Source organism: Canis lupus, chromosome 28 (genome assembly GCF_048164855.1).
Source record: "Canis lupus baileyi chromosome 28, mCanLup2.hap1, whole genome shotgun sequence".
Classification (NCBI taxonomy): Eukaryota; Metazoa; Chordata; class Mammalia; order Carnivora; family Canidae; genus Canis; species Canis lupus.
Window position 1 is genome coordinate 3,442,934 of NC_132865.1, and position 72,089 is coordinate 3,515,022.

A 72,089-nucleotide genomic window follows, 5' to 3' on the forward strand; every position below is an offset into this window, starting at 1 on the left:
ATGCAGCATCGATTAGACAAGGTCTGTCTATGGGGAAACGCTGAATAATATGGTCATTGATGTACAGTGGGTCACTATTTAGGCATTCATTTGCATCTTGACACAGTATATTGCTGGGAGAAAGACCCTAAATGTGATGGAACTAATTTGAAAGCTTACAAAGCCTTATTAGCACAGTGACACAAATCACTATATACTTAAAGTTTAAAAAATAGAGAGAAAACAATACGTGTACAATGCTAGTGAATAAAACAGGGGAGTTAAAAGTTCGTAAGCAATTGTTTTGAAGGGAGGCACCTGGGTGGCTCAGTGGTTGAGCATCTGCCTTCAGCCTGGGGTGTGATCTGGGAGTTCTGGGATCAAGTCCAACATGAGGCTCCCTGCATGGAGCCTGCTTCTCCCTCTGCCTGTGTCTCTGCCTCTCTCTGTGTCTTTCATGAAAAAATAAATAAAATCTTAAAAAAAAAAAAAAAGAAAAGAAGTCACAGTGGAAGAGTTGTAGGACAGCCAGAAAGAAGGCGAAGATCAAGGGATATAGGAGGATGTAGATGCTTCAGAAAGAAGACCTGATACACAACTAGGAGATAAAGAAGTCCCCGAGATCTAATGTGCCCACACAAGGATCATGGACAACAATATTGTATCATAAGCATCTAACTTGCTAAGACACTAGATGTTAATTATTCCCACCACAAAAAAAGAAATGATGCTTATGTGATGATAGGGGTGCTAGCCAACCCTCCAGAGACCATCATATTACCAGATCAAAATATATCAAGGCAACATGTTGAATAACCTCAAACTTTACTCAGTGTTACATGTCCAATATATTTCAGTTAAAAAAAAAAAGAAAGAAAAGGAAGAAGACCTATCTAAAATCCGTAAGTTGTGAGGAGAAAAAGGCAAGACATGGAAGAGCGAGGAGAGCAGGTAGAGCAAATTAGGATGTTTATCTGATGGCCAAGAAGGAGGAAAACCCAGGAAGCTGCAACTGGGCTGGAGAAGCAGTGTGACCAGGGAATGGTTGGTCCTTGGTGCGGGTGACAGACTGCAACCTCCGATTTACACATGGGAATCTGTGGGAACCAGATGTTGGTGTGCTAGGGTGTGCCAAGCTTTTGGACATCTGCCTTGAACCTACCAGCATTTTTAGCTGCATTACATCTTCTTTTAAGAGAAGCTTAAGGCTGTTGTTTTTCGTTTGGCAAATCTACCGTCAGGTGTGGACGGCTCACTGATGTTTTAGGACCAGCAACAATCTGTTTTCCTCACCAAATGCTGAATGAGAGGTTTTATACATATAAGATGGATTTAAGAAATTTCCCTGCAGAGGTTAATGTGCTTAAAGGTCAAGACAGGTGGGGGTGTGTTTTGGAAGAACGTAATATGAAGCCTTTAAAAAATATAAATTTGACAGGTCTTTGCCAGCTTTATTGTCTCAAATGTAATGCTTTACTTTGTGTGAGATTTGTATGCCAGCAAAAGAAATCATTACTGGTACTTTGAAGAGAAGAGTTATTCCTGAAGCTCCTGTAACGCTAAGAGTACGATATGCACGGACAGCAGCGAAGCCATAACTCAGTCTTGTGTGATTATAATGTTTAAGTAGAAAGCAAGATTCGGGGAAAGTGTTTTGCAACAATGTCCTCTCTAAATAACAGAGTATTTACTGGTTCACCAAGAAAACGCCAGTGTTCAAAAGGACTGTGGGTGTCACACGCAATTAGTGTGTCTACGAAGGCTCTTCTGCAATTCCCAGAGAAGACAGGAAAATGTTATATAGAATGTGAAATGTAAGGGTCATTTCAAAAGTAATGGATACTGACACAGAGCTACAAACAATTGTAAGGTTTACACATCACTCAAAGAAATTGGATTAGAGCCAGAGAAAAAGATGTTTTATATTACACTTAAAAAAAAAAATCTCGAGGGCATTTGGTACAAGACAGCGTAATATCTACCGTCTTTTGAAATGTGATGTACATGAAGGCAGAGGGCTCTGTATCATTTTTTGAGGTAAGATGTTACCATTTTGAGCATATTTCTTTCCAAAAGACTTCACACTAACAATACCCCGTATGTATTAAAATGGTTTACAAGTCGAAGTGCCTAAATCCTAGCATTCAAACTGTCTCTGTCTTCTGCTGAGAGCTTGCTCATCGGATGAATCTCAGCCTTTGTCTAAATTCTCAAAGAGGAGCAGGCTGCCATTTGTTTTTCTTGGAAGCGCATTTAACCAGTCTGGTGTTCTGACTCAGTCTTGGGATAATATTTGTGGCATCAGTTGGCTTGGGAGAGTGTTTGACTCTCCCAACAAGGAATTTGCCTCTCTATATGTGGACCTTGTCATGCTTTGAGTGGTGGCTTCCAAAAAGATAGGTTTATGTCCTAAATCATGAGATCTATGGGTATTACCTTATTTGGAAGAAGGGTCATTGTAAAAAAAAAAAAAAAAAAAAAAAAAAAAAAAAAAAAGAAGGGTCATTGCAGATGTAAGTAAATTATGGACCTTGAGATGAAGAGATCATCTTGGATTTACCTGGGTAAGACCTAAGTCTGTTGCCAAATAGCCCTTGTGAGAGAAAGGCAGAGGGAGACTTGAGACAGTAGAAGAAAAGACACCAGAGGCTGGGACAGTGATTAGACATAGAAGAGACTAGAACGATATAGCCACAAGCCCAGGAAATCAAGAAATACCAGCAGCCATCAGACACCAGAATAAGCAAGGAATGATTCTCTCTGAGAGGCTTTCCAGGGAGTGTGGCTTTGGTTTTGAGCTTCTGGCCAGCAGAACTGTGAGAAAATGATTTTTATTTTTTAATCCCCCCAGTTTGTGGCAGTTTATTACAGCCAAGGTGGGGACCTTACATAACCTTGAGCTTCTGTGGTTCCTACACACCAAAGTAAAAAGAGGGTGCTGTGTGGGACTTGGTCCAGCTGTGCTTGTCCTCTATCCTTCTGCACTCGAGATGATGAAAACCCACTGGGAGGAGACAACAAAGGCAGAGAAAGTAGTTCTAAATTCCAAATCTCAGACTGTAAAGGTATCTTTAGGTTTGTGGTGTTTTTTTGTTTTGTTTTTATTTTTAAATTTATTTTATTTATCTATTTTTTAAAGATTTTATTTATTTATTCATGAGAGGCAGAGACATAGGCAGAGAGAGAAGCAGTCTCCATGCAGGGAGCCTGACATGGGACTCGATCCCAGGTCTCCAGGATCACACCCTGGGCTGAAGGCAGGCGCTAAACTGCTGAGCCACCCGGGCTGCCCTTGTTTTGTTTTTAAAGGGTGTGTGGAGCACAATGCAGGGGGCTCGAACTCATAACCCTGAGATCAAGACCTGAGCTGAGTCAGATGTTTAACCCATGGAGCCACCAGGCATCCCGAGGTACCTTGGTTTTGAGGTGAGGAAAGGTAGGAACTATTTCTATCAGCACACTTACCACAGGATCTTTCTGCTTCCTTTGTCCTTCTGTCCACCAGTGTGGCCTTGGGGAACAGGAGAGCAGGGGAGACACAGGAAGAGGAGAGAATTAGAAGGGAGTAAGGAGTAAGCCGAGCATAATAATGACTCTTCTTCAATCAGAATGTATAATGGTTTACAGATGAAGAGATCCTGAAAACACACACACACGCAAACTAGACACACACCCAGGATAGATGTTAATTAACAATGGAAGGGTTCATGTGGCTTTTGCACCTTAACATTTGATGAGGTAGATGGGTTAGACCATCAAATTAAGAGAGAAGATATTTCTTGGTCTTGCCAGGTTGCTTGCATGAAGATTCACAACGATTACTGTGCATTGTATCGTTTAATTGTGGAGGGATGATTTTTTTCTGTCCTGCACAGTTTGGAGTATATTGTTTTGACCCTTATTGAAGTCAGACACTGTTCTTGGTCCCTGGTTCTATGTTCTCTTTCTCTCTCTCTCTCTTTTTCCTCTGCAGCCATACCTTTCAGGTAGGGTTCCTCAGGGTTCCCTTAAAGGGAGTGGGCCTCGGGACGCCTGGGTGGCTCAACGGTTGAGTGTCTGCCTTTGGCTTAGGGCGTGATCCTGGAGACCCGGGATCAAGTCCCACATCGGGCTCCCTGCATGGAGCCTGCTTCTCCCTCTGCCTGTGTCTCTGCCTTTCTCTCTGTGACTCTCATGAATAAATAAATAAAAATATTAAATAAAAAAAGGGAATGGGCCTCTTGAATTTATTTCTGGGTCTTCTCAGTGAACTCAATTTAGAAGGTTCATTTAACCTATTAACATGTCTCTTGACTAGTGCATTTTACTTTTTGGCCCCATGGATTTGAGTCGATCACATCCTAATGTATTATTAGGGAATTTGCCTTCATGCAGGCTCCATAACATAGCAGCTCTGGTCTCTTAAGTCTAAAGTAATGGAGATCCTCTATGTGAACAGAGATACGGGTGTAGACAACCCTGCAGGCTCAGTTGAGTTGCCTTGTATCCATGAGTGGCCATGAGAGGACTGGGAAAATTTGAGTTTGCCCCGAGGGCTTTGCTCTGAAGGTAGCTCCTTATGAGGAAGGGTTGATAATAAGGCTGTGCTGTCAACAAGAAAATGGATTTGATTTGTTTCAGTTCAAACAGTTGTAGAGGTGATTGGCTGAGTCAGTACGTCACGCATGGCCTTGTGGAATGCCCTCACGGAGACACACAGGTGCCCCAGAAGATGTCTACTCAAACAGCTCAACGCCATTGCCTCAACCTCAACCTTAAAGTCTCCCTGAACTGAACACCATTTTTCTTTTTCTACTGTGTTCCTCTATCCACCTGCCACTTTGACCAACCCTAGCCATTCAGCAGTGATGTCAGGCCCTTGGCACTTTGTCAGGGTTATCTGTCCCCTATCTCTGCCTCACTGAGATCCTAGCCATTTCAAGCCTAACTCAAACCTCCTAAACACAGTTACCCTCTCCTTCTTCTGCAGGCACCCATGGCCCACTCCTGGGGCTTCTCTCTCTGTCCTTCTTTCATTTGTCCCATTTCACAGTTGATCCCTTTGCTAACTGTACCTCACTGGGATATCACTTCCTGAGGACTTGTGTCCTCTTTCTACAACTCACAGTAATTGATGGGGACTGTTTTTTTTTTTTTCCTGTAACTGGTCGATATACATTTAAAAAAATGAACAAAAAATGATAGAGGAATAGATGATTTGGGCAGTTACAAAATAGTTTTTATTTCCTGGAGTTGCTGGAGGATGCTGAATGAACAGTTGCCCGGAAGACCCAGAGATCAAGTCAGTGTTTGAAAATCAAGAAAGCCATTTGTTATTCTCTAAGCATATAGACAAAAATGTTGGAACCGGCTCAGGATTTACCCCGCACAGGTTACTTTCAATGGGAAAAACAAAGATCATTACTGCCAGACTCTTAATGGTTTCAAGTGTCTTGCTTGGGTGTGGCCACAACTTCCTGGCCTGTCTCCACCCTTCCCCAGCATGGCCTCCAAACCACAGTCCTCACAAAGGGATATTTATAAAATGGAAAGCTGACCCTGCCTTGATCCTGCTCTTAGGATGTGAAGTCTAGACACCATGGCCTGTTGCGTAAGGCCCTTTGTGACCTTCCTCTGCCTTTCTGGTTGTGTCTCTACAGATTTTTCAGCTTGCTTTTCAGATTCACTGCTTATTCTCTGATCCCATGCTGTCTCAGGCATGTGTTCTGTGAGGTGTTTTTTTTTTTTTTTTTCCTCCTGGAACTTTCTCCCTCTTTTCATCTTTCAGAATAACTCCTTTCTTAGCCTCTCAGAATTGGTTCAGGCTGAGTGTGTTCTTGGTGCCCCTGCCATCATCACACTTTTTAGCATAGCATTTCCTACCCAGGGTCATCGTAACTGAGGTCTTTTGTATTTTTCCCCATAGAGGGCTGGGATCATGCCTCACTCCCAAGTCTGGAGCTGTAGGCACCTCAGCCCAGGGGAGCAGTGTGAGTAGTGATGCAGATGAGGTTCCCCAGGAAGAACACGTGGACGAGAAAGAGCATTGGGCTGAGAAAGGAGACCCAAGGAAGATTAGTTGTTACAGAGTCAGTGGGAAGAAAAGTACTCACCGAAGGAGACCAAAAAGGAAGAGGAGAATCAGAGGGGATCCACATTTGGCATCAGAGGAAGGAAAACGTTTCATATCGAAAAAGAGTTCAGCTGTGTGAAGTATGGCAAAGACTTAACTTGCCGCTAAGTAAAGATTGAAGGGTACCCGTTGGGTCTGGTGCTTCGGGCTCATGGGTGGCCTCGATAGTACACCACAGGGTCTGTCTCTAGGGGCTAGCACGCACCTTAATGTCATTACATCTAGCAGAACAGATCATTTTGACTTGAGATTTTGTAATGCCAAGGTTGACATATCTACTATGCTTTTGTCATGAGGGACCCAGTCCAGGCTCTCCACACGAAGAGGTATTTGGTGGGAGTTTCTGTGCTTTGGACGTGATCGTCATCCTAACTTCTGTTGAATGCTCTAGTCTCAAACCCCTCCTCAGATTCTCAAACCTCATCTGCTGGCTGGCCCTCAGCTGCCACTGAGACAGATTGGTTGGTCCTTCGTGGGTCTGTGCGATTTTTGCCACCTGAGGCTGATGGGCAGAACTCCTGGGGCCTCTGGCTCCTCTGGCCACTTCAGGCTTGGATGCAGCGGGCTGCTGGGGTCCTGGAATGAGTCTCTTGAACAGCTTCTGAGGAAGCTGGGCATCGTGACTCGGGGTTTGGAGGGAAGAGCCCCCAGTATAATGAATCTGGGAGACAAGAGAGGGAAGTAGCTATGCAGTGGAATTTCCCCCTCCTTCCTCCTTGAAGCGACTGCCTTGAGCAGCTTCGACGCACAGCCTGTCTAGAGGCATCCCAGGTGGCTGAAGTCACTGCACCTGCTGAGCGGCCAGCTGTGTGTCTTTGAGGCTTCTGGTAAAGCAGTGGCCAGTGTGGTGGCATGCTGTGGCTCTGTAACCTTCCTTGTCACACTTCTCCTTTCATGAACTCTCCCTGCCTCACGACTCTACCTTTCAAAGTAGGCCTTGTTTTCAATATCCAGGCTCTATTTTCAGTGGAGCCCAGGCTGAGACGTCTCTTTGTCTCCCCTGCCCACTTAGGATGCTGGTGACTGTGACAATACCAACAGCAAAGCCTAGACTTCTCCACCCAGTAGCTGACCTGTCCTGTCCTTCCCATCCTCATGGCAGTTGATAGAGCAAGGATGTCACATGACTTGGAAAACATGAATAATTGGCCAGGACTCATTTTGACTCATCCTGCAAAAGTCAGAAAACTGTCTTGAATAAAATTGCTTACTTGGGGGATGAACCCAGGATCCACATGCCAGCTCATCACCACCAGGGCTGACTGACTTTGCTTGGCTGTAAATGTCAGGAGAAGGGTGTTGTTCAAACGTCAGGAAGAAGAGGGTGATTTTGTCAAGACTCCACCAATGGGTTGAGTCCCCTGTTGGCCGGGTCCCGTCTGCACAGATGTGAAATTGTGTTCTTGTGGAGACAAGGGTCCTTTAGGTGAAAAGTAGTAAATATTATCTTCCTTAAATGAGAGGTTGTTAGGATTGTTACTTAGGCTTTTGGCAACCCCATCCCTCTACCCAAAAGTGAATCTGTATATTCTAGAGGAGGGGGAATCATTTAAATTTTGGAATCTGGAGCAAATCTCTCAGCAGCTGGACAAGAGCAGTAGAGGAGGGGAAGCTTCTAGCTCTCTTTGTATGGGGCCATAGATTGAGGGGAAAAAATAAAATCAATAAGTGCCAAAGTCTACTGCTAGGAGTTTGGTTATGGAAGTTAGGATACATAGGGTGACCACTAGTGGAGGAAACTAGGTCAAGGTTCCTACCTTTCTGAACCCTTTCAATATTGGGGGGACTACTGTCTGTCTACAGGCTGAGGGGAAGGGCCTATCTCTTGAGTTAGGGGATAACCACAAAGAGAAAATGTCTCCCTTGTCAGCCAGGTGACTCTCAGGCTGTCCTGTGAGTTCTGCAATGTATGGTCACCTTGCACCAACACCCCACCACCACAACTTCCTTTATAAAGTGAGGACGCTGTCCCCCCAGGTGGTCTCCAAGGTGGTTTTTTAAAAATTTATTTTTATTTATTTATGATAGACATAGAGAGAGAGAGAGAGAGAGAAAAGCAGAGACACAGGCAGAGGGAGAAACAGGCTCCATGCCGGGAGCCAGACAAGGGACTCGATCCCAGGTCTCCAGGATCGTGCCCTGGGCCAAAGGCAGGCACGAAACCGCTGCACCACCCAGGGATCCCCCTACGAGGTGGTTTTGACGAATGAAGGTTTCCTGGCCATTCATATGACTGTGTAAGTCCTGTGTTGACGTGGTCTCAGGTCCTCCACTGGATTCCAGAGCAAGGGTAGGCATATTGCTGATGACTTGTGTTCTGACGTCGAGGTTACCGCTCTGAAAACTCCATGTGAGGGAAACATCAGGGTGGAATGGTAACAAAACATTTTTCTTTTTTTCTTTCTTTTTTTTTTTTTTTAACAAAACATTTTTCAAAAGGACTACGTGGATCGGTTGGCCGCACAGATTCAGAAGTCCTGACGTGCCCCAGAAAGAGCACCCGAGTGTCGATGCATAGAGATAAGGTCAACCTGAGACAGAGACAGAGACAGGGAAGAGGGGAGGAAGAGGGAGAGGGCAAGAGGAGAGAGGGAGGAGGACGGGACGGAGGGAAAGAAGGGAGGGAGGAAAGAGAGACAGACAGACAGACAGATAGGATCTAATGCCTTTACCACAGAAACAAGCATGAGCAACACCAGGTGTTGTTTGTTCCCCAAGGGGCAAAGCTACACTAACTCTCTGCCTAACTCTCTGCCTCTTTACAATTCTGTCACAGTTCCCCGTTGCCTCTCTGCACCCTGGTAGGAAAACTACGCAGCTAGAGCCGTGCAACTTTTTCTTGCTTATTCTCATCCACTGTTCCAGTTTCTGTGACTATGTGAGCGACCATGTGAGCTGAGATAACCTCTCAAGTGGGGGGAAAAGCACCTATGATGTGGGCGAGGGGAGGTGCTGGGGCCCCTGGCTTGATCACACTTGCTGCACTTGGACAATCCACCAGGCACTGCACCCTCTGTGTGCACAGCAGTGGATAAGACTAGCGGGGGGCCCTGAGCTCATAAAGCTTCCATCCCCCCATCAGGCTTTCTCCTGAGGACACGATTACATATCCTGTGTCAGTGTTGAATGGATCTTTCTCATTTTTCATAGATAATTTGGAGGAAAAATGTAGATTCCATCCACTCAATAAACGAACATTTGTTGGCTGCATACTATGTACCAGTGAACCTTCCAGGTGTTGGGGATGAAAGGTCAAATAAGACAGACTCTGTTCCGCCTCCTTGGAGCTCATGGGCTATAGGGTGGAAAACAGAGATGGAACACATAATTGCAACTGGCATGGTAGGTGGTGTGAAGGACTATGGGATATCGAGGGGCGCCCACAGGGGTATTTAACTGGAGGTCGGGGAGCAATTTCTGAAAGACTCATGTTGAAGGGGGTTAGAGCTCATTCTCAGTTATTTGAGTTTGGGAGATTTAATGTAGAGTAAAAATTTTAATCTCTCCTTTGACTTCACAGCTCCCACCTTGTCTGGATGCAGGTTGTCTCTTCAGGTGCAACCAGTTGCTGCTTTCCAGGGAGCTGGTCATCATTTAAATGTTAATATAAGCAAAACATTATTAGGAAGGTAACTTTGATGCAAATAAATATATGGAGAGTTCTAAAGCCAAATACTAATTATTTAAAAATCACCTGCCGGGTTCCATGACCCCTGCCCCTTTTTTATGAATATGGATGGTTGAGAACTGACTGCAAGATACAATTTCTAGCAGCTAATTGATCTCTCCCATGGGCCAATTTAAGTTTTATTATTCGTGCTTGATTCTTAAGAGAGAATTAACGTTTTCCCAATTACTTTGCTGTGCATCAAATGAACGATATTCTATGACGTTCCGTGAAAGCATTTCTTCAACTCCAGCTTGAGATGCTAATGACTCGCTTCCTGGGACTGCTGGCTGGCTGATGCTGTGATGACTAGGGACCCAATTGGGATAGTTTGTCAAATGGGGGAAAGGTAGCTAGAATTTGGGTGAGTGGGGATGGCAGGGCTATGAGCTCAATTAAAACCTGATACTTTGGACTAGCTTTACTTTCCAAGAAGCAGCTAGAACAAGGAGTGCAGGCATCACCTTATCCAGTTGTGGATACTACGGAGAAGCTAAGTCCTTGGAAGGTTAGTAGCCAGGAGTTGAGCATCAGGAAATCCACAATCAATTGAGTTATTTGCATTTTATGCCAAAGCATGCATAAAGGTTCGGAAAACATGCACACCACAATTCACTGGAAAGAGTCCAAATAAAGTCAGGATAGAGGTGACCTCAATGAGCCATCAAGTTCTTAAGGTGTTTCTATAACCTAGAAAACCATATCCTGAATTTGAAAGCTAATTTTTATCTTCTCCCCATCTAAACCGTAGATGTTTCTGGAATCACATCCAAAGGACTTTCTGGAGCACAGATCAGGCCGCATCCCACCACTTGGGTCCACTTCAGGCAGGATTGGCTGGGCCCTGACCAACACTGTGTCGGAAGGGGATATAAACCAGATCTGAAGCTAAAGTCCCAGGCTGTCCTGGGCTTCCAGAAGTTCTTGGTTTGGAAATAATTTTAATCTTTTTGTGACTCTGATAAAAGCTGTGGATTCTTTCTCCAGTAAAAGGCAAATGGACATATATACATAAAATATTGCTTGGTCTCTTTAGGACAATATGGGCCTTGGATCGAAAGCCTTTGGCAATGAGATAAAATAGAGCCCAAATCGCTTTTATTCGGACTGGAATATTTTCATGTTGAATCTTGTTTGCTGTTGACCACAGGGGTCTCAAATCTTTTGTGGAGAGTTCTTGATCCATTCTATTCACTTTGATATTTGTGATTTCTAGTCACTCTTAGGTAGGTAATAAAGGCTCCTGTGGTCCCATTCAGTCCCAAACACAGTATCAAATAAATTCATAATATATTAACTCTGCTGTCGTAACAATGAAAAAATCCCCACCTCTGACCTCGATTTATTGTTAACCTCTTTCCCCCTCAAAACATGGAACGGGAGCCTGGGTCTCTTTGAGACTAGAGACCCAGAGTTCATTACCAGGCAAGGGTTTTGACTTGGCTTCTTTTTTCCCCCCTGTGCATCCTGGTTTACTCTCCGTCATCTTGGCAGCTATGATTTCTGAGCCCTGGGGGTTGGAGCAAAGTGAAAAAGAGGAAGAGGAAGGGAGGCAGGAACGATTCCATTGGAAGGTGCTGCCGGGAGCTGGCTTCAAGCTGGTGGTGAAACCACTGCTTCTCTAGTTACAGGATTTAGCGGACTCCGTAAGAGTAAATGGAAGTAAATTTTGGGTGGGTTTGGGGAATTACCACTTACTGTGGTTGAGGATCAGTGAGCTCCATGATGAAAAGGACGCGGCCTATTTAATGGAGCTGAGCGACCGGGGAACTGACACTAGTCACTTTAAGCATTTCTAGATGGAATGGGTGGGTGGGAGGAAGCATAATGAGGAGGACTGTAGGCTTTGGCAAAATAAACTATGTCCAGACCTGCCTTTGCCCTCTGCCAGTTGTGGAACCATGGTGAGTCCTTTATTATTTCAGCAGTTGGTTTCCTAACTAGGAAAATGAGCATAATAACAACCTCTTGTGGCCGGGTTGGATCATCAGAGATGATGTTGATACGGTGTTGGACACTTAGTAGGCACTCAATGAATGGTAACTATTCAGATTATTTTGAAGACATACCTCAAGTCCCTTTGGCATGGAAGTCTCTGAGCATGGACATCCACACCTTCCTCGGTCTGTAGCAAACATCCGACGTGGCCTTCAACGCGTTGACCGCTTTGAGGAGAAACGTGGTACTCAAGCTGAGGTTGGTTCCCCCTGACACATGTGGTTTCTCAGAGTTCTAGTGTGTGGCTCGGGTCCTGGACCCCGCCCAGGCAGTATGCAACACACTGATGTCCCACGGGTGCTGCGTGGAGACAGAGGCGCCCTGCACACAGACTGAGGATCATGGAGTCAGACCTGCTGGGGCGGCGGGAGAAGATTGGGCCTGATGGGCTCCAACCCCACAGGCCGGGGACTCACAGGTGGCCCCGGGGACGTGCACAGCAGCTCAGGGCCCAACCTGCTCCCCCAGCTGAGCTCTCCATCAGAGTGAGGTCAGAGCCCAGGTGTATGAGCCCCTGGCCCCACATGCCGCACGTGGAGAAAACTGCACCCTTAGCTTTGCGGGGGAACCAGGCAGGACCTTCAGGAACCGTCACTGCCATGACTTATTAGAGACATTTGCTCTGAACCCTTTGTCCTGCGTGGCTCCCCTCTGCCCTGCTGACTTCCTCCCCTCCTGTCACCCCACAGTCTCTCACGACACCTGTGGCCCCAAAACCTTATTTTTGGACATTGTTTGCTCTTTGGTATTTCTTGGAAACTTCTTTCGTCTCCCCTTCAGGATGGATCTGAAATTCCGCGCACCCCTATTGTCAGAATTCAGAACATTGGATCTCATGAGTCAGAGGAGCTTGCAGAGGGAAGCGGTTTTAGCTTTTTCCTCCCTCTGTGGTCTCCACTGTGGTCTTGTACCAGGTGAATTGCCCTTCCTGGGCGTGCTTCTCCTGTAGCACAAGTGCTCTGGTAGTGAGCAAGGTGTCTTGCTATGCATTTCTTTATCTTTGATCTAGAAAAGAAAGAAAAAAAGAAGAAGAAAGAAGAAAGAAAGAAAGAAAAAGAAAAAAGAAAAAGAAAGAAAGAAAGAAAGAAGAAGAAGAAGAAAGAAAGAAAGAAAGAAAGAAAGAAAGAAAGAAAGAAAGAAAGAAAGAAAGAAAGAAAGAAAAGAGAGAGAAACAAAAAGAGAGAAGGAAAATGAGAAAGCAAACAAGTAAGCAGGGAAAGGAAAATGTTTAGGGTTTGTTCTTGACCTGTTTGTTCCTCGATGGAAAATACATTAGACATTCTAAATAGACCATGGAGTGAGAAAAAAGGCCCAGATTGAGAGGTAGAACTCACTTTCCACAGAATTCAGACACACATCCTCTAGAAATGGTCCTGATCCGCTGCGAGCCGTTTTGTCTATGACTCCCCAGCCTCTGTTCCAGCCAACAGCTGCTGGCAATTTTGCAATGAATTTCTCCTTTAATTAATCAATTGGGGTCCACATGGAGGAGGCCCGTATTTACTGTGTCAAAATTTTGACAAAGGCGTGCATGCAAGGGAATCAGGCGTGCACACAAAAAAAATCCAATTTCTTTTTGACCGTATTCAAACAGTAATCAGAAAGCTGCGTACAAGCAACAAACAACTGCCTTTGCATAGGCAATTAGTGTGGCATTCCTTTAAAGGGGGGGCATGCTCTGGTTACCCGAGTAAACATAACAGTACCGTAGGATCAAGAGCAGGACGATGTGTTTAGGGAAGAGAAACCAAGTTCCCAAATCCAAGAAGCAGAGTAAGCGAGGGTCCGTCTGTCAAAGAATGAGGACCTTGGAGGGAAGGAGGTCTGCCCGGATGTAAGCAGGAGCCTAAGCAGAAAATGTGCCCTTGTTCCAGAAGCCCAGTTGACATGGGACGCTTATGCTGATTGGGAGTGGAAGACAGTGGGGACCAGGGGGGACACGAAGCCCACATCCTGACATGCTCCAAGGCACGTGGGTTGCAGGACAGGCGGCAGGGGATTTGGTAGCCTCCTGGAAAAGCCAGATTTCATTGAAGATGGGGGTGTTCAATGAGAGGGGTGGTCCGTGAGGACTCCAGGACGCGTAAGTGTTGGTTAACAGGGGAAGGGCTTCCAGACGGAGCACCTGCACCTTGGGATGGGCTGTGCTCCTCATTAGTTGCCACATGCCACTATCTGTGGCAATACATGTGTGTCAACCTGTAGGTCGCCGGTACGCGTGTGTCTAAGGTCTTCTCATGACTTTGTCGATCTTATTTACGAAAACAAAGTTTCTGCAACCTCAACGCATTCGCTCAGGCTAGAAATTTTCTCTAACCAAGATAACCGTTTTTTTTTCTTTTAATCATAAGCTGAATTAAAACCAACAATGTGAAAAGGAAGAAAAAAATCACTGGAGAGGCCACAAGACACTCTCCAGACAAATATTATCTGTATATAGATGAGAATTCTGAGCAAAATTCAAGAAGGCGCTCAGCGGCCAGATGGACTTGTGTAGCGGCTACCTGGATTTCCAGGGCTTGGTGATTTCATGGTTTCTACTTTTTCTAAGCCCTAGTCTCCAGTGTCAGGCAGTGATTGTGGCAGGGGCACCTTCCGGCCACAGGGCGACAGGGGGAGGAGAGGCGCAGACTCCTGCCGGGGTATTTAGGGGACACGGCCCGCTGGGTGGGGTTTTATCTTTTTTTTTTTTTTTTCCTGCTTCATGTATTGTTTCTCCCTCGTTAGAAATGACACTGCTGACAGTGTTCTTTCTCGGCAGTTTACATGCCACAGAATATGCTGAAGTCGTCTGGCAGCTTCCATGATGAGGGTAATCATCCTCGCAGACGCCAGCCCTCGCGCACCTGCACCCGGCTCCTGCCCCCTCGCTTTGCTCCAGCTCCGCAGGCCGGACTGCTTGCTTGCACGCGAGTGTGCAGCCAGGGCCTTGGGAAGAAGGGTGGAGACTGAGGCTTTGCTCGCCCACGGGCTGCCGGGGGTGCACGGAGGCTCCCATATGAAGAGTGATGGTGCAACGTCCGGGGGCACAATGAGAAGACACGGACCCTTCGCCAGCTGGTGGCGCACACCTGAATCAGGGTCAGACCTGCAGGGTAGGAAGCACCTGCCCTGTGCCGGACCACCTTCTGCTTCTTGTGCAATGTTTTCCGGAATGGCACCCTAACATCTATAGAGAGAGAGAGACAAGGTGCTGCTTGCACAGGGTCCACTGCACGTAAGCAGGAGCGACTGAGCATGTGGCGAGCCCCTCATCCAGGCACTGCCCCTCCGGCCAACCAGCCACGGAAAATGTCTGAGATGAGCACGTATTTTCTATTGTTACAGAAAATACGTGCTCTAAGAATTAAGGGGGGGAGGGGATTGTTAGCCGAGTGACAGGTCGGAGGCCAGATCTGGGCTTTACAGAGGGATGGAGAAAGGGGGGTCATGGGACAGCCGTAGCTTTTAAATTCTTCCAGCTAATATGGGATGTGGTTGCGGTTAGGAACCCGGGTTAAGTCACAGGGGTCTCACTGAGATAGGATGGGGGGGGCCGGGGTCTGGGTAGGTGTCGCTATGGAGTACATTTCCGTCCGAGCAGAGACAACTCGGATGGCAGGAGCAGACCTGAAATGAGAGAGAGAGAGAGAGAGACAGAGAGAGAGAGAAAGAGAGAGAGATGAGAGTGGGGCAGGGACCCATCACCCCAGAAAGGAGAAATCAGTTCCTGAAATATTAAGGGTTGAGATGTTTGTAGAAGGCTCGGAACGTGACAGCGCGTTGGCAGGTGTAATTTCACCTGCTTAACAGCTGCGCAGGAGCTTAAACGAGAAGCACCTGTACGGGACCCCGCAGCTGGAAGGCCACTGCGCAAAGACGTGAGAGGACCAGTTCTGTTGTGAGGGCACCATGCGTCCCCCTCTTGGGTTCTGTGACTTTATCTTTAATCTACATATATATATGTATATATATGATGCTATTTATTTATTCATGAGAGACCCAGAGAGAGGCAGAGAGACAAGCAGGGGGAGAAGCAGGCTCCACGCAGGGAGCCCAATGCGGGACTCGATCCTGGGACCCTGGGGTCACGCCCTGAGCCGAGTGCTGATGCTCAACCTTGAGCCCCACCAGGGCCCCCAAACTCCCCATATATTCCTCTGTGCTACTTGGAACTGCTAAAAGTTGACTTGGCTACGTTGTTGTCTTATTCCAGTAAAGAATACTCTTCTCTGTTAGAAACACTAGAGAATAGGCTAATGGTAGAGGCCTACTGGTGTTCTCTTTGGAAATGAAGTTCCTAGGCCTCTGCTCAAGCACCTGAAATCTCCCCGGCAGCTGTGTTTTACTTTCCCCTCCCACCACCCTGCATCTAATGAGCTGTCCCACCTGCAAAATTCTTCCTGTCGTCTTTCACACCTTTCTCCTCCTGTCGGTGCTCATGGCAACTTTCCTGTGTCAGTCATCTCTGCCTCTCACCTGGATACCAGCGCATCCTCACTCATTCCCAGCACCACCATTTGAGCATTAAGGTGGGAAGCTGGGATTGTAACGATGCCACGAGACACAGCCCCTGCTTTAATTTATTTTTTTAAAAGCTTTATTTATTTATCTGAGAGAGAGAGAGAGAGAGAGAGAGAGATCATATGTGGGGGGCTGAGGGGCAGACGGAAGAGTGAGTCTCAAGCAGATTCCTTGCTAAGTGTGGAACCCAACTCAACCCTGAGCCTAAACCAAGAGTCACACGCTTAACCGACTGTGCCATGAGGGCCTCCCAAAGCCCTTGCGTTTATTTATTTTTAAACAATTTTTAATAAAGATCTTCTTTATTTCTTCATGACAGACACAGAGCGAGAGGCAGAGGGAGAAGCAGGTGAGACTCGATTCCAAGACCCCAGGACCACGACCTGAGCCAAAGGCAGACACTCAGCCAATGAGCCACCCCGGTGACCTTGTAAGTACTGTGTTTGACCAAAGAAGCTGAGATGTTTCCAGCACTCAGAGGAGGGCCACCCAGGGGCTCAGGAGCAACTTTCTGGGGAAGGAAGGAAAGCCGTGCTAATCAGAGAAAGTAGGGTGGGAATGGATGACCCATGCCAAGGTTTGGGGGCATGAGTGAGCCTGACACGTTTGAGGAACTGGGGAGTTCTGAATACCCTACCCCTAGGAGAGGGGCATGAGGGTAAGACAGTAGCTAGGCAAGTAGGCACGACTGGGCTGTGTTGGGTCTGCATTCCATTCACTTGTCATTCAGTCGTTCATGGTTTTGAGTGTTGACTATGCACAAAGCAAGAGACTAAGCTTCCCTATGTTAAAGGAAGTTGAGAATAATTATAAAAATTTGTTGATGAGAAAGATCACAGGTGAGGTGTAGTTGGCCCTTGATGCAGAGAAGAGACACAGGTTTGTGCTGACTAACGCATCGACCGGTGTCATCCTCATGCCCCTGCCATCCTCAGGCTCCAGCTGTAGAACATGGTGTCACCGACGGTCTGCACCGAAATGTCAGGTTAACTTTCCTTTCCTTGGCTGAAAATATAAATGTAGGAAGGATGATAGGGCATTCAACAGTGAGGAAATGAGTCAGGGACTAAATAGAAGCAAGCAGGATGGTTGAGCAATTTTCTTAAACGATATATGAAAGGAGAATCTTGAAAAGGAATAGGGTTTGACTTGACTTTATATTCAGAACTTATAAAAATGCCGGGCAACGTGCACTCAGCGGAGCATTAGTGCATTAGGAGCCATAATCTAGTTGAGTTTCTAAAGTAACTCCAACCAAGAAATGAAAAATGAGGGTGTTCGATTTCTGCAGAATCAATTTTTGAAAAAAAAAAAAGTAGTGAATAATGGATGCAATAGAATGGAATAACTGAATAATACAATGGGAAGGAATTAGGAACAAAAAACGGGAAAAGAAATTGCTTGGAGATAATCTGATCCATGGCAAAGGGTTATAAACTATCATTTTTAGCAATAAAGGTACTTTGGGGCCAAGGAAAAGAATAAGAGAAATAAAAGGTAATTTAAGATGAAAAAAAGAGAAAGAAAGAGAGGGAGAGAGAGAGAGAGAGAAACATGTGAAATATTAAACACTCGGGCCATGCAATATTGAAAAGACAGAACAAAATTAAAATAATATATAAACTTTGACAGTTTCCACTTAAAAAAAAAAAAGTCCCGTTGTCTCAGCCTGGCTCCCAACTACTGACGCCATCCCGGGGGCCCTGGCTCCAAGCCCTGGGGACAGACACGGGGGACAGGTGGCAGGCTCCCCTTTATCTCCCTCTTCAGGGAAGCTGCAGGTAGCCTTCGCTTCTGCATCCACGGCTCCAGCCGCGCAGTGGGCTGAGATCCAGTGCTCCCAAGGCGGGATGGCCAAGGTTCTGGAGACGAAACAATGAAGTGCATCCATGGAAGAATGACTAGAACAAGAGGTACGATCTGGTTCTTCTGGGACCTGGGTTCCAGTGCCAACGAAGTCTCTTGCCCCTTTGATCTTTCCTCTCCCCGACCTGGGCGTCAGCATCCCCTGGGAACTCGTTAGAACGCGCAGATTTATGAGGTTCCCATCCTGGACCTCTTGATTCTGGATGTGGCCTAGAAATATGAAGTGCGAGAACCTTGGTTCTGCTTCTCGGGCCAGTTTGTGTCCATCGTTCGTCCCTACCCGGGCCCAGGCCAGAGCAGGGCACTTCGCCCATGGGCTCTTAGTGCTTGAAACGACCTCAGGGAGGATGTCCTTGTTGCTTCCCATTCTACAGAAGACGGGACGGAGGCTCCATTGGGGAAGGCACGTGTCCAACATCTCAGTGATCATCAGTGTAAGAGCTGGGGTTTGGATCCAGACCTGGCCAATGCCAAAATCTGTGCTCCTTTCTCTACACATCGTTGTCTTCTCTGAGCACAACCTTTCCTTTTCTGTCTTTAAAAAGATTCTGTTTATGTATTTATTCATTTAGAGGAGCAGAGGGAGAGAGAAAGAGAGAGAGAGAAACTCAAGCTGAGCATGGAGTCCGACATGGGGCTCGATCTCATGGCCCTGAGATCATGACCTAGTCAACACCAAGAGTTGGTCACTCAACCAATTGAGCCACCCAGGCGGCCCCACCACAGCCTTTTGTAATTTAATTTTCCATTGCATGGCCAACAATCTCTCCTGTAAGTCTCCTCTGTCCCACCTCAGAGTATATCTGCACGCATCTGCCCCTCATTGTGCTGCTTGGAGAGAGGGAAGGAGGTTCATTTCCAAGGTTGACTCTTCCACTCTGCTCTTCATCAAGATTCCTCTTCCTTCCTCACTGTCTGCCATTTTCTGCCTTTTCCTATCCTTTCTCTTCATTAGCCCTTCTCATCCCTTGATCTCTCCCAAAAATGACTTGTCTCTTGCCTCTTTTTTCTTTTCTTTTCTTTTTTTGCCCCAAATCAGTATAGTTCTTATTGCATCTTTAAAGTATCACAAATAAGTCTGAAGAATCATCTGGCATCTTGCTGTTTCTGTAGCTCGACAACTCAGATCTTATTCACCACCCTGCTGAACTGTTCCTTTTTCAGAAACATAGATACCATCCAAAAATTTTCTGATATCCTTGTTTTAACAGTTGTCGTTTGCTGAGTCAAAGGAGCTGAGTTTGATACAAGTTCAATGTCATTTTCCTTCAAGAATTAACTCATCTTCTTGGGCTTGAGATACAGAACAAGCAACACCTGGCCTCATCTGAACCCTGCAAATGTATTTTTCACCCAAGAAATTTCGGATTTCAACAAGAGAACCATTCTCCTGGATAACAACATTGACGGGGAAGTGAGCACACACCGACCTCACCTTGTAATGGAAGCCCAGTGTAAAGCCCTTGATCGTGTTCTCTGCGTGACTACAGACGTGCAAATGGTAGCCACTTCTTTTCCATTTCCACATCATTTGTGACTCAGAGCCTCTTTTTCTTTCCAAGAAGACTGAGTTCTACATTGATGTGATTGAAGCCCCTCCACAGCGTTCCTCTGGGGCCCGCCCTTCACGATCACAGTGCGTCCCTTCAGGGGGATGTCGACATTTTCTGGAATGGTGACGGTCTGGTTGCTGAGAATGGTCTTCACTCTCACAGTAGATGCAGCAAAGGGAGAGCATCTCTTGCCCTTTTTTTCTTTAACCATCAGACTCTCCCTTGTCTTCCCTTCTCGTCTCATATTCTCTCACTGGGAATGTCCCCCAGTCTCAGGATTTTTCCTTGGATGAGATCCAAATCGGAGTCTCCAGTCCTGACCTCTTTCTCACACTCCAGACCCATGGGTCAAGCTTCTTGCTGGACATCTTATCAACCTCAGCTCAGTGGGCCTAAAATGGATCTGATGGGTCCCTCCTCAGATCTGCCCTCCGTACTCTCCCCTCTCTTTCACATTCTCTATCCATTCAGTTCCTGCGACCTCATAGTTATTATTTTTTTTTAAATATCCAACAGATTTGGTCCTGTTAGTTATATTCTTCAACTAAATTACAAGCTCTTTGAGGGAGGGACAGAATCTTATTTCCTTATGTCTCTACACCTGGCTCATTGCTTTGATATTATAGGTGCTTCCGGGATGTTAAGTGGGTTTGTAGAGAAATTATGGGGAATAAAAAAGTAGCAATATTTTTATTCTCATAGGAAAAGGAGAGAAATAGCAGGCACTTGTAAAGGTAAGTTAAAATAATTTATTGACAGCCAAGGTGACTGTTAAAATGCTTGCTGAATTATTAGTCCCAGGGGAGCAAAAGGAGGGAGACCTGAAAGACTTAACAAATAATGAATCAAAGGATGGTCCCTGTAGCCTCCTGTTAAGAGGCAGAGATATTTCAACATCTCAAGAATCAAGTACTACAATCTTTTATGAGACTAGAAAATCATTGTAGGTCTCATAAATTTCCCTCTTCTCATTGTTCCAAAGGCTTAATTTAGGATGAGTCACTCCATAAATCTAGACAAAGATGACTAATGATTATAATAACAATATCATAAATTATATAGTGCTTTTCCTCCAAAGCAAAACGGTATCTAATTTATTCTCACAATATTCCTCATTGGTTGCTAGGACCAGGGAAAATTATCTCTATTTTTTGGCAACCAGGGGATGGAGGTGGGCATACCTGTTTATTCTGGTAGCATGACATTTCCTGTGGCTGCATCTTCATGTCTAGCCAAGCTTACTCCAAGGGGATTAGGACTCCCTCCTCACCTTCATCAGGCTCCAGGCCTTTGCTTCATTTTCTTTCCTTCTAATGGTCACACCACATTCCCAATCTTCTGTAATAACATGTTTTAATTTACTCATTATCTAACTCATTGACCGGAAGCTCAGAGAACCTAGCTATAAGGGAACTAAAAAAGGTTAAAAAAATAACTATGCAAAATGAATTTTAGTCAGTGTTTTGATAATAATTATAATACTAGTTAACTCCCTTCTTATAACGGATACTTAAAGTTATGGCAATTGCAAGTTCCCTTTTTGATATATTCATTTCAGATAGCCTGCGAATGCCAATGAGACAGGAAATATGCATGTGTTTACTATATCCTCAGTCACTCTTCAGCAGGTGATACGAGATAGTAAGCACATAGCTATTCTTTTTTGCTAGGTGACTTGGTTAAAGTCACAGATTCAGTAATGCTACGATCAAAGTTTTTGAGTCATTAAAATATCAATCCAAATCTTTTGATACTCTGTTATGTGGTCCATAAGTGTGTTCTTTTGTTAAAATTAAAAAAAAAAAACTTTACAAACCTTTACCTCACAGATGAGTTAATCTATGAACAATGACTTTAAGAATACTGCCCTTTATCAGATATGTCATTTGCAAAATATCTTCTCCCATTCCCTAGGTTGCCTTTTAGTTTTGCTGACTGTTTCCTTTGCTGTGCAGAAGGTTTTCATCTTGATGAAGTCCCAGTGGTTCCTTTGCTTTTGGAGGCATGTCTTGTAAGAAGTTGCTGCAGCCGAGGTCAAAGAGGTTGCTGCCTGTGTTCTCCTCTAGGATTTTGATGGATTCCTGTCTCACAGTTAGATCTTCCATCCATTTTGATTTATCTTTGTGTGTGGTATAAGATTTACCCCTAAGATACAAATGCAATGATCCAAAGGGGCACCTGAACCCAGTGTTCATAGTAGCAATGTCCACAATAGCCAAACTGTGGAAAAAGCTGATGTTCATCGACAGAGGAATGGATAAAGAAGATGTGGTCTATATACATGATGGAATATTACTCAGCCATCAGAAAGGATGAATACCTACTATTTACATCTACATGGATGGAACTGGAGGGTATTATACCGAGCAAAATAAGTCAATCAGAGAAGGACAGTTATATGGTTTTACTCATAGGTGGAATATAAGAAACAGTACAAAGGACCATAAGGGAAGAGAGGGAAGACTGAATGGGAAGTCATCAGAGAGGGAGAGAAACCATGAGAGACTTAAAATTTTTTTTTAAGATTTTATTTATTTATTCATGAGAGACACAGAAAGAGAGGCAGAGACACAGGCAGAGGGAGAAGCAGGCTCCCTGCAGGGAGCCTGATGTGGGACTCGATCCCAGGACCCTGGGGCTACAACTGGAGCCGAAGATGGACACTCAACCACTGAGCCACCAGGTATCCTGAGACATTTTCAACTATAGAAAACAAACTGAGGGTTGCTGGAGGGGAGGTGAGTGGGCAGGTGGGGTAATTGGGTGATGGGCACGAAGGAGGGCACGTGATATGATGAGGCACTGCATGTTGTTATATACAACTGGTGTATTATTGAACACTGCATCTGAAACTAAGTATGTACTACTGTATGTTGGCTCATTGAATTTAAATTAGAAAAAGAATAATGCCTTGGTTTAAAAAATATTTCTTTATGGATTCAAATTGCTTTGCATGTATTATTTTAAATGACTTCATAAGATGGTAACGAAAAGAGCAGTCCTATTTTTGTCTCTCCCTTCATAGATGGACTTGATAATTCATCCATTCATTTATTCTGCAAATATTTATTAATTGCCAAGTATATACCAAGAGCCCCCCTGTGTGCTGAATATATGGACCAACCACATTGTCCTTCTCCTTGAGGAGCTTAGAACTTAAAATGAGACATGGATATGAAGCAAAGAGACACATAGAGGGATGCATAACTGCAGAGTATAAGAAGTGTTATCAAGAAAAAGAATTGAGAGGGATGCAATGTACAACAAAGAGTCCAAGAAGGCATCTTTGAGAAAGACATTTGTTGTGGGATCAGAGGCTAAGAGTTAGGCTGAGCGGCTTGCACAGTAGCAGCTCATGTGAACCACCAGCATGTAGCCAGGAACCTGAGCAGGCCGTGTGGCGCTGGTGGAAATAAGAGGGGAAGGGGTTCTGAAATGAGGCAGGGGAAGGGGACGGGGGTAGGGGTGTTGCCAGATGGTGCATGATCTTGTTGTCCCTCCTAAGGATTTGAGATGGTGTTTTAAGTGCAAAAGGAAACTATTTAAGGGCTTAAGTGGAGGAGTAGAATCAATTTTTTTTTTATTTCAAAAGGACCATGCTGTCCATTCTGTGGGAGCAGAGGTTGGAGAGGTACAAGAGAGAAGGAACAATGAGGAAGCTCTCCAGTGAGTACTGAGGTGCTCACTGTAAGGGTGAGCAGATTTCAAATCTATTTTAGACTCAGACACATAGGACTTAGTGATGAACTGGGTGGAGCCAGGGTGGGGGATAAAGGAGATTGAGATGCTCTAAGTCTCTGAGTCTCTGACTGTGTCTGACTATCTCTGAGCATCTCTGACTGTTGGAGCCAGAAAGAACCTTAGGTGCTACCTGACTCAAATCCCCATTTGAGGGCAAACAGAATTGAGGTTCCAAGACGTGAGGTGATTGACACACACCAATAGTCATTGTACTGCAGGTAGAGAAATGAGTGCTCTTCAAGGTCCGAAGAATGAGCCAATGGAATTAAAACAGTCTACTTATATTTAATTCTTACCTCTAGAAAAATACCTGGAACAACTATTATGAGAAACCCGCCATTTACTCTATAGATATTTACAGTAGGTCTAAGCATGCGGGAAAAAGTTCCTAGCTCCTTTTCCTGTGGGTTTAAGTGACTCGTCAGGTGAGGGAGCCACCTCCTCATCTGGTCGGTTTCACAGGGCCAAGAACACCACAAAATCATTCCTTGAGGTTCAGTCCGAGTTTCTATTGTCCAAAGACAGACATTTGATTTTAGTTGGAAATATAAAAGAAACCACTATTTCCTGATTTGCTCCTAAAAAAGAAAATAGGGAGCTTTTTCATTGGGTGAAGTATGCATGCACATTTTTATTTTATTTTATTTTATTTTATTTTATTTTATTTTATTTTATTTTATTTTATTTTATTTTATTTTTTTGGTTTCTTTTCCCCGATGCAAAAAGAATTGACCCCTGAGAAGTGAATCCTGCTCCTTAGCCTTGTTTGGGCAATGTGGCATATTCTTTGAAAGTTTGGTTATTTGTAAAAATGAGTGATACTTGTGAGTCAGTCTCTTAGGAGAATGGGGTTTATATTTAATGGTAATAATAAGTCTGTTTTAATGATGATAACCAATAGGTACAGATCCAATCTATGTGCCTTGAGTCAGACAGCTCCCCGTGGTAGAGCTGAAGTTCAAGCCCAAGTCTGTCCGATTACAGAGCCCACGGTCAAAGCCATCCTTCTGTGTGTTTGTTCACACCTTCACTACATGGCAAGCAGTCGTGGGCCAGGACTGTTCCAGGAGCTGGGATCCAGCAGTGACTAAAACAGACGAAAATCTCTGCTGATCATAAACTTACATTTTAATTTGGGTCAGAAAGGGATAAAAATAAAGCATAATAAACAAGTAAAGCATAGAGTGTGCTGGAAAGCGATAACTGGCATGGAGAGAAACGTCTCTGGGTGAAAGGAGGTGGCTGCACTTTCAATGAGAAGGGTTGAGGAGGGCAACATGAAGAAGGTAGCACTGGAGCAATGACTAAGCCCTGTGGCTATTGAAGGGAACAGCCTTCTAAGCAGAGGGAATAGCAATGCGAAGGCTCTCCTTCAAGAGGTGCCTGGCATGTCTGAGGACCGGTGTGGGGGGGGGGCACTGTGGCAGCAGTGGAAGGAGGGAGTGGGGAAGGGTCTAGAGGGGCCAATGTGGGGCTGGGGAGGGTAGTAAATGCAGGCCGTGATGGAAGGCCACAGGGTCCTGCAGGGATTTCCAGGCCAAGGTACTTACAAAAAAAAAAAATCTTGTTTTGTCACACTATTGCAAGGTGAGCCTGGCGCACGGTGTGCTGGGCGCCTCCAAGAATTGGTTCACGCCACTGGTTGCTGCTCTCTGGGAGCCACCGAGGAAGGAGCGCTGTCTCAGGAAGTCGGTTGCGTGGCCGACCTTGCAGTAGCCAAGGGTCGGAGGGCTTGTATTCAACCTTGCAACGAATCTGTAAACCCAGTTTTCCGGTGCTTCAGTGTTTCCCCAACTTGGATGTGCATAGAAATCAGCCGTGCACACCTTATTTTTAAATGCAGGTTCTGATTCAGTGGGTCCGAGGCACAGGCCCTGAGGCTGCATTTCTAACAAGCTGCCCGGGAGGAGCGGGTGCTGTGGCCGGGGGTCGGGACCTGGAGAAACAGGGCCTTAGGCTCCGCCGCAGACCTCCTGGGGCCTCCTCGCGTTCTAATTGGGCTCTTGGTCCAAACCCGGAGTCCCCCGGGTCCCAGACTATCGTCCTCATTTACAAATGAAGGACTCGGAGCTCCGGGGGGGGGGTGGGGGGGGCTGCGATGACCTGGGCAGAGGCCGTGTGGCCCCAGGCAGAGGCGTGACTTGCATGTCGTTCCCTGGCTCTTCCCCAACAGCTGCCCTGGTGGCCTTTAAGGTCTAAGGCCTAAAGGCGCGCTAATGAAGGCTTTTGGCTGGTGCATGTGGTGTGCGCTGGTGCACACGCGCTCTCCTCACACACATCCACTCACGCGGTGGGGGCTGAGGGCGTGCGGAAGCTCCTCTGCAGCTGCAGCTCCCAGAGGCCCGCCTTGGCAGTGGGGCATCACAGCAGGCCCTGGAAGTGCTCCCTCCCCGCTGGCCCGCACCCCGGTGGGGGGGACGGCTCCCTCGCACCCACTTTGCTCGCAAGCTAAACTGCGTTTCTCCCACCTCTGAGATGAGATGGAAAGTTCTCCTCTCGGCTCTCAGAAACCGTGCACCGTGGCCCCACACTGGGCCCCAGCTTCCTGCGACCAGCAGAAATCTTGAAGCATTTCCAGCCGGACCCTGGGAGAGGTGGACCTGTTTCGGAGCCGCAGGATTCCAGGTTAGAAGTGTGTCCCCCACATGCTTCCCAAGCGCCGCAGCAGCTGTTCAGAGGCCCCCACCCCCCTGGGTGAGCCCTGGCGGCCTGCTCAGGCCGGCCCTCGGGAGGCCCTCAGCACACACGGCCCCCGTGCTGAGAGCTGGGTGCAGGGACCCGCGGGACTCACGCCTGCCCGGCTGCTCCCACTCAAGCTTTGCTGTGCACTTTTTATTAATGTTTAAAAAATCGTGCTGCCTCTCAGCTTTTCCTGATGGTCAGAGAGGAGCTCCCGCCTCCACCGTCTAGAGCCCCCTGCTCCCCAGTGGGAGACACTGAGGTCCTTGGCGGCCCCGCTGCCCCCTTCCCTCTGCCCGACTGTCCAGGCTGAAGACCTCTGCCCATGTCCCGTGCGTTCCCCGAAACCCTCCCGGGACCCACCGGGGTACGGGGCTGCTGGCCTTCCCCGCTCCTGGAACACTCAGTGTCGTCACTCATCGTGAGCCCTAACCCTGTGCCGTCTGGGAGGTTGTGGTGACAACGGTGCCAGCAGCGTGGACAGTGGGATTACCCTTCACTCACACGGCGCTCAGCACTTTGTGCGAACCCTCCCCTTTACGCTCAAGAAGAACCTCATAAAATTGGTATTATTGTCCCCATTTAAAGATAAGGAAATCAAGGTATGGAGAAATTAGGGTTTGCCCGAGGTCACACAGCTGGCTCATAAGTCAGAGAACCCGGGCTGGCACAGGTGTGCTTGGACACCTGGTACCTGTTAAGTAGGTAAAGGTAGTGCCTCTTCTCCTGTTATGCGGAGACAGTAGTCAATGAGCGGTGATGAACAGCAGCACTTTAATAAATCTCCCTGGATTTCGGCAAAAAAACTACCCTGGACGTACTTCCACCTTAATATCACCACCCGTTGTCACTACCTCTAGTGCCAATACTGCTACTATTTGTCCCCCCGTAGGCATAGGCGGCTGTAGTAGCTACGTTGTGTGTGTGCGTTTCAGACATCGTTGGGGGAACCACCAGTTTCTATTCTTAGTCATGGGATTGGGGTAAATGCAACCTCCTCATTTACCCCCTTCCTCTGAACCTGGCGCCCAATCCTTACCAATAGAATATTCCATACTCCTGTATGGAGGGATGGATCCGAGTCCAGCTGATCAGAGACTGACATAGGAGGACAAATTTGAGATTGTGGGTACCTAGAATGGTAGGACCCTGAGTCCACTGGGGGCCACCTTTGCCCCTAGGTAGTAAAGCCAGCCTACGAAGAAAGGCAGCACAGAAGAGGGTAAAGCATAGAGATAAGAAACATAGTCTTTTTTTTTTTTTAAAGATTTTGTTTATTCATAAGACACACACACAGAGGCAGAGGCACAGGCAGAGGGAGAAGCAGGCTTCCTGCAGGGAGCCTGATGTGGGACTCGATCCCAGGACCCCGGGTCACACCCTGAGCCAAAGGCAGATGCTCAACCCCTGAGCCACCCAGGTGCCCCAAGCGACATAGTTTTAATGAGAGATTTGAACCCCCGGATCCAGCTGGGCTTTATGCCTAGACTTTTCAGATATAAGAACAAATAAATTCTCTAATTTTGTGTAAGCTATTTTTGAGTTGGATTCATCCTCTCATAATTGAATGAGTCCGGACTCACCATTCAAAGAAACCTCCCATTAAAACGAACACTAAAATTGGAGGCCCTGGCCCCTCTGCTTGTAAGTGGCAGTCATTTGAGCAGCAAGGGGCTGCTCTCCTTGTTATCCAGACCCCTGCTATTCATTAGCATCTTCTGTGATGACTGGATTATTTCAGAAACGGTCGAAGACCTGCATCGTCTGAGACAGTAGCTCTTAGCCATGTGTACTCCTGAGTGTTCGGACAGTGGGTAGTGCAACGAAGGAACTGAAATTTTAATTTTGTTTGTTTTAAACTTAAATGAGCACATGTGCTAGTGGCTATTGTATGGGCAGCAAGTTCTAGACCACCTCTGCTCTATATGAATGAGTAGAGAAGCCCTGGATGACTCCGCTGCAGCAGATGGAGTGGCCAAAGAATTATAGCTTCTACCTCTGTTTCGGTGGGTTCCCAGGTGTCCTTCGGTCTATGTGAATCCAAAGCTCATGCTCTTCCCCCTGGAGGAGGCTCAGCGAGGGGGATGACTTGACCAAGTCTTCTAATGGCAAACGCCTCAACGGCTCTGCTTGTGCAATGGTGGATGAAAGAAAACTCTCACTCTTTGACCATGGCTACCCCGCTCTGGTCTGTCTACCCAGACACCTGCTGCGAAACAGGCCCCGGGAGGTCACTGTAGCTGTAACTCCTTATAGTCTAAATTGTGCCAACACTTCGTGGTGAGATTAAAAAAAGAAGAAGAGACATGGCAATATTCAGATTGCTCTTTGTCTTCTATGTCTTTATCTAGGTTTGCAGAAGACGGAGGCCAACCTTAAGATATTACTCAACTAGAAATTCATCTAGTCATCAAGAGCTTTTGGAGGGAGGTGGACCAGCTTTAAATTCTGACTCCATCACTGGACACATGTGAGACCTCCATGGAGCCACTTGTGTTCTTGGAATGATGAGTTTTTGCAACCGAAAATAACTAGGGCCAAAGCATCGAGCTCATGATGTCTCAGTGAGTATTAGGCGAGACAGCTCACGTGAGAGATGTCGCTGAGTGCTCTGCAAATGCCCCCCATCATGCCCGTTTCATATTATTACTGATATCTATGGGGTCGTGTTTTCAGTAACGAAAGGCACAAAACACGTTGGTGATTCTTTACAACTTTCCACACCAGGGCCCCTCACTAGCCTGCGACACGCTTTCCATCTGAAATTTTGCTGAAAGGCTGAACGATGTTCGCCTCCACAAATCACCCAGTCTTAACTGGGGTAAAGTAAATGGAGAGCCCTGGTCAGAAAGAGGAATGTCTGCCCGGCCTAATGACTGCTCTTCACTGCTTGGCAACTTCCTTTTCATCTTTCAAAGACGTCAAGGGTTCGTGCCAGTGGGGTTTAAAAATAAATCCATGCTCTTCGTTTCCCAAAGGCTGAAGCACTGGGCACCTTCACGATGACACGAGGCCGCGGCTCCCCTGAAACCCAGGCGAGGAGGTTGCACTGCCACCAGGGCTGCCTGGCTGGCTGGGCTTCAAACTACTTAAGACTGCAGTTCGGGAAGCATTTATTCCAAAAATATTTATTGCACGCCTCCTACTTTCCAGACGCTGTGCTGGCCACTGAGCATACAGGAAGGAAGAAAAGGGACAGCCTACAGCTGCCCTCCTGGAGCGTGTAGTCCATGGTGTCGCCTGCTGGCTCACGATGGGGGCTGTTTTAGTGCCCTGTTTACAGGACTGGTCATCTGCCCCCGGTTATTTCCTCGTTAGGACCGCACCGTTGGTGGAGCCTCCAGGTAAGTATAGGTGGTTGAGAGGACATTACGTGATTCCATGCTGAGGCATCTCTTCAGTTGGTTTTTTTTTTTTTTAAACTATTGGTCCTCGCTTTGAGTTTCTTTCTTTCTTTTTTTAAGATTTTACTTATTTATTCACGAGGGACACACACACACACACAGAGGCAGAGACCCAGGCCGAGGGAGAAGCAGGCTCCCTGCAGGGAGCCTGGTGTGGGACTCAATCCTAGGACCCCAGGGTCACACCCTGAGCTGAAGGCAGATGCTCCACCACTGAGCCACCCAGGTGTCCCCATTTCTTCAGTTTTTTATTTTCATCTGGCAGAGAGAACATTCCTATGTCCACATAAAATAGTGGAAGGCCCGGAGTCGCACACAGTGGGCACAGTTCTGCGCATTAGGGGAAGGAGCCTTGCGAGGCCATATTATCACATCCTCTGTCCCGTAGGCTTGCGTGGGCTCATTTTCCCCAGACTTGTCGGTCACACTTGCTTCAACGTCGGATGCAAGTGTCCCAACCCCCAAGCTGTGGGAAGCAGGTTCACGGCCGTGGTGGCTTGGGAGCCGGAGCGCCCGGTTGCCACCCGTGTCTTGGGGCCGGAGCACCGAGCCCAGGCGGGGGCAGCCCCGGGCCGAGCTTGGGCAGCAGCGAGCCTCTTCCTGGGGGGCGGCGGCTGCTCCCAGCAGCTTGACGAGGCCACGGTCCTGTGTGCGGGCCCAGGCCCCGAAGCTTCCGTGGGGCGTCCACGGTTCCCGGAGACGGACAGACGCACAGCCTTTCAGTTGGCTTGAGTTCCTCTTACCTGAGTGGCCACTGGCTGAGTCACTGGCCCCGCGAAACCCCAGGGCCGACTGCGCCCACTTACGGGGATGGTGCTGGGTGCTCCTCCACCTGCCGCGCCCAGGTGGGCAGCACGTCACCTGTCACCTGCCAGGTGAGCCTGCCACCTGCCGGGGGAGCCTGCCACCTGCCAGGTGGGCGCCCGGGGGATGTGCAGTGATGACGACAGGCCCAGATCAGGTCGCAAGGCCCTGAGAGAGCCAGACTGCGTGCAGGCCGTGTTGTACTGGACCCCGAAGCCCTAAACCCACACTATCCGAGGGGAGGAGCGACCGTCCACCTCTTTCTTCGTAAATGCCGGTTAGATGCTGGAGGCTCCGGGGCAGGGATGGGGGATGGGGATGGGGGACTGGAGCTTTAGTTAAAATAAAAAAAAAAAAAACTATTGTTTTCAGCCCCTGCTTGATCCTGCAGGGACCTGCCACTCCTCTACAGCTTTCGAAAGCCAGTGCCGTGGGGGTAGGATCACCAGCTCTACGCCCTGGTTAACATCTTCTCTGACCTCACCTTCCTTCCCCGGCCTCCTCCGCACGGGTTCTGCTTCTGAGCTACTTTGATGCAAAATCCATCCCCTGCAAGTTCCTGCAAAACACCCAACCTCACGGCGCCCCGTTTCTCTATCACGTTTCCCGAAGGTTTAAGGTCCTGTTGCGCAGATATGGTTTTGCTAGTATCCTGCCGGTGGCCCTCAAACTCCCGGTCCCCTCCCGTTGCTACGCAGCCCCAGACACCCCAATCACACGTACTTGCTCCCTGAATCTTCCAGAAGTCCACGTGTGAGCCCCCACGGGGAGACCCATCTGGTGGCTTCCCCACGGGGCACAGGCATTCTCTGTCGCTGTTCCCGTCTTCGGAAATCCGATGGCTAGAGTCCTCTCCATTTCTGCACTCATAGAGGTCTAACAGTTTTATGCACATTGTCCTGTAATCCTTACAATCACTCAAGAAGTGGATGTTTTGTCTTCATTTTATGATGGAAACACGGACTCCGAACATGATTTGCCCACATTCTCCCCTGGGCAGCCGTGTTGGGGACCTTTGCTCCTCACCCAGACTCTGATGCGTTGCCTGCTCCCTCCGGCCTCCCCCGTGGACCAAGGCAGGTGGTGCAGAGAAACAAGGGGTTTTTGCTTAGCCAGGTGACTCTATCACCATCGTCGTCACCCCAGGGCAGTGCTGTTGACACTTTGGGTGGGTGATTTGCTGCAGGGAACTGTCTTGGGCATTGCTGGGAGCCCGGCGCTCCCGGCTCCATACCCAAAACGCTGGTGGTGTGCTCCAGGCATGGTGGCAACCAATGAAATGTCCCTGAAATGTGTGCCTGAGGGTTCCTCTTTGGGGAGGGGTGGTTCCTACTCCATGAAGAAGAGCAGATGATCCCTAGCAGTACATACGTCGATAAATCCTCCTTGCATACTAATCAGTTAGTTGGAAGGTGGACAGGAAGAGAGCAGCCCCTGCTAATGGTAAAACAGCATCACGAGGCCAAAGGGTCAAGAAAGAACAGAAGAGAGTAGGAAAAACAGAATATAGCCCTGATTTTGACACACAGAAGACCACACCTATGGAAGACCCAGATTACAAGGCCACTGTCACCCCTGGAATTTGGCTGCAGGTAGAGTCCAAGGTGGCAGGGAAGCAAGGCCAGGAAGTGGTGCTTTGGGAAGCAGTGTGAAGCAGCATATAGAGGTGGACAGACGACTGGAGGAGAGGGAGAAGGGTCCGGATCTGCTTTTGGCTGGGTCGCAGGCCACCATGTAGTCTTGAATACTCCCCTTCTCACCTACAGGATAAGAGGAGAATGAGATCATGGGATGGCTAAGAGTCTTCTTAGCCACGTGTCTCAGTTTGGGGGTATTTAGGGGATCAGAAATGCTGGTCATTTTGTTTACTGAGAGTTCTTAATACTTTGGTCGCTGTGTACAGTTTAGCGGGCTAACGACTTCCATACTTCTCAGTCACTTCAGCCTGAATCATCTGGATCCCTTGGGAGGAAGGAAAGTCCAGGTCCATGATTTGATTCTGTTCAGAAACCATAGCCCTCGGGCCCAGGCTCAGGGCCTGTGCTGTCCTATTTATTCCTGCTGGCAAGTCACAGGCTCCGGGTTAGGGAGATACATGATCTTAAATGTTAGCAGAGTCAGATGTGCTCAATGGAAACAGTCTGGCTAACTCACAACAGATTCTCAGCCCTCTTGGCTGTCCTCCAGAAATCATGTCTGGTCGGATTTCTGCAACAGATCTGATAGTTGCTGACTTAGAGAACGTGGAAGCTGTTTGTGAATTCGTGGTGAATGGTCCTAATTCCAGACACAAATTCCCATTGACAGTGAGAGGCTAGAAATGTACAGAAAATGCATTGAAAGCTTATTTGTGAAGTGTGTGTGCATATGTGTGTGTGTGTGTGTGTGTGTGTGTGTGTAAGAGAGAGAGAGAGAGAGAGAGAGAGAGAAGGAGGGAGGGGACAGAGAGAGAGAGGGAACCAGAGTGTGTGAAATATAGGTTGGTAGAGGCTAGATACCTTCTAAGTGGAATATTTTGTAAAGGGAAGGAATAGACTAGAATGATGAGCTCTAATGATTTTCTCAACACAGAACAGAACCTCACAAGACATCACCAAAACAGCGTGCCCTTCCAGAAGGCCAGCATGTAACCTTTGAAGATTGACGGAAACAGGGTGGGCAGACATAGGACATAAGAGAGGTGGTAAAATTTACCCGAGTTTACAGATTGGTTTCCTTTATTTTGTGTTCTAGAACATCAGGGAACCGTTTTGGTACATGATCAAACCATTTTCTAAGGATTTTTTTCTCTCATTTTGATGCACTGATGATTTTTGTGTTTTTACTTTTCACTACATATTTCATAGAACCTGGCCCTATCTCCGCTACCACACACAGAGCTCTCCTGTACGAACGTGTGCATGGGTGCAAGTGGTGCAAAAGGTAATTTGTGCAGCTAGGAAAGATGGGAAGCGGCTATTTTAATCTCTTTTGCAGATTTGCTACTTGTGTGCCGAGTGACAATTTAAAACAGCAGAGGAAAAATAATATTAATATCTAATAATTGACTGGATTATAGATATAATATAGATAATTGCCTTATCGCCCGTTGGTCAGATTTCTGCTGTTAAGCTTCTCTATGGAAACCACTTTTTAGGGCAGGCAGATGCAGGGATATAGTTGTGTAGACACGTACATTGTTGCTGCTTTGAAGACTAGAGTTTGAAGAAACATCTTAATTCTTAGTATGAGGCCAGGGAAATGAAATTGTGAGAGTCAGCTCTTAGATGGGTGATGTTGAGAAGTTAATTTTGGAAAACTGGGACTTACCTGGCTTCACTGGTAGGACATTTTCCCCCGGTTCTTGTTGTGTGAGGACTATGGGAGGAGCCTTTAGACATGCGTTTGCTCCTTCAGAGGACAGGCGGGCATAAGCGCTGGTAACATCTAAATGGAACTTTCCTTCAGGGCGTTAGGATAACTTCTATGGCTCAGTCACCTGACCTATTGTACACAGAAATTCTTGAGTCGGTAAAAAAAAAAAAAAGAAGTCCAGTAAGTTTAAAAACAACAAATTGGGAATCAAATCGTTTGAGTGTCTTAATACTTTCTGGCTGTCTAATGTATACACCAACTGTTTCTAAATGCAGTGGCTTAGGATGACTTAGCATTTCCTGTCATAGTTGTGTGGGTTGGCTGTGACTAACAGAGGACCCCGTCCTACGCAGCGTCAACGGGATGGTTTGCTCTTGAGGTTCTCCCGTCTAAAGGCTTGAACAGGTTGACTCACTCGCACGGCAGTGGATGATGGCCATCGGCTGGGAGTTTAGCTGGGGTTGTCCCCTGGAGTACCTACACGTGGCTGGAGCTTCTCACGCTCATGGGGGTTGGGCTCCCCCAAGAAGCACCTTAAGAGCTAGCCTTCCAAGAGAGAGGAGATGCAAGTCTCCTTCTGATCTTGCACCTTAGCTCCTGGGATGTCACCTTTGCTGCATTATCTTGGTCAAAAGCAAGTCAGAAAGAGCAACCTAAGTTTAAGGGGAGGGGAAGTAGATCGCACTCCATCGTGGGGAATCCGCAAGGTCATGCTACACAAGAACGTAGGGAATAGGCGACGTTGCTGTGGGCATCTGTGGAAAACACGATGTGTCCTAACACTTTTAACTCAATACTGAACTTGTTTTATGCATGTGAATGAAGACTTTATGTCTAGAAAATCACATTATCACTGTAAAGACCTTCTTGGGAAAAGGCTAATGATAAGAAGATGTAATCCAGCAAGATACAAATGGAATGGTGGAGGCTCTGACCCATGCTGACCTGGTTTTGAATCCTGTCTTCACTCTCCGAAGACCTGTGGGACATTGGTCAAGTGCAGCTACGTAATTTAGGGGGCCCAGTGCAAAACGAGTGGTTTTTCAAAACTTAGTAAAAATTTTAATGTAATATCATCATGATGATCATTAAACCAAGCGTGGGGTCCTTTTCAGTGCAGGCCCCTTGGCGACTGCACAGGTTGCTTGCCCGTGAGGCATCCCTCAGGCTATATAACTTCTCTGAACCTCACTCAGATCTTCAAATTGGGAATAATACTATCTCTCTTATAGGGTGAGTGTAAAGAAAACTTGAAGTGATTGTGATGTAACAGTATTTATTAAGCTTATCAATATGCTTTCTAAGTTTATTAAGTTCACAGAAGGTGCTTGATAAATGACTATTAAAAGTAGCAGTAGTTGAATTAAAACATAAATGAGAATTTATGTTCTCATAAGTTCTGTATCTAAGTCTTTGGGGGGACTTAGATCAAGAGGTCTTTTTTTTTTTTTTTTTTCTTAATTTCCTGTTCAAAGAAACAAGAGCTTGGTTGCAGGCCACATGCATACCCTGAATCTATCCCTGAGTAGAAAATACATGAAATTTAGAGAAATGCTTGACACATGCTCAGTCATTCTCGTTATAATATTTGCAATCATAAAAATGTCTGCTCTGATACTTTCCAACTTAAGTAGAATTTCTTTTCCATGGAGTACCGTAGACAAGTGAGGTTCCAGGTTTCAAATTTAGACATTTTAGTTACTTGAACCATTGAAAAGAATATTTTATATCGAGAGCAGAAACTGTATATTCCTCTTTCATATTTAACAGTGGAAATGATTGAAGCTCAAATGTCATCTTCAAACTCCAAAAACACCTTTGGGAAGAGACAACGCTAAAACTTTTAAGTCCTAAAGGACATTTTAAAAAGTCACAAGCTTAATGAAAACAGGACCATGCATTTTCTGAAAACAATTGCTTTGACATATTTTCCTTACCTGGAAAACTGTTGGGAAGTCATAGGTTGCAAGTGAGATAGCTGGTGTATAGGTCCCTGTTCCTAGTGAGTTATCAACACGAGGTTTCAGATAAAGTAACAGGGAATCTAATATTTTATTCAAATGTAGTTAATATGGGTGGGAAGAGATAGACCCTATGAGGCGATTCTATTTTCTTTCCTTTCATTGGAAAGTTATTCTCTTTGTTCCCCTCTCCTCCCTACCACCCCCATCCTGTGATTGATCTGTATTATCTCTAGAGTCATGGTGTCAGATGTTTCTTTGGTGACTTTCACCCCTAATTCATAGTGGTACTGTCAAAATCTGGCCAAGAATCAATGTTATCAGTCTTCTGCCTTCTGCTCTAAGGTCCAGAGGACATATGCCTCCGTGAAGTGGATTGTGAGGATTTTGCAGGAACTTCCTACCCAGTTTATGGAGAATTGGATCCTCCTCATAAGATGCCTAACCCAGAGGCTATAGGGGCACAAACTCTGTGGCCTCTGGGTAGTTAAGGATGCACTCCGCCATGCAGGGTGAGGGTCTATATGACCAACTCCATCCTTTCAGAGGTCGACTCCAGAAGATCTGAGCCAGAGCAAACCAAAGGCCATTAAAATGCTCTTGTCTTCCTCAAAAAAGATCCCTGTGTCTTTCTGTTTTATCCCAGAGCCTAGCTCTAGGTTATCCACTGATGCTCTCCGGGACCCCAAAGTCTGTCTGCTTGGTTGGCGGCCCCTCAGTTGTGCTGTCTGCTTTCCCTGGAGCTCTGCTAGTGGTCTGTGTCCTCTCATGCCTGGCCCTGCCGGTATCCTTACACCTACAGATGTCATGCCCACCCCTACCCAACCTACCTGCAGTCTTTGGGATCCCATTGACCTGACCTCAAATGCAGCACCTGGTCATCTCCCCTCAGACTGGTGACAACTTTTTATTCCCATATACGTTGGCCAGGTGGAGTCTTCCTCTAGGAGCCTGTTATGGGTGGAGCCTGTTCCCCTCACATTCATACACTCAAGTCCAAAACCCCAGTGTGTCAGAATGTGACCTTATTGGAAGACAGGGTCTTCATGGAGATAATCCAGTTAGATCAGGATCATCAAGGTGGGCTGGAATCCAGTATGACCAGTGTCCTTTAAAAAGGGGGAAATTTAGAGAGAGACTAACATACAGGAAGAAGGCCATGCGTACACATAGGTGGTCATCTACAAGCTGAGCAGAGAGGCCTGGACCAGATCCTTCTCTCATGGCCTGTAGAAGGACCAACCCCATGAGCACCTTGACTTCAGGCTTTTGGCCTCCAGAACTGTGAGATAAGGCAGTTTTGTTGCTTCGGCTCCCCGCCCCCCCCCCCCCCCCGGCCCAGTGTACTGTACTTTGTCACGGCAGCCCTAGCAAACTCATAGAGGACCCCGTCCTACACAGCCCCCAACGCCTTTTCTGGGCTCTTCTCGAGCGTTCAAAGGTTCCAAGCCTGTGTGGTGGCAGTCACTCTCTCTGCCAGGGAGCATGTTGACATGCGTGTGGTAAGGTCTGTTTCTGTGTCCACAGCACAGAAATGTGTTCGGCCTGTGTCTTGCAGGTCTCTTGAAACCCGCATCTCTGAAAGGGCTCCTGGACTGATGTCCACATCTCTAGTTGTCCGTCCCACTTGGTCTTTTCTCTGAGGACATAGTATTCAGGTCTTGTCTCCAGGCCATCTTTCCCTCTCTTCACTGTCTGCCTCCTAACTGGAGTGAATGAAAACAAGTCGGCCCTCGATTCCCCTTCAGAGAGGACCGTTGCCAGTGCCTGGCTCGGCTGCTTCATCAAGGAGGGTGACAGTGAGGCCAGTCATGCCATCAGGGCCACAAATCAAACGTGGCCGATTCGTTGCAGTCAGATACAATATTGTTTCCCCTGCCCTCCCTACGAGCAAGTGGTCAGAGCCGTAATTAGTCGTGATGGCAGGTGGCAGGTCTACATCACATCTTGACGTTGGCTTTTAGCTATTTTTTTCTTTATAGCTGCCAGTGTGCTCAGTCAAATACCTGTCTGTCATCACAATCAGACAGGTCTTAATGTCTCTGCATTACAGAGGAGGACCTCGGCTCCCTTCCAGCCCGTTTATTATGGTCCCAGCGTAGCATTTTATCACACATTCCTTACGCATAGCCTCCTCTCCACCACCACGGAAATCTTCCAAGTTGGCAGCTTTAGTGTCTACTGCCATTAATCTTCACTAGGCTGGGATCACGGGGCAAAGGATGATTTATTGCAATTACCTGTTATAGTACAGAGCTCAGGTGAGCTGGGCTCACACACATTTACTGGGCTCCCTTCCCTTCTCCCATAGCCAAGGAGTAAAACGTGTTTGCTTTGTTTCTATGTATATCTTCTTGCATTTAGCCCATCAAATGTTACTTAATTAACAGAGAGGTGGAAAAATAGATTTAGATGGTATTAGGGTTACGTGTAGACGTGGTGAAGCCTGGCTGTTCGGAGCCAGAATGACACTGACATTTGACAGTCCATTTAATTTCTTTGTTGTGTCTGCATTTTAAGAAACATCCAAAGGAAATTCGAAATTGCACTTACCTGCCACTTTCTGCACCATCTGTTCCAGGTGATTAAAACCAATCTGCATATAGTGTGTTTCATTTTCAATTTCTCGCTCCCTGGGAAGGCATGGGGCAGTGCATGAAGTGGATAATATCTGCTTGGGTCCCTCTGGTAAGGAGAAACGTCGGAGTGGGGTTTGGAATAAATAGCGAGAAGGAAGTTCCATGATAAGCTCTTTATGGCAGAAAAAAGTGTGTTCCTAAGAGCAGTCCATTGTTTTCCCATTACCAGCTCTGATGGCAGCTTCCTGTCTGTTCAAAGTTAAAGAGCTCCAATACTCTCATGTCCCGGCCTAGTGGGAAAGGGACAATTTTCTGGAAGGATCAACGGAATTAAAAAACATTTTTGCTATTGTATCTGGGCTCTGATTCGTTGGCGAGTTGGAGATGTTCACACTCTTTGGTGACCCTATTACGGACAATAAATCATGTGTCTCCTACTGGAGTGGGGAGGGGTGGGCTAAATGATCCCCCCCCCAACATCTGATGAGGCCAGCTGCCAGGTTGTAAGCACCCTACACAGGGGCCCAGGTGGCCAGGAGCTGGGGGTGGCCTCTGGCCCACAGCTGGGAAGGAGCTGGGGTGGCCTCTAGCCCATGCCCATGAGCTGCAGAATCCCACCAGCAACATGAACTTGGAAATGGCTCTCGTCCAGTGGAGCTCTGGGATGTGCCCTGTGCATGGAGCTGGGACAGGCCCTGAGCCAGGACACCCAGCCAACCACCCCAGGCCCGATTCCCAGGGATGGCAAGGTAGGGCGAGCTCTTGGCTTCAGCCCTTAGAGCTGGAGCAGTTTCCTATAGAGGCACCCATCACCGATGGTGTAGGAACCTCACACACAGGAATCACTCCGGCTGCTGCTGTGCAAGGGATTTGGGGAAGGGACACTGGTTTTGCAATCCCATAAGAAGTTCCAACCAAGACCAGTAAGGAGGTTAGGATAAAAGAAGGTCTAACAGGGACACCTGGGTGGCTCACCAGTTGAGCATCTGCCTTTGGCTCCGGGTGTGATCCTGGGGTCCTGGGATCAAGTCCCACATTGGGCTCCCTGCATGGAGCCTGCCTCTCCCACTGCTTGTTTCTCTGCCTCCCTCTGGGTTTCTCATGAATAAATAAATCTTAAAAAAAAAAAAAAAAGGAGGGAGGTCTAACAAACCTGATGGTGCAGATGCCAATCAGAGTAGACATTTCACCCAGCAGGCTGCTGGAGGCATGTGGGGCCTGGTGGTTCCCTGGAAGGGGTGGTGGGGTCAAGGCCATGGGGTCAGGGCCACAGGTTGGAACCCTGGGGCCAGGTGCTTTGCCTGAAGGGGCAGTGGGGTCAAGGCTGTGGGGTTGGAGCTGCGGGGTCAGGGCTGTGGGGCTGGACAGTTCGCAGGAAGGGGCAGCCGGGTCAAGGCCGAGGGGTCAGCGCCACCAGGTGGAGGCCATGGGGTTGAGGCTGTGGGGTCAGGGCTATTGGCTCAAGGCCGTGGGGTCGGGGTTGGGGTAGAGGTTAGGGCCGCGGGGTCAGGGCGGTGGCGTCAGGGCCGTGGCGTCCAGGCTGTGGGGCGGGGCGGTTTGAGGGAAGGGGTGGTGGGGTCGGGGCAGCGGGGTCGGGCCGCGGGAAGGGGCAGTGGGGTCAAGGCTGCGGGGTCGGGCCGTGTGGTGAGGGCCAGGGGGCGGGTCGTTCTGGGGAAGAGGCAGTGGGGTCAAGGCCACAGGGTCAGGGCCGCGGGGTCGGGCGGTTCGTGGGAAGGGACAGCAGGGTTGGGCCGCCGGGTTGGGCCATGGGTTTAGGGCCGCAGGGTCAGGGCCAGGGGTCGGGGCCGCAGGTTTAGGGCCGCGGGGCCCGCGGTTCGCGAGAAGGGACCCCGGGGTTGGGCCGCGGGGTTAGGGCCGGGGGTCAGGGCCGGGGATCGGGCCGCGGGGCCGAGCGGTTGGCGGGAAGGGGCGGCGGGCACGCGGGTCGGGGTGTCGGGGGCAAGTCAGAGCCCCGAGGGGCGCCGGGGCTGGGGGACAGGGGTCCCGGCCGCGGCCAGATCAGGGGGCGGCGGTGCGGGGCCGGGACCGGCAGGACGCGGTGTGGCCGATGCTCCCGGGCCGCGGGTGCCTTCCCTGCAGCGGCTCAGGCTCCGCGGGTCCCCTGCAGCCCGGGAGGCTTGGGCAGAGCCCAGGGGGCGGGGGGGGGGGGGGGGGTGACCTGAGGTCGAGCTGCGCGTGACCCCGCGGCCCGGCGGCCACTCTCGGTGCGGGAAAGCGGGGGATAAGAGCTGCGGCCGGTTCCTTTCCTAGTCGGGCCGCGGGCTCGGCACAGGCCGATGCAGGCGCAGCTCAGCCCTGACAGGCCTCCGCCGACTCCCCCAGCTACAGGAGCTGAACCAGGCCCTGGAAGCACCGATGTGTTCTTAGTCTTCTTTTTCTTTCTTTCTTTCTTTCTTTCTTTCTTTCTTTCTTTCTTTCTTTCTTTCTTTCTTTCTTTCTTTCTTTCTTTTTCTTCTTTCTTTCTTTCTTTCTTTCTTTCTTTCTTTCTTTCTTTCTTTCTTTCTTCTTCTTTCTTCCTTTCCTTTTTTTTTTTTTTTTTTTTTTTTTTGGTAAAAAAACCAAACCAGGCCAGGCTCTGGGATCACTTCCTAGGTTAGCAGGGCCCGGCCCACTTTCCTTCCTGTGAAAGGGGAGACTTAAAAAAAAATAACGGGGAACAAGCCTCATCTACCCTCCAGCCAGGGCCTCTCCGCTCACGGAAGCCCCGAGATGCAACGTGTTTGCAAGGATTTGAGGGACTTCACGTCCCCAGGGCAGCAACTGGTTTTCGGTTTGACTGTGGACCAGATAGTGCAAGGGCCACGCTCTAAGGACACGAATCCACAGGGAGCTGGGGTGGGGGGTGGGGGAGGCCCCTGTGACCCTGGCACAAGATACATGCGGGCTGACCTGGGACCCCTTCCCAAATGTCTGCTGGTCCCCAGACCTCCCAGCCTTTGGCTCCTGATGCCCGGGAACAGCCAAGGGCCAGCCCCTGGGGCAGGACCCACCTTTCTTAGAATCTGCCACCAGCTGGTGCACTGTCACCCCCATCTCGCTGGACCCCGTCTCCGTGTCCTCCGGCTTGCTACCCTCAGCTCCAGGACTCCCCGGCTCTGGCCAGCCTCCCTGGGTTCCCCATGTTCCGAGTCTGCGGCCCAATCCCTGACCTTGCATCACTCTTGTTGTGTGTGGGCCACACCTGGGCCACAGCTGCATGAGGATCTGCCTTCTCCAACCCCCCACCCCCACCATCGGGGCGCCTGGGCTTTTCACTCCCAGCATGCTGCATCACTCGATATTTTAAGCTGCTCCTGATGCACCCCATCCTGACTGAACTGACGCATCCCCATCATCCCCTTCCCTGAACACACCTGCCACGGGGCTCACAGGCTCTGGAGTCGGGCTGCCTGGGTTCAAACGCCCACCTCCCTCAGGCAAGTCACTGGACCCCGCTAAGCCGCACATCCCATGGTTGACATGGAACTGTCTCCAAGTTGTAACTTTTTTCCTTGAGGTGGGAATCAGTAATCCCTAAGTCACAGGGTTGTTATAGGATTATGATATTATATATATAAATATATATATATTTATATATATATATAATATGTCACACGCTGACTGGTCCCATAGGAAGCCTTCTTAGAAACTGGCCTGGGCATCTGTGATTTAGTACTGTTCCTTTACCACTCATGTTTCTTTTATTTTTTAAAAAAGATTCCATTTATTCCTTTCAGAGAACGAGCATGAGTGGTGGGGAGGGGCAGAGAGAGGGGGGCAAGCAGACTCCCCGCTGAACAGGGAGCCCAATGTGGGGCTCTATCCAAGGACCCTGGGGGTCATGATCTGAGCTGAAGGCAGATGCTTAACCAGCTGAGCCATCCAGGGACCCCTGATATTTCTTTTAATATTAGATTATTTTAGCCTTTTAACGAGGTAAGCACCTGGTTACGAGGTAAGTACCATTATTATCTTCCTTGCACAGGAGGGGTTCAGTGGCTTGCCGGAGCTCAGACGTCTATTGAGGGAGGTTTGACGATAGATCTGAATCCAGAACCTCCCTCCAGTTTCTCTTAAAACGATGCACGATTTGCTCTCTCTTCATCTTTATTTTGGCCAAGAGCTGATGAAGTATTTATACCTCACATGGTTTACCCAAACAAAGGGACAAGAAGAGAGTGGGGAAGTCAACACAGGTGTCATTAGGCGGATTATCTGCTGTTGGCAGCGATTCTCCCAGACATCAACAAAACAGGCTCTGCAACAGAGCGCATGCTGGTAGTAAACCCGAAAGCAGACCATGCCTTGGAAGATCAAGAATCGTGGCTCATGTAAGGGAGCCATAGTGTCATGAATCCAACACATGGATAAATAATAATTGAGATTTAGATTTAGGATCTCTTTAATACCCGTATTGGTTCAAGTGGAAATGTTTAACACTTCAGCCAGTTGGAGCAACCGTACCATAAAGATCCCATCTATTTGGAAAACCTATCCCTGTACCCCCCATGCCCTTCTTCTCACCTTCGGGCCAAAGGTGATGCTGCACTTTCACCTGAGGGGGCGCCCACTATGTTTCGTGTTTTCCACATACCTTCTTGGTAATTTGAGGTAAAGAAAGAAAACTCAGCGTATTTTTCTTAGATCACATCTGAAGATTGCTCGAGGGGTATGATGACACCCGTGGCTTGTCCTCTTGTGCACTGTAGTGCAATGGGCATCGGCAGGCTCCCTTGGGTAAGCTGCCCTTGACCTCAGTTTTGTCATAGAAAACGTGAGGAACTCCCGAATTCAGAATCTCTTTCCTTTCTAGACTGTGCCGGGGCTGCAGCAGGAACGTGCCAGCTAACAAAGAACGAAGGGATCCTAGAAGTAAACTGTGCAGAGAGTCTTTCTGAACCAAGAGGTCAAGATTCCCAGTATATGAAAAGTTGCTGCCAAATCAGAAGATTTAGATCACACGTGGGGCCTGCCAACCAGAGGCATACAGGTATTACTTGGTCGTATTTGTTTGGCCTACAGATAGTTTTAAAAATAATTTGGTGGCTCAGCCAGCAAAGCATCTGACTTTAGGTTTCCCCTCAGATCTTGATGTCAGGGTCTTGAGACGGGGCCTGAGTTGGGCTCCGGCTTGAAGATTTTCTCCCTCTGCCTCTCCCCACAATTGCATGCACTTGCACTCTCTCTGTCTCTGTCTCTCTCACACACACAAATAAGTAAATAAATAAATAAGGAAATAAATCTTTTAAATATTTTGAATTTCATTGCTGATATTTGTAAATCAGATTTATATGAAAAATAGGAGATTCTGGTGTTGGGTGGGCCTACATTTCCAAGGACAGTAATTAGTTAGGCTGAGTAACTGCCCCTTAGGGAGCGGCAGGCTCCCAGTTCCACCCAGTCTTATCGTTCCCTACTTCTCGGGATTAGTGCACTTGCTACTATCTTGACACTCTATTGCTTCGTTATACTACACTGTTTTTTCTTATACTATATGATTTTTCCTGTACTAATCTCATATGCATCACTGTGGGCCTCATTTGTGACCTCAGCGCTGGACAAATACTAAATAGCTATCATTCAGAGGTGTGGAGTCCACATATCCAGCCTTGGAGAAGACCTACTCGATGAGGAGGGTTACTTACTTGTTCTACCCAATGTGGGTTCCAGAAAAATGATGGCAAAGGCCATTTGGTTCGATCCGGTTGAGGTATCTCTCCTGAACACTTGAAAGGATTCTTTTTTTTTTTTTTTTTTTTTTTTTTTTTTTTTTTTTTTTTTTTGAAAGGATTCTTTTAATTTAGGAATTTATAAGGACAGCGGTATGTGTGAGTGGAAGATACCAAACGTGGTATGTTGAATGTACTTTTTGAGTATCTGAATATTTATCTATAAAACCTACCATTGCTCTGGGCCTTACATTGTACTGAGCATGTCACATCGGTTATCTCATTAATTCCTCATGATGTCCCTGTGGTAATGCTCTGATAACTGATAATATGAATATCAGATAGAACTCAATATTAGCTAATATTTTACAGATGAAGAGACCAAGGAACTGAGAGCATTAGTGGTTGTCCACATGGCTCAATGGGCAAGTCTCAGAGCCAGGGACTCCAGACCAGCAGTTGGATTCAGAGTCTACTTTCTCTCTCTCTCTCTCTCTCTCTCTCTCTCTCTCTCTCTATATATATATATATATATATTTTTTTTTTTTTTTTAAGATTTTATTTATTTAGGATTGCCTGGGAGACTCAGTGGTTGAGTGTCCACCTTTGGCCCAGGGCTTGACTCCGGGGTCCTGGGATTAATTCCCACATCGGGCTCCCCACAGGGAGCCTGCTTCTCCCTCTGCCTGTGTCCCTGCCTCTCTCTGTGTGTGTCTCATGAGTAAATAAATAAAATATTAAAAAATGATTTTATTTATTTGAGATATAGAGAGAACATGATGGGGAGTGGGGGGCAGTGGCGTATAGTCAGAGGGAGAGGGAGATGTGGGGCTCCATCCCAGCCCCTGGATCATGACCTGAGCTGAAGGCCGATGCTTCACCGACTGGGCTCCCAAGCACCCCATAGAGCCCACTTTCTCCATCTGCACCTCCCTGTCGTCCTGTCTACCCAGGAGGAGGAATCAGTAGTGGCTTGAAGGCACTCTAGGCAGTCTCTTCAGGTGGGGAATTGGTGAAGGGTAACCTGAGTACAAGTATATACCTACCAGAGGTGAAAACTATCAATCCACTTGCCTTCCCTGGAAAATCAAATCACGCCTGAGCCCTGAGGGCTCTGGCAGTGATTCTCTAGCTGCTTTGTGCATCACCGTCTCCTGGGGAAGATTGAAGCAGTAGATGTCTGCATTCTTGTGGGACTATGTCACTGTATGAGTTGATGATGACTGTTGGTGTTTGGTGATGACACTTGGACCTCTCCGCCATGAAGTTTGCTGGTCGTGCTGGTGCAGGCAAAGATGCTGACATTGCTGGTGAGGGGGCCCCTGGGCTGCTGCAGGGGGTATGCTGTCCCTCCATGATCTTCTGGTAGGACCACAGGGCTGGCCCTGCTATGGGTGGTTGTTAGACAGAAACTTAACTACCACTGCCCTGTGTCCTGCTGTGAAGGTGGAAGTCCTCCAACACTGTGTGCTAGACCGGGAACCAGTGTGTCACTGTGATTAAGAATGCGGCATTAGGTAGACCTGCATTAGAATCTCCGTTTTGACATTGAATAGCTTTGCAAATTTGGGCTTGTTAGTGAACCTCTCTGAGTGTTCGTTTTACCGTCTATAAATTAGGGACTAATCTAATTACCCACTCTATGATATCATCTTAATGATGATTAAATAAGATGATTTTTTAAAAAATCACACAGCACAAGATCTTCCTTATGATGGGGTTACATCCCAGTAGAGCCATTGTGAAGTTGAAAATGTCATAAATCCAAATGCATTGAATACACCCAGCCCACCAAACATCATAGTTCAGCCTACGCTGCCTTAAATGTGCTCAGACCACGTACATGGCCTACAATTAATCGGGCACAACCATCTCACACAGCCTATTTTATACTAGTGTGTTGAATGTCGCTTATAATTTATTGACGACTGGACTTAAAATCAAAAACAGAATGTTGTGCAGGTACCAACAGGGTTGTCAGGTGTTAACCATCATGGTCGCGTGGCTGATTGGGAACCGTGGCTGCACCAAGGATTGTGAGAGAGGATCAGCCCACCCAGGAAGTGGTCAAATCTCAAATCTGGAAGTAAGGTTTCTACTGAATGTGTATGGCTTCCACACCATCATAATTAGGTAAAAACATCATAAGTCAAATCACTGTAAGTCGGGAGCTGTCTGTCCCCTGTTGTTGGTCATTTTTATTTTAAATATCAAGAGCAGATAGAAAACCTTTATGGGTCTCCTTTACCTGGCACTATCACATGTCTTTGATTTCAGGTCTCCCTGGATAGTAACATCATCCAATTTGTAACTTTGGGAGAGAAAAAGAAACACGCACACACTGAACCACTTACAAAGCACATCTTGATTTCAGGTGTGAAAGTATGAAGAATTCTGTCTCAGAGTCGTGTAAATGGGATTTATCAAGGCTGAAATGCACCTGATCAAAAAGACTTGGCTCTATTACTCTACAAGAATAATATCCACAGGAATCGAGCCTAAATGAAGACTTGGTCCTTGTCATTTTCTTTCTTTCTTTTTTTTTTTTTTAGATTTTATTTATTTATTCATGAGAGACACACAGAGAGAGGCAGAGACACAAGCAGAGGGAGAAGCAGGCTCCATGCAGGGAACCTGACATGGGACTTGATCTCGGGTCTCCAGGATCATGCCTGGAGCTGAAGACAGATATTCAACCACTGAGCCACCCAGGCGTCCCAAGAGTCAGACTTTTCATTGATTTGTTCAATTGTTATTTTTTAAAGTGCCTCTTTTGGGTGAGGTTCTGTGCTGGGCTGTGTAGACACTGGTGTATGATAACAGAGACATGGGACCCTTGCCCCATGGAGCGTGAGCTTTAAAGCAGGGGGGAGGTAGTGAACAAGAAAACAAACGACCATAGAATTATCATTGGGGATAAGTGCCATGATGGAAAAGAGCTGGACGCAGGGAATAATAGCAGAATGTAGGATGATGCAGGAAAGCCTCTCTGTGGGGTTGGCATCTAAGCTGGAAGAAGCCAGCAACAAAACACCAAGAGAAGGTTATTCTAGGATAAAGGAGTGTGTATATGAAGCTTCTGAGGTGGGTGGGTGGGCTTGGCATGCTTCAGACCTGGGAAAAAAACATTGGGAAGGGGCACAGGAACCCAAGGGATTGTCTGTCTTCAAACTCATTAGCTTATTATTTCAGTCATATGTTGAAGGGAATCTAGAAGAATAATTATAATCCAACCAAATATTTGAACTTCTGGGGAGAAACTGCAGGACATGGGGTATGCAAGAACACATGAGGGGAATTGGTCATCCTTTTCTTCCCATGGTGTTGCACAGTCACACATCCTACATGTGTCATCTGCGCTAGGGTTCAAGCAACCTTTGCCTCTCCAGGGGGAGGGGCTGGGGCTGGGTTTCTCCTGCTGGTACTGACTTCATCCCAACTGTGCACAGCATCATTGGCTACAGTTGCTAGATCCAATCACCCCTGAAATAGTGAGTTAAGAGCATAGCAGAGTATGAGAAATTCCCCCCCATCCCCTGCAAGCTTGGTATTTGAAAGTAGTTTCTTTGGTGGGGGGATGACTGGGGAGCTCAGTCAGTTAAGCACCTGGGTGGCTCAGGCAACTAAGCATCTGCCTTGGGCTCAGGTCATGATCTCAGGGTCCTGGGATCAAGTCCTTCATCCAGTTTCCTGTTCAGGAGTGAGTCTGATTCTCTCTCTCTCCCTATCTCTGTCAAGTAAATAAATAAAATCTTTAAAAAAAGAAAAAAAAACGGAAATAGGTTTTTGTGGGTTTTTCTTTTTGTTTTGCTTTGTTTTTTAGCTTTTCATTGATGTCTCAGTTCTCCCAGAACTGAGTATTGCTTCGTAGGTGCCATGGTCTGAATGTTTAGGGTGAAGTCTTTGTATGTGAAGTCTCAGTGCCTGACGTGATGGTAATAGGAGGTGGGGCCCTCATAGATGGATTAGTGCCCTTGTAAAGAGGCCCCAGGGAGCTCGCCGGGCCATCTCACTGCGTGAGGACATGGAGAGAAGGCGCTCTATGAACCAGGAAGGGGGCCCTCGGTCAAATGTAACCATGCCAGCCCCTTGATCTTGGGCTCCTTGGCACCCAAGACTGCGAGAAATAAACATCAGTCATTTATAAGCTACCCACTCTGTGGTATCTTGTTACAGCAACCTGAACGATCCAAGACAATAGGTATTAGATTAAAAAAAAATGCCTACTCAAGAAAATAATTTTGGGAGCTCTCGGGGTGAGGCTGGTGGTAAACAGTGTTACAAACCATTCCAAGACTTCTTGGAGCCCTTCAGAGTCTTGAATTTCCTCAAATACTGTAATGCACGTTGGTATGTCTGTGGAGGTAGACCTCAAAGAAGAGGAGAAGTTTCAAAGCGATCTTTAATAACTGCCTTATTTTTATAAGATATCGAGAAAAGGCAGTTTATTCTAACGTGTGACAGAATCAAGAGCCCCGGCATCAGACGGGAGGGCAAAGCGAAGCTGCGTCATGGAACAGAATTGAATCTGGGACATGAAAGGCAACCACATTCTTATGAGTTTGGACTCAGTTCTCTTCAGAAATAAACTACGTCACCCAGGGTCGGGGGTACACCCTCTCCTGTGACTGGAATCGTGGCCACGTTTGTGAGGCTGGGTTGTCTGAGAAGGAGTCCTGCCTACAGGCCTTCCCTGAAGATGGCGGGGGCTGGAGAAGCAGGGACACGGTGTCGCGGGCAGGGAGGTGAAGCTGAGCCAGGCCATATGGTCGGTGCCACGGCCGGGCCAGCCCGCAAGGGCCAGACCAGCCTGTGAGGGATTGTCCTGTGAGAACCACATGCATTCGGCCCCGAGGAAATGAGGACAGAGAGTGTGCTCGGTGACTGACACTTGTGCTGATCGGAGCCAACACTGGATGTTGAATCACGTCTACACGAAGTTGATTAGGACGGATGGGAGCCTTCTAATGCCCTAAAAACATTCAGTTCAGGGCGAGCCGGACTTGTCCAACGTGCCATACACAAGGCTAGCTTCTGGTTTGCGATGTTTGTGACTAAATATATTCAACTGATCAGAGGCCTATAAATAGATCTTCCAAAGAAGTCCTCTCTTCCTAACCATGCTCCGTCCCAGATGTCTCCCTGTAGCTGCCATTTATCCATTAAAATAATATGTAGGTTACATTTAAATATCAAGCTTTCTGGATTAAATGGAAAACATTAATTTTAGATGGGTGCCTCTGCCCCAACAGACCATGCACCTTGTTGCCACGAATGCATTAGAATTTGCTAGTGACGTTGGTGACCAGGCACTGCCTTCGGCTTCCCAAGTCTGGTCGGCAGGGCATGAGTGTGGGGTTGTTCCAGACTTGGGTGTCGATCATTCATCCACTCCCCAATGCTGCTCTCATTCTCCATGCCACGCTGATGGAAATACAGCCAGATAACTGGAAAACCACCAATGGCAGATGCGTAACTCGGTTTTCCAAACCAAGCTGCTTTCTGGAAGTAATAGATGCGTATTGAGTTTGATGCCATCCATTCAGAATTGTAACATAAAAAGCAGGAAAAGGATTCTAACTCACTTGAGTTCTGCTCTGTCCCATACTACCCCCCCCCCCACACACACACTGTACTAGACATGGCCTTTTTATAACAAATTGCTAACCCCCAAGATGCTCGAGCTAACTTAGCATCATTAGTGAGTTAGTCTCTCTCACCCGTGCGCTCACATAACCACACACATACATTATAATCTTTTAATGTTCTGCTGGAAGGATTACTTGAAATTTTTTGCACAAAAGAATAATTATCACAGTTATGGTTATATTATAATATATACAAATGACCTTAATGTCATGTAAAAATATATATCCTTAGGAAAACCCTTGCTTTAAGTCCTAACAGCAAAATTGATATTTTGAAACGAGGTATTTCATGACAAAATAATGGATTCATTTTCTCACAATGCCCCACAAACAGTTGCTAAAATTAAATCATCCGTTCGCTAGTGACAATGATTTAAAATATCTCGCCTCAATATACTTTGTTATATTAGAGTATGTAACGTCTCGTATAGTTTCCTAGAGACTTGAACTATTTTATTTCATATATAAGGTAGCAATGAAAAAAAATTTTTTTGCAACTAAATCTGGCTTTTCTTCCTATACTTAGAATTTTGACATAAATGCTCTTCAAGGGGTGGAGCATGTAATTATATTCCAACTTTCTCCTCTGATTTCCAAGATATCCTCCTAGAAGAAGACCTAAGGAAGGACATAGTTTGGTATGAAGTATGGCCTTGGCCGATGCTCTGATTTTTAGGACATGATTTGGAATAATTAATCGTATTCTAGTGTTTTGATTGGATGCCAGGGCACTCTTGGGTGGTGAAAATGTGTCTCCTCTTCTGAAAACATTTCCTTTATGGTCAAGAAGCTGTCTCCCTCTTCTCTGTTGTTTATAAAGTCCTTGTGGATCCTTGTGGCTTTGGTTTTGGGAGGCCCTCCCCAGATTACCTAGCAATAATGGCACCATTCAATTCCATACTTAGGTCTGATTAAAAACATCAAAAACTCAGCAGCATAAAGCAGATTCAGGGAAGTATATCATTTAATCAATACACAGCCACACATGAAAATCTGGGGTCCCCTTTTCAGTCTACCTAATTCTCTGATTCTAAAAGGAAAAAAAATCCAAATTATTCTGAGCCTGAGACTTGATTCACATGCCACTAAATTCAGCAAAATCTAGGATTTTGATGGATTCTTGTCTCACATTTAGATCTTTCATCCATTTTGAGTTTATCTTTGTGTATGCTGTAAGAGAATGGTCTAGTTTCATTCTTCTGCATGTGGATGTCCAATTTTCCCAGCACCATTTATTGAAGAGACTGGTTTTTTTTTGTTTTTTTTTTTGTTTTTTTTTTTCCAGTGGATACTCTTTCCTGCTTTGTCGAATATTAGTTGACCATAGAGTTGAGGGCCCATTTCTGGGTTCTCTATTCTGTTTCATTGATCTATGTGTCTGGTGTTGTGCCAGTACCACACTGTCTTGATGACCACAGCTTTGTAGTACATCCTGAAATCTGGCATTGTGATGCCCCCAGCTCTTGTTTTCTTTTTTATTTATTTATTTATTTTTCTTTTTTTTTTTTTTCTTGTTTTCTTTTTTAATATTCCCCTGGATATTCGGGGTCTTTTCTGATTCCACACAAATCTCAAGGTTATTTGTTCCAACTCTGAAGAAAGTCCATGGTATTTTGATACAGATTGTATTGAACATGTAAATTGCCCTGGGTAGCATTGAGATTTTCACAATATTAATTCTTCCAATCCATGAGCATGGAATATTGTCCATCAAAAGATGAATGGATAAAGGAGATGTAGTCTATACATACAATGGAATATTCTTCAGCCATTAGAACAATGAATACCCACCACTTGCTTTGATGTGGATGGAACTGGAGGGTATTACGCTGAGTGAAGTAAGTCAATCAGAGAAGGACAATAGTTATATGGTTTCACTTATACAGGGAATATAAGAAATAGTGAAAGGGATTATAGGGGAAAGGAGAGAAAATGAGTGGGAAAAATCAGAGAGGGTGACAAAACATGAGAGACTCCTAACTCGGGAAAACGAACAAATGGTGGTGGAAGGGGAGGTGGGCGGGGGTTGGGGTGACTGGGTGATGGGCACTGAGGGGGGCATTGGATGGGATGAGCACTGAGTGTTATATGTTGGCAAATCGAACTCCAATAAAAAATATACATATAAAAATATGTCTAGAGTGGCCTTATGAATAGGAGACTATAGTTCATAGAGCTGATAAATCTATTGAGAAAATGCCCCGGAAACTTTCAGAAAAGTACATCTTCTTTCTAAGTTATTAAAGCTTTTTTCATATCACATCTCTAATGTAGACATTTAAAATTATTGGTCTTGAATGTCTCATTGAGCATGCTTGCTTTTTTTTTTTTTTTCCTCCTCTGGTTGTTCTGTGAGCAATAATAATGAAAATTTAGCCTAGAGTTTTCCATTTATTCTTTATTCCCAACCTGGAACCTGGGAGTTTATTGCTGTTTTACTTTGAATTATTCCATTCTGCTTGTGTTTATAAAGCATCAGCTGTATGCTCAGTCCCTTAGCGATGTGAGGAGTCCCAAAGGCATTCAAAACTTGGTCTCTGTTTGAGAATTACCGTCAAGTTGGGAGGCAAGACTGACTCACATAAAGCAACCGAGAAATCAGCCCTGTGATGTCGTACCAGTGTACATGATACAGAGACCTGAGTTCCGTACACGTGAAATGTGGGCTGGTGGTGTCAAGACTGCTGGCACTGTGCTCTGCATGCCTTTGATAGGCGTTTATTAAATACCTACTGTGTGCTTGTAACTGGTCACCTCTCTTCTTAACTTCATTGAGGTTCATGGAGAAAATGACCCAATTCTTCCAGTAGTTGTCCAAGCTGGACTTGATGCTTAGCAAATCTGTCACCATCTCTGAGTGGCTTGAATGTCGCCTCCCTAATAGCAGTTCAAACATTAAATGATTTTCATTAAGCTACCCATTCCCTCATTCCTTGCCCTTGTTTTCATTAAAATATGGAGCAGAATGTTCTCTGATCTCTGCTCATTTGCTCTAGGGTTTTTCTATTTCTTTTCCCATCTCTATCTTTTCCTTCTTAAGGAAAATGTGCCTTGGGCCTTTTGAGTTAACATGGTAACCATCAATAAGAAAAAACAACAGGGAGTGGGTAAAAGCACAAGCGAGCATTTCTTACCTGAGGAAATCCATTTGGCCCATGCATACATGAGATGACCAAAGCTGAGATGCCCACTTGGCCCAGAGTCCCATCCCCTCTATGTCTTTGGGGACTTTGCTCCCATTCCCTGTCACTTATGCATTTTCAATCTCTCCCCCTTCAGTGGCTCCTTCTCCTTAAGTCTTTACCATCCCCAAATCAGCAGATTTCTCATTGGTTCCCCAGAACGCTATTCTCTTTCTTGGCTTCTTTTCCTTGGAGGCCCAACTGCACTGCCTATTTTCTTGTGGCCTCTACAATCCGCATCTCCCTGCACCCTGGTTTCCATCTCAAAACTCCAGCCTTCTAACTCTTAATATGTGTAGGTCGTATTTCTAGCTGCAGTGGAAATCATTGTAATTATAAGCTCAGCCCAGTGATCGGCATATTGTGAGCCTTCCATAATCGTTAGCTCTTGGATCCTTCACAAAAAGAAAGTGACGACAAAAGCCATTGTCATCCATGATGGTGACCATAGAAAGTCACAGTACGTAAGGCCAATAGCAGACAAATTGAAACTCACAACATAGCTGTCAGCTCAGGAGCATACTGCCAAGGTCCACTAAGAGGATCTTCTCAGTGACGTGAAAATTAATTAATTAATTACTAACTATGTCCAGATCTCTGCCTTTTGGGTACATGATACGATGGCAGTTCTTGGCCTCCTGGGGTTGGTAAGGTCTTGTGACCAGTGGCAGCCAATGACTTGTGAGCAGAGGTTACGCCTGGCTTTCTGGACCAAGCTTTGAGTGGTTGGTGCAGGACTATCCTGAGTGCTCGTCTCTCTCTGCCAAAATGTTCCAGGTAATGGCGGCTCTATTGGCCAGGCTTCTTGGCTCTCTAGACAAATGACTTGCAGGTTCAATGCCTTTTATTTATACCACTGGGTGAACCATGAAAGATACTAGGTTCCATATACATAAAGTCATAGGGGGGCCCCTGGGTGGCTCAGACGGTTTGGCATCTGCCCTAGGCTCAGGTCATGATCTCAGGGTTCTAGGATCGAGGCCCAAGTTAGGTTCCCTGCTCAGTAGGGAGTCTGCTTCTCCCTCTCTCTTTGCCCCTCCCCCTTGCTCATGCTCTTTTTCTTTCTCTCTCAGATAAATAAAATCTGTTTAAAAAAAGTTATAGGACTGCCTCCCCAGGGTTGGAAGCAGCAATTTCCTACTCAACTCAATGCTTGACCACTAGCTACAGTACCCAGCTCCCTCTACACAAGCATACAACCAGCCAGATGGAATGTTCCAAGTTCAGAAAGAATCCTTTTTTATCAGTGCAATCGAGTTGGTTGTTACTTTCAGTTTTTATTCAAGTTTTACTGTAGTTTTTAATGGGCAGCTGTTATTAGCTTGGTTTCTTCGTATCAGTTTAATTGGCTGCAGCTTATTTAACCTGAAAGTGTAGGTTGCATGTTTATTGCAACAGTATTTTTGGCCTCTAATTTTCTAATAACTCGACTTTAAAACATAATGGTATTATCATTCAAACTTAAATAAGCTGTATATTGTTCTTAAAGAAAATGTATAACACTCCACTGAAAATTCGCTTATATGGTCACACTTTACTGGCAATGTGGTCCCTATAAATTTGTGCTACTTAAAATGCTTAAAAGTGTGAGTTAAATAGTTAGCATAGTAAGATGACTGAGCTCTTTCTAATTTATAGGGCATTTAAAATACACTTAACCTTATTTTGTGCTTACGACGATTGGGAAAGACAAGTATGCCCATTTACCAAAACTGTCTACAGAGACGGAGGTAGAATGAACAGTTCAGGTGGAAGCATATATTTTGTTCTAGGGAATAAACAATGAGCAATTAAATCATATTGCCAGCAATAAGTTTGCTACAACTTTTACATTGTGATCCTTTGTAATTGTTTCTCATGACTAAGCTTTGGACGGTAGGAAGGGTTGGTGAAATGGGTCACAGGATCTTTGACCCTGAGACTAGAATGACAACATTTGAGAGTGGCTGACCTCAGGCCTCGTTCATGACCTGGTGAAAGGCTCAATGCCTGATGTCACCTTGTTCAAAACCTCATCAGGCTTTAAGGGTGTGAAAGGGAGCAAAAGGGGAAAAAAAAAAGTCGATTTGCCTTATGTGGCCCAGAGAAAGGTTGCGATTTGAAGCGATGGCCACAGTGGTAGGCAGGTGGTGCACACGACTGGATACTGGGTGGACGACAGCAAGGGGCTGTAAGGAGTATATGACCCATTTAAAAGCATTGCAATCAAGCAAACAAACAAATGACCCCAGACATAGCAAAACAGGCCTGCAGGCTGAATTCAGTGCTGGGACGTGCAGTTGGCACTCTGCTCTAATGGGCAGACCCAGCTGCATGAGCGAGAGAGAGCGAGAGAGAGACATTGTAGGTATGTTGGCTTTGGTTCAGCAGTAATACTCTGTTTCCATGAAGTTGAAAACGGGGTACATGTAATTTTGGTGGAGACACACGCCAAGATCTATTCATCCTTGATCCTAAGACTCCCGAAACAACATATTTTATTTTTCCTTGAAAGGATAAATATGGATATATCAACTTAGCCTTCCCCCCCTCAATAATTTCTATCATCCCTTCCTTATGGTAGCTCAACCTGAAGCATTTGATGCTTCTGGTAAACCAGGACATACCTTGATACACTTATTTAGAATCTTGAGAAAACAATTATCTGACCAGTTCTTTTTTCTTCTTTCTTCTTCTTCTTCTTCTTCTTCTTCTTCTTCTTCTTCTTCTTCTTCTTCTTCTTCTTCTTCTTCTTCTTCTTATTCCTTCTTCTTCTTCTTCTTCTTCTTCTTCTTCTTCTTCTTCTTCTTTCTTCTTCTTCTCCTCCTTCTCCTTCTCCTCCTCCTCCTCCTCCTCCTCCTCCTCCTCCTCCTCCTCCTCCTCCTCCTCCTCCTTCTTCTTCTTCTTCTTCTTCTTCTTCTTCTTCTTCTTCTTCTTCTTCTTCTTCTTCTTCTTCTTCTTCTTCTTTCTTCTCATTTTGATTTCTCTTACATTATTGGCAGGGATTCTCCAGTTCTATCAGCAGGTGATTAGAGAGGAAGTAGAACTGGGATCGGAGACTCCAGGTGAAAGCAGGTGTAGATTATCTTCATTTGCTGTAAGCACCTCAATGTTTGCAGTTGGAAGATTAGTTTTCTTAGAGGGGGGAAAAGAAATAAAATTGGAGATTAGTAGTTCTGTCCTTTCTCTGCCATTCCCTCACCATTCTATCACCTCCTCCAAGCAATGGGCCAATCCCTTCTTTTGTATTTCTTGTTCCACAAAATTTAACATTTCTCTCATCCTTGCTTGCCCTGGACTTGGCCAGTGACCACTAAGCCTTCTGGTTTGTGCCGCCTTCAGAATTCGATGACTTACACATTTTGATCAAAGTCCATTAGAATCTAAACTTCATCAGAAAAATACTTCTGTGGCCATACGTGCTTCTTTTGTTGCCTTCCTCTCCTGTTTTCCCTTTTGACCGTGTTTCACTTGCCTGTCAGAAGTCTGCTGGATTATAGACTCCCATCTGTAGAGTGTAATGTCCACAGTAGCAGCAGTAATAGTAGTAATATCTACCACTCATCCCCCCGACCCCGGACATTTTGAAGTCTGCTCACTTAAAATCAAAGACATGTTGAAGTCCGCTCACCTAAAATCAAAGATACATTACATTATGATTAAGCCTTTAGTTCTTTTGATCAGAATTCAAACTTACTGCAAGCCCAGCTGCTTTTGTCCCGCATGAGGTCCAGGCTCAGTGGGACTCAGTGTGGTCAGGTAGGAAGGGCCGGGCTCCACCTCTCATGAGCTGTGTGACCTTGGGCAAGTTGGCTAACCTCTCTAGGCCTCAGTTATGTTTCTGATCTGTGAAATGCAGACAGCGCCTACCTTGTGAGGTTACTGTGGCAATTGTGTAAGAAATGCCTTTAGCGGAGTGCCTGTTACCATACAGAAATTCTGGAAGTGGCAGCCGGCGTCTTCTTCTGAGACATAAAACTTCAGCAGAGTACGTTTACACCCAGATGCTTCACTGTTAACAGCCGAAGAAACTTCTAGCATCTGCTGATGAAGATGGCGGTGATGATGACTCCAACTACCATCTACGGGGACATGCACTCTGCATGACTGTTTACCATCATGGCAACTCTGGGACACAAGCACTGCTCTCATCCCCATTTTATGATGGGGTAAACTGCAGCCTGAAGAGATGAAGCAACGTGCTCACAGAGGCAGAGTCCACTTCCAAGGCGGTAGGTGCCCGACTTTGAGGTCTGTGCTCTGATCATCAATGACACTCCCCCACCCCCCAACTTGTCCATGTCAGGTCAACTCTTGGCAAGTGTGTCCACATGATCCACCTGGCAGGTCTGTGTTACACCCACAGTGACACCACGTCCCTGCCCCACTCTGTTTACCCCAACCCAGTTTTCCTCCTGTGTCTTCGAGCTCTGCTCCTTGTGCGTGTACAGAACTGGACACCTGCGAAGCCTCCACATAACATCTCCCTACAGTTCTGTACTTTCTGATGTAGTCACCGTTCTGCTGGGTGGGAACCCCCCTTTCTGGCTTCACACTTGTCTCCATGACATCTTGATCCAATTCCGTAAGTTTCTAGCTCCCTTTGGTGATGCATGGTTTCAGTTTAGTAATTAGGACTCAGTCATGCTGATTTCTCAGTTTCAGTCCGATTTGATTCAGAGCTCTCTTCTCTCAGGACGAGCACCCAGCAGGAACCCAGAGCGGAGCGGATTGTTTCCTCTCTGCTCTTCTTTCCCTCTGCTCTGCACCAAGGCCTCTGGGGCAGGGAGGTGTTGGAAGAAGAGGAAGGCAGTCTGCCATTTTGCCTATTTGTGCTGTGGTTCCTCTTCTATATCTGCTGGTCATCACCAGGGCACAGTGGGTGACGGGAATGGATTGTGATGGGGAATTTTCTGTGTCATGTTGGCTGGACTGTGGCGACCAGTTGTTTGATAAAACATGGGTCCAGATGTTGCTGTAAGGGTACTCTAAGGTGTGATTAACCTTTACAATTTGTGGACTCGAAGCAAAGCAGATTGTTGTCCAATGTGTGGGTGGGCCTCATCCAATCAGTTGAAGGCTTTAAGAGAAAAGACTGAGGTTTCCAAAGAAGAAATTACACCTTCAACTTGTAGCATAGAGGCTGTGCCTGAGTTTCTAGCCTTCAGCTCAAAACTGCAAGAGCAACCTTGCCTAAATCACCAGGCTGTTGGCTTGCCTTGCAGATTTTATACTTGCCATCCCCAACAATCAATGAGCCAATTCCTTAAAATCTATTTTTGCCTCTCTCTCTCTCTCTTTCCCCCTGGAGAGATAGAAGATCTAATATTTTAGGTTATTTCTCTGAAGAGAGGGGGGTGGGAATTGAGAGAAATAGAGAATCCTGACTAATACAGTAATAATCCCTTGACTGGAGTATTGTAAAAAGGGAGGTTTTTTTTTTATACCAGGAGAGGTTCAAGATGCTCCACTGGAGATGCTACAAGAAATTAGGATGTTTATCCATAGAGTTCATTTTTTTTTTTTAACCCAAAGAGAAAAAAATGTTGTTTCACTAATGTTTATTTTGTGGAAAAAATCTTTAAAAAGATTTATTTATTTATTTATTTATTTATTTATTTATTTATTTATGAGAGAAAGAGAAAGCACAAACCCAGGGGAGGGACAGAGAGAGACCGAGAAGCAGGCTCCCCGCTGAGCAGGAAGCCCAGTGTGGGGCTCTATCCCAGGACCCTGAGATCACGACCTGAGCAGAAGGCAGATGCTTATTGATGGAGCCCCCAGGTGCCCCTCACTAATGTTTAAGATGTGGTTTGGCACCAGCGCCTTGCCTGGATCCACATATCAGACGTCATATTCCACATATGAGGCCTGAAGGCTTGTGACGAGAAAGGACTATGACGGAGCAAAAAGGCTTGCCCGTGGTGCCTTCCCACATCCTTTGACTTTTAGCGTATTCAGGTACTTTTCAGTGACCTATGCACACATTTGAAGTTCAATGTATTTCTGGATAATATGACCTGACTTTAGCTAAACCAACCTTGGTATAGTGGACAAATGTTTTCAGATGACCTTCACAAAGGATTTCTGGGTTCAGGTGTGTGCTGGTAATGGTGTGCCCTTTGTGCCAGTGCTTCTTCACCTTGATCATCAGGTAAAGATGGAAAATCTGGGACATTCTAATCAGATATGCCCAAGAGACTGCCAACAAGTTTTCTCGAATTTTCAAGAAGGTTATTAAAATATGGACTTATCGTCATAGCTTATGTTTGCCTTACCACGTAGTTGCTCTCTATACATTGTAAGATAAGTAAAGCGTAAGCATCTCCTGATCTAATTCTATTGCTTACATCTTTTATTCTCTGATATTATATAATTAGATGGAAGAAGACACAGATTTCAAGAGGATTTCAAAGTTTTCATCCTGAGCAAGTGGATGAGGTATGACATGGAAAGTTGAGAAGTAAGGGGTAGATGATATTTTTTTGGACAAGCCTGAGGTCAGAAGACCTCTAAGCAAAAACTGAATAACACACACACACAATAGTACACATAGAGATAGATGCTTAAAGATGCTCTTCCATTTTGAAGATCTTGAAAAAAAAAGGATTTATAAATTCAAATTTCTATAAGTTAAAGTTTATCCCCACAGCATGCTAAAGCAATGGACTATATTATGCTCTTTAAAAATACAGATATTAACTACGAGTTCATTTATAAATGACAACCCATTCTGAGGGGAAAGGGTCTATGCCAAAGTGGTGGTGCATAAAAAATGCAAATACCATGCCATTGTAACTGTATATTTTGCAAATAAAACATATGATTTCCCTCTCTTTTTTTTTTTTTTTTTTTGCTGCTTGTTTATAAATTTTATAAATCTGATATACTTCAAGTGCTTCCTCACAATAGGTACTTGGACCGGAGAGAGTATAAAACGATAATGCCATTGTCAGCTCAGCATGGAGAAAATCCAGAGGATCCTTGGGTAAATCACCACATCTCAGCTGAGCCAGATGCATTTCATGCCCCTTGGAGAGTCTGGACCCACAACAAGGCCGTTCTTTGAGGCTAAGATCGAGTCCTTTTTCCCTTTGGCCTTTCCTTGCCCCTTGACTCTCCTTGCTAAGACCTCCCCCCTGCCCCATTCCCCAGATACACGCAGCATCAATTGACTGCCACAGTGCTGGACAGACAAACAAGCAAGTGAAAATGAGTTGAGTCGACCGCATTGCGGGTTTGGGCCCCATCACAGCGAACTAGTCTGAGCTCATCTTACTCTTTTAGCTTGGTCACAATCCACAAATACATGACACAGCAGCAGTGAAGGACCAGTGTCCTGTGTGGCCTATGCATATGCAGCCTGAGAGCATGGATTGTGCAGATCTAGTGCTCTCTCTCTCTCTCTCTAAAAAAAAAAAAAAAGAAAAGAAAAAAGAAAAAAGAAAACATCCCAAATCACACTGTAGTACGAGGCAAAATATCTGATTACAGAGTCTAAAACTGCTTTGTGTATGTAATTTTTGAAGAGAAAAAAATTACAAGCCAGCAGCAACGAAGTGCTTAGTGCAAGATTTCAGTTTTCAACCTTGCAGCTATTACATTTCAATCCGAGCAGCGGGAAGATTCTGCTGATCCTAAGCTAACGAATGTCAAGAAGGAAATGGTTTTCTTTCTTCTTTTAGCAGGTGGTTATTGTTTTAAAAATGAAGAGCCTCAAACCTGGCTGGAATCCAAGGCATGTCACATAATCTTGATCTAGAGATCCGCAGTGCGATTCCCTAGCCCCCAAATATTTGATTAGAGCATATGTAAATCGTCCTGTATTCTTGGCATGGGCTGAATCGGGAATGACAACGCGGATTATGATGTTCTTATACAATCAAAGGTTATTATTACTATTTTTCCCCCAAAGGAAAAAAAGTTGTTTAGTCAGGAGATCTGATGCGTCTTGGTAGGGCGGATAATTTCTGCTGATATTCAATAAGGAAATAAACAGTGAATGTTAACAGTTCATGACATTCTGTAAATGTAACTTGGATTGCCTTTTTTTTTTTTAAAGATTTTATTTATTTATTCATGAGAGACACAGAGAGAGGCAAAGACGTGGGCAGAGAGAGAAGCAGGCTCCATGCAGGGAGCCTGATGCAGGATTCGATCCCAGGGCCCTGGAATCATGATCTGAGCCAAAGGCAGATGCTCACCCGCTGAACCCCCCAGACATCCCATAACTCGGATTTCTTGAAAAGTTGATAGCGCAGCTAATACTGGAATATGTAGCCGCTCGAATAACTATTAGCAATTTTCTTTATTGACCCCAATTTCTAAGGGCTATAGATAGCAGCTGTCCTTCGGTCCCAAATCAAAAAATTAGATTTGAGAGCTTCAGATATGTTTGAAAATCATTTGTAAACATGATTTGTAAACATTTGTAAAGTGGTAGCCCAGATATGAAAGGGACACCTTGTGTCATTGTATAATTAGTTGACAAGAAATTTCGACGTTTTATCTACTTGTATGTGCAGAATAGTATCCCGAGAAGTAAAAATCGTTATGATCTTAAACGCTGAAACTCAAGGGTTTGCAGACAACGGCTCCATACTCTCACTGATGTCCCTGGCTTGATCCCGTGGATCTGGCAGTATAAAGTGGGTGCCTTAACCCCAATCCAAACACAGTTAAAATAATTCTAGGTAATGCTTTTCCAATCAGAGTAATAAAGACGCAAAGGAGACACAGATTTACCAAGAAAAACGACGTTGCTGGGATTTAACACAATGGAAAAAATGGAACTGTATGTATTTAATATAATTTGCACTCCATAGAGAATTGCTGTGCGTCTAGAGAATAAATCCTGGGGGTGTGGGTGTCTCATGTATATACCTGATGGTGATGGGATGACAACCAGAATCGTGTTTATATCCCAAAGTTGCCAAGTTTAAGAACAATGCAGATGAAATCTTTCCAGATTAGCTCCAGAAGTAGTTGAATTATTGGATTAAAAGTGTGCTTCTTCCTCATAAGAATGAAGAGGGGGAAGGGATAGAAACCAGTGCAGACGGGAACCAGTCTTGCCTGGAGGTAGAAATATATGCGATGCCTCAGAACAGACAATAGAAAACTAATGAGGTAAAAAGTCTGCCGTAATTGTGATCTGATTTTCACAGATTAAACTAATGTCAATGAGGAGAAAGGAAGAGTGAACGAGCTGAAATGGCTTTGAGACACCTGCAAATAATGGTGTTTCCAGCCATAGATTGTTCGGGCATCGCTTTATATGGCGATTTACAACAGGAGGGATGGAAGGGGGCCCACAGAGGTGGGATTCTTTGCTCACGACTCCTCCTCACTCCAGAGATGCTCCCCCTAGGAGCCCCCGCAGCAACCGTGTCCCAGGAAGGAGCTGCCTACTGACCCCTCTGCCTGTTTTATGAATCCTACAGCTGAATTAATAAGAAAATAAAATCGTTGCAGCTGAAAGCTGCACCCTGATCTTTAAAAAGAAAGCTTTCCAAGCACTAATATTTCACGGCACATCTGTACCGTACATGGGTTGCATTTCTTCACTGAATTCTAGGGGCTATTTTTGATTTGTTAGCTTTATTTCCTGTTGGGGGGCTGGGGAGGGCCTGTCTACTAAGAGAAGTCACTGAAAATTTAAGCAAAGACGCGTTTACTTGGGCAATGAGGATTGCAAAGCTGGGGATACAGAGTCAGGTGGAAAGGTGACTTGTGTTTGGAGGAAGACAGAGGGAGCAGTTATGTAGGCAAAGGCTGGCAGTGCAGTCGTCATTCAGGTCCTCCGTGCAAAACAGGGATTGAAACTAGGTGCACTGGGATTGGTTGAATTAATATGCAAATAAAGGATTGAAAGGCCTTAGATCGAATGGGCTCCTTTCTACGTGTAGACTGAGGAGGCAGGTGTCCCGGTGAGGAGGAAGTTAGATCCACGCTAAAGGGCTGGAAGCTGGCTGAAAGGTCTTTAAAACAGTCACGCTCTCTTCTGACGAGGACACGCACAAAATTCCTCCTCCCTGATGGCCTCCCAACCCTATTTTAAAAAGAAACTCATTTAGCTCGGTTTGCTTTTTCTCTTCTAAAATCTCCTTTTCCAGGCCTTTCAGAAGCTGTATCTGGATCCATATTTTGCTTAGAATTCAATTTAAGTGAGGGCCTCCGGTAGCCAGCTAAATTTTTTGACTGACAACCCCATAGGAGGGGAGATATTCCCCATCCCTACGAGCAGCTCCTATAAAAGGTTGTAAACAATTCTCTAGGGGCTAGATGAGGCTGAGGAGAGGCAGGATGCATATAACCAGCCTCAGACTTGAAGTCTTTTACTCCCATTCAGGAAACAATGAAAGCGAGATGGTGATCCCTGTAAGACAAATACACTATTTGGACTCTGGTCATTAATCACTGATGTGATAGATACGTAGTGAAAAATTCTATTTCAGAGTTTAACCGTATGCAGTTAGGCGTCTTGATGAGCTTAATAGGGCTGCGCCTTACCAGAAAACAGTCTGAATTGCCATGGAAATACAATTTGCTTCTACAGGAAGAATCACAACCCAAGCAGGGTAACAAACTCACGTTGACTTTTCCATGATTTTTTTTTTTTTTTTTTTTAGTGTCAGATTTGTTGAGCTATAATTTGCATATAGTAAAATTCCTCTTTTTGAGTAGGAGCTTTGACAGCCATGCAGTCATGTAACCACTGCCACAACCAACTACAGCCCACTTCCCTCACTCCCAGAAATTTCCTCCTGTTCTTTTGTAGTCAATCCCCCACCCTCATCCCCCACCTTCTCCCCTCAGCCCCTGGCCGCCCATGCTCTGTCTCCTGTTCTATGGCTTTGCCTTTTCTGGAGTGTCACGTAAATGGAATCATCCAACACCTAGTGCTTGGAGTCTAGTTTTTTTATTTAGTGCAAGTGTATTTGAGATTCATCACGTTGTGTGGGCCTGTAATTCACCTCTCTTTATTGCTGAGTACTATTCCACGTGCTTGCACTTTTAACACGGGGATGCAGCAGGGGGCTAATTCTTCCCTCTGGGTTATGACGGAGTCAAAGGGAGGCAGAGGCTTTAACTGGTGCCAACGGAACCCTCTTTGCAAATGCTTCAGTGGAAAACCCTTGGACAACACTTATTAGCCTAGGAGAACCCAAAGCCAAGGAGCCCAGTGGTTATATATATGGATTATACTCTCACACAATTTGGGGGGCAGGGGGCGATTCTGAGGAAGAAAGACCAGCTGGAACAGGTAGATATCCAACTAAGGTTCCAGTGGTGCCGGGAATTGTTTTTAAAAAAAAATAAATGCCTGCAGATAAATTAACTCAACATATATGGCTTTCTAAAAAAAAAAAAAAAAAAGAAAGAAAAGAAAAAAGAAAAAGAAAAGGAAAAAGAACCATTTAAAGAAATCAACTGGAGAAAGTTTTAAAAGATGATTACATACTCCTGGACTGATTAAGATATTATTTTTCAAAATAACGGTGCATAGATTTGTCTAGCATTTTCTAATATTTAAAACACTTACTTACCACTTGTGTTATCTCATTTAATTCTCACAGTCACCCCATGAGGCCAGCGGGGTACATATTGTTACCCTTGATTTACAGATGGGAAGCCAAGAGTCCCATGACCTTGGACTCACTCAAGGTCAAATGATGGGTAACTGTCAGCATTGGCTTGAAAGCCTGAGACTCCTGACTCTCAACCTCATGAAAACCGAAGGGACCAAATCCTGAATGATAAATTTAAACAGAAGTAAATATTGTCAGAGTTAAGTATTCAGGGTTGCAGGAACTAAACTCATAGGAAAATTCAACCCTGAGTCTCTTGTTATTTTGTAAAAGATCGGAATTTAAAAAAAAAATACAATCTCACCATGTTATTAGGTTAAGCACTTCTAAAACAAACAAGCAAACAACAACGTATTGTAAATTAGACCATTTTGGAATTTGTGCAATTTAAATGGTTGAGTTATTTTATGTTAGGGAAGTGACTGCACAATATTCATTAGCTAATTTTCATGATGTTTTGGTTTTTTTTTAAAACACATTGGGCCAAATTACACTTTCAGAGATGCCGGCAGAATTTTAATTAACGTAATAGGTCTAATTTCAGTTCTCTGTATAGTGGTTTCCTTTTGATTCAGGGAGGTGTCGAACGTTATAATTCCCCCTTTTATGAGGGAAGAAAATCAGTTTTTGCAGGCCGAGTTATAAACCCACAGTCCAGCAATGAACTGTAGAAGAGCTCACCATTGATATGGGTTTTATAGGAGTGAAGTTTTGGCCCTAATAATTTGAGCCAGGGCTGGTAAAATCGGTGACGTAAACCTTTGTCCCATTGAGTGGCTTAGTTATGTGATATTTCCCCAACCTCCCACCCCAATCTCTCACCTGGTCTCTTTTTTTTTTGTTTTGAGGTGGTGTAGGAGTCCTGGAAAGAACAAAGATCTGAGTATATTCGATAAGCTTGTTAAAATATTCCCTAGAAAATGGAACAAAAACAAAAATTTTACTGTTTTTACTTATACGGTAGCATGTTCCATCAACGCTTTGCGAAGACTTTTAGCCTTCATGGTCACCATCCTCCTGGGAGGTAAGTAGTAGTATCTATAAGCCAGTGGGTCCATTTAAATTTAGTAGGGTTCATATGTAAATAGTTTTACTCCAAGAAGCTTGATGATGAGAGTAACACTCCATACAAAAATACCCTTTCCCGCGTTGTTTTGATGTCTGAGGATTTCAGGGCTTGAGCATCAATACGTAAGTAACATCTCACCAATTGCGTTCCAGAGTCAGACTCCCGGGGAAATAGAGTCACCTTTAGCATCTTAGAGCTATGATCCCCTGTCTTGTGGATCTATGGTTGAAGACGAAGAAGAAAATATTAGCAGGAGCTACGAAGCGCTGGATACTTAACCCGAACCCGTGGCGATTATGAAATGGCAGTCATTTGTATTTTCCTAAAAACATTGATATGGCTCTCAAAGAATTTTTAAGAAGACCTTAAACCCCTTTTCATCGCCGTGTCTGATTTCTACATTTGTTACCTTCTTTCCCCAAAGAATGCCTATCCTCCCTTCAGAGCCCCATCAAGGCTCATAAAAACCAATAAAATATCTTTTTGGAGGAAGCCAACACGTACTTGAAGGAATTAGGGTTGATCTGGGACATGCAGTGCTGGTGTTAGAGCAAATTAGTTCTGTTAAATATGAGTGGGATGAGCGTTCTGTACATTGTTCTGCAATAAACTGCACGGGCAGGTGTACGCGTGTGCACGGACGCGGTGCACTCACATAGGAAGCTGCTCGCGCGTGGCAGGAGGTGTTTCCCCCTGTCGTGCGGCAACAAACTAGAAGACTAGCAAGGACAATAGGGTTTTCTCCAGAAGCTGTAGATCCCCGTACAGTGGAAGATACATTTCTTAGATTCAAGCCCTCTTTTATTTTGTTTACACAACAAAGTTATTATGCTAATTACATGGTAATACGCTGCCCCTGAGGACTTTCTACCTTGATAGCATCTCCTTGAGGATGCAGATTCAGAGCCAGTGTGTGATTATTACTATTTCAAAATGATACGATCAGAATGACAGTTTTTGCCTTCTTCGGGGAGTCCTGGCTAGGCTCCTCACTGCTGAGTGTGGGCTTTGACAGGCGATAGGAGGAACCATCCAGGAGAGTTTGGGGGATACTCTTTTTTTGTGTTGCTTTAAAAGAACGTGATGCTGGACAACATTTGGGGCTGAAGAGTCAGGTTTAAGGACTGGGAGCGCGTGCTCACATGCGTGTGTGTGTGTGTGTGTGCACGCACACGTGGGAAGCTCCTTCTGATATGAGTGCAACCTCACTAGGGGGAGCTCTTGGCTGGCTGTTCAGAGGCTTGACCATTGTCTGTAGGAGACAATTTTTCTTTGTTTGAAAATTTACAAATCATCAATGAAAATGCCACAGATACAGCAGAAGCTCTGGGGCGAAGTCACTGGCTCCCAGTTTTGACTTCGGGTGGGGATGGCGGTGGTGATGTGTTGCCCCCCTCGGTCCCCCGCCCGATGCCCAATGGGTATATTTGTACATTCCCATCATGTAGCAGATTTTAGAGCTACTGTAAATATTTCTTCTCACCCAGAGCTATTCTCTGCAGCCCATCCCTTCTGAAAGGCTCTCCACTCCTGGGGGTAACGGTGGAAAGTTTACATGTACGAAACCTTTTCTCTCCCATGTGAACTCGGATCAATTCGTTAAAGGATGATAGAAACACGATTATTCCGAATGACATCACAGCGCCGGTTTACACATTGGGGACTTTATGATTGCAAATGCACCCGATCAGACGGTCATTGGGAGAAAAATGATCAGCTGGAGAGACAGAAAAACTATTTGAAAATCTTTATAATGCGATCATTTTGGGAGCTGAGGGTGTCTGGGGGGATGGATATGTCAGGCCTGAGATAATGGTGACACTGGCTTGGAGAATTTCAGGACAATTTTATTGTCCTTATTCGTCAAATGTTCTCCTTCTACCCCTACGTACCCAGATTTTTTTCCTTTTTTTTTTTTTTTTTTTATCTTTTTAAATTGGAGGAAAAAAAAATAAAGCAAAGTGCTTCTTTCCCTACCATGTTCCTTTCCTTTTTTCTCCACTCTAATGACATTTGGCAGGCTCGGCTGTGTAATGCTTGACTGGTTTTATTGTTGTCTGTTCCCAGTGGGGAATAGTTGACACTGCTCTCTGTTTTCAATTGATATCCATTTTCAACAATATTGCTTTCTATTAGATTCCTGCACAGTTTGTGCCAAGCAAACTGAATATTTACTGGGCTGACCTCAAAGCCTTCAAATCAACAAACACGAGAATAAGCAAAATATGCATTTTAAGATCAAATGTTTTCAAATGCTCCTTTCAAAATTATTATTTTTAAATGCACTGTGAACTGCAGATTAAAGGATATTATATTGCCACTTTTGTCAGCCCATTCTTATTTATTTATTTTCACACATTAAATAATGGGATTAAACACTGAAAGAATACTTGCGTACACTACCTAGGCGAGGTTAAAAGCGGTTCAATTTTTTCCATATTTAGCAATGCCTCCTTTTAAGCAATAAAATGTGTTTGCTCATTGCTTTTTAATGTAGATGGTGTTAATAGTATCAGATTGAGCAGGGCAACTGAGTCTGAGCATCCAGAAGACAGCCAAGCCATTTCCAGGCTCTCTCAGTGGTCAGGGGCTCTGTGTTAGAACCGAGGGGTAGAAGCTTGGATTTAGCCATAAAGAAATCCAACTGGCCAGTGAAGTTCATGAATTTTTAAATATCTTTCTTTCCATTTGCTAAGCAAAGTTGCTCGGAATCTTAATCGGATGCCCTACCTGCATCACGGTGTGTGCGCCCGCGGTGGGCACGAGGGAGAGGAAGATTTGGCTTGGTTTTGGGGGATAATCAAGAAGAGGATTAAAAAGGTAGAAAAGGATTGTTTTTGTGAGAGGCAAGTCTGGCACTATTGCCATCCAGTGAAACCTTTTTTAGCTACTTTTCAAAAGAGCATGCAATTCTTCTGCACTAACGTGGAAACAAACCTTAGTAGGTAGACTGTGTCTACTCAATGTCCCTTGGTTGGGCTGCAGTAACCATGGCCTTGAAGCCAAGAAGCCTGCACAGGCGAGGTGAAAATTGACCTACATTAAGGGCAGTGTGAAGAACTGCTGCAGCCAAAAAACCAGACATGGTCAAATGATATTCCGACCACCAAACCCTCATGTTACGGAAGATAAAACCATTCTTACAAGCTCTAACGAGTCCCAGGAAGAGAGTAGTAAGCCAAAGTCCCCATTTACAAAGTTTTCTCCCTCTCTCACATCCTTCTTTTTTCCTTCCTTTCTTTCATAAATATTTATTAGGTGTCTACATTAGCAGCCTCATTTCTTTTCAGGCAGAGACCAATTTCCCTGTGACCGGTTCCTGCGCCCAGACTACCTGCCAGCTGCTTGGTGCCTAGTGTGTTCCATTCCTGTCATCTGCCCCCGGCCCTCCCCAAACAAGCCTGCGCTCTGACCCCTTTATTTTGCTGCTTCTCAAAGTTTCTGTGCATTACAGTCGAAACACACTGGGGCCTTCAACGATCACCTGCCGTTTGAAGCATCTTACTCCGAATCCGTGGTCCAATGGAGAAGGTGCGGGCCTGGCAAGCAGTGGCCTGGGCCCCGCCAGGCCGGGTGGTTCTGAGAGAACCCCTTACTCAGCTTCATTTTTCACCATCTGTGTCTCAGTTTTGCTATTTGTAAACCAGGCATAATTAAAACTGCCCACTGGGCCTTTCACAGGCCTGTTGGGAGGATTAGCAGGCGGCTGCAAAGTTTCCTTAGGTCTTTGAAAGAGAGGTGTTACAAGAGAGTCAAGGCAGGAGGCTTTTTATGCAAGGTGTTGTCTGCATTTACATTTACACCTCCATTTTTTTGAAATTAAATATGGCATTCTTTGGCTCTGACGAGGAGCACCATTCATCAGTAGGCTCTCAATCAAAAATACAATTTTCATGGGTTCCAGGAATGCCTGGAAGCTCAAGACCGGTATGGGACTAATGTGACTGGGCTCATGCGACACAGGGTGTTCTGGATGGGTGTTCAACAGACTTGGGTTCCAACCTACAGCTGTCACGAAGCGGCTGTGTCAACCCTGGCAGGAGATTGCTCTCCCTCAGCTTCCTCACTTGCAAAAATAACACCCTTTCTGATCACCTCAAGGGCAATAAAACTAAGGAAGACGTGAAAGTATTAGGATGATACCAAGCATTATTTGCATGTAATATGTGCTACCGGTGATTTTTGAAAATGGGACGAGATCATCCCAAACTCTGGATAATTGCAGTCGCATTAACACAATGCAATACGGATTATTGCAAGAGTAAAGAACCTCATTGTCCCCATTGTTCTGAATCCAGCGTTTTGTCATTAAATTTTGATTATCTTCCTGGTTGAGTATTAAAGCAGCTACGAGACAGCCATTTCTCCAAGTGCTTTGTTCCTAAAAAGTACCCTCAGATGGAAGATGCATTTCATTCTTGGAGAAAATATACATACTTGTGACCCCAGAGTGTTTTCTCTCATGAAGCTTGTCCGGGAATCCGCAGACAAAATATACAGCGTGCTAGCCGCACATTTTTTTTTTTTTTTAGGGTCCCCTGAACCATCTTAACATTCTCACATCTATGACCAGATTTCCCAAGTGGTATCAGCCTTCAATTATGCTTTCCTTGATTTTTTCCGCTTTCCAAATGCAAATGACTGTTTATCAAAGCAGTGAGCATATAGATGACAAGAGAAAGAAGATCGATTGCATTGAGATCTGTTGCTTTGGAGAATTCTTCATTTAAATTGGATTAGTAAGATGGAACTTCCATTTTCTCTCTGAGAGTTGCAGAGCCGGCCCTGGCAAGTAGACTTGAAGCAAGGTCACCTGGGAAGGCCAACAGCCCAAAGGATCTGGGATCATCTTGGTGATGGCTACTGGAGGCTCATGGGGGTCAGTTACTGTAAAGAAGAAAGGACTTAGGCAAGGACCATAAGGGGTGGGAGAAATGACAGGGTGTCCCCTTAATTAGGTGAAATGGAGTTAAAACAAATTTCTCTATCCCTGAAGGGAAGAAAAGATTAAAAAAGAAAAAAAAAAGCCGCATGGTTTTTGTTTTTAACAGCAGACAAAGACCAAGTAGGCAGAGAGAGGCAATTATATGCCACTTCTCTCCCCTTCCTTTTCATCAGCCATGACCTTTCATTATTCCAGTTTGGCCAACTGTAGGGATCAAGCCAAGGCATGGGCTTATTTCCAAGGCTTATTTCCAGGTCAGGTCTTTGGAGGGGTTTAGGATCCCCTACGTTTCCCTTGGAAGCATTCCGAACCTGTGATGCCTTCATGGCACATGGTCTGGAGCATGGCACGGTGTAATAAGAAGCTCTCTGGCCTGCGGAGGACGGAGCACAGAGGTGGTTGTAGCCAGAGAGGAAGGCTGGGGGTGCAGAGGTGGCATTTGGGGGCTCCGAGTGCAGGTGCCCACTGGGATAGAGACAGGGGTTGGAGCAGAGGTCAGGAGGGTGAGGGACTCACACCTGAAGGAGCACGAGGGGGCCTGGAACCAGCACGATGTGGTCGTGGATTCCAGTGAGTAATGGCACTGTCAGAAGCTCAGGCTCTCCATCTCCAGAAGGACAGAAGGAAAAGGGTTACCTTTAGGAATGTTGGAAGAAACAAGTGAGATGCTAGATATAAAAAGCATTTTGTCCAAATCATCAGATCATGTGCAAACACAAAGGACTGTTGGGGTTGGATGTGAAGCTGGCACAACTTTGGAAGTAGGGAGGGCAGCCCGCAGGGTCCTCTGAAGTTTGCAGTCATGGCACCCCTCCCTGCTGGGCCCCTCAGGCTCATCGGTGGGCAGTGGGCAGTGGGTTTCTGCACTGCCCGGCTCTTCCCAGCACCCCTGGGTGGGGGCGGACCTCACCCGGAGTCCCATTTTCATAAAGCAAGGATCGTGAGCACTAAACTCATGTGAAAAAAAAAAAAAAAACTGCTTAGGGATAGAACTTTCTGGATATAATCTTCAAACCTTGGCCTCAGGAAAGTGACCCTGCCGAACACCCCATTCGTGAAAGAAGCAGACCTTAAAACATTTTCACAAAAGCAGAAAATATTATCATCCCAGAGACAGACACCATAAGGACAGCGTTAGGATCTGCGGTTGGTTGGATTTCATAAAATGAAGACCATCAAACCGGAGGCCTGTTTGTGGAGTGGAGGCATGATTGTATTTTTAGTTTTCTTAACTAAATAAATCCATCAGTTGACAAAGAGGAGAGGGGAGTGGATTAGACAGAGAAGTTATGATTGAAGACTTGAAGGCAGGGTCAGCTAGAGATGCATTGATCACAGTCTCATTAGTCCTGGAACAGAAACAAAAATGAATTTGAAATGTGGAGAGGGGGTGGGCGAGGATAGATAAGGGACCAAAGGGAAATATGGGTGCATTTTCCAACAGTGTGATTCATAACACATGGATGAGCTCAGACACGGAGATGCAATTCTTCGCTTGAATTCCTGACAGATTCGGAGCCAGGGTAAAATGTTAGCCATCCCATCCCTCTTTCTCCTGGTCTTTCTAGGAAAGCACCCTGAAATCCTATCTAAGGCATAGAAGAGGGGTTCTACTCCTGAAAGGATTAGTAATGTCTGCGAGACTGCAAAATATATTGCTGAGTAAAGCTGGAGACAGTTAAGGGTGCTGGAGGGACGGACAGTGGGAAAGCTTCGGACACTCTTCCTCTTGGCAGGTCATTTCTCTGATTAGGATATTAGGAAACCTATATTAGCTGTAAAAGAGATCTAGAGAGGAGCGATTTT

The 72,089-nt window shown here is 45.8% G+C and overlaps 1 pseudogene; it reads right to left on the minus strand.

The window, feature by feature from the left end:
* Window positions 1-19,196: 19,196 nt before the first annotated feature.
* On the minus strand, window positions 19,197-19,922 carry LOC140619909 (large ribosomal subunit protein uL6-like; annotated as a pseudogene).
* Window positions 19,923-72,089: the final 52,167 nt, after the last annotated feature.